Raw genomic sequence first — 70,693 nt, forward strand, 5'->3', positions numbered from 1 at the left:
TGGGTGATGGATGGACGGGTGGGTGGGTGGGTGGATGGATGGTTGGGTGGATGAATGAACGAGCCCCTTCCCCCGGCCCGCCCCCCGAAGCCCCCCGGATTGGCGGAGGCTCTGAGCGCTTGGCAGAGCCCGCCCCGCGCCCGGGCCCGGCAGCGCCAGGACCAGCCGGCTCTCCATCCCCTGCTGCGCCCCGCACCGCGCCCCGCATCCTCCGCCTCCGGGCGCCCCCTCCCCACACCCGCCGCTCCGGACCCGACCCCCCACCCCTTCCCAGCCCTTTCCACCCCTTCCCACCCCCTCCCACCCCCCCGGGCCGGAGAGGCCCCCCGACCCCGTCGCCAAGACGCCGCGCGCGGTGTTGCGCGTCAAGAATGGGGCGGCCAAGCTGGGCAAGCATCCCCCCGCGCCCCCGACCGCCACCCCCGCCGAGGGTCCCCCCGGGGGGCTCTTCATGGAGAGATCCCAGAGCCGGCTCAGCCTCTCCGCCTCCTTCGAGGCCCTCGCCATCTATTTCCCCTGCATGAACTCCTTCGACGAGGAGGATGCCGGTGAGTCGGGGTCTCCCCCCCATCCCCCTCACCGGGTGGGGGGCCCTAGGGACCCCCCCCCCCAATCCCCTCCACCGGCGGCACCGGGGAGGGGAGCCGTAGGGTCTGGGGAGCGTCCGGGGGGGGGGGGAGGGTCGAGAGAAGGGGGAGGGATGGAGAGGAGACAGAGCCGGAGAGGCGTGGGAAAACTGCCTGGTTATTATTAGGAGGGTTATGAATCGCATAACAGATGCCAGCATCATCATCATCGTTATTATTTACTGAGCGCCTACGGGGTGCAGAACGCTGCACTGAGCGCTTGGGAGAGGACGCGTGGACGTCAGAACGCATCCCCTGTCCGCAGCGGGCTCAAGGGCTAGTGGGATGAAGTGGGAAGGGGCGGGCTGGACCAGAGGGAGGATGAAGGATGGAGGTAGGAAGATGGGGAGGGGTGTGGTCGGCCTAAATGGGGGGGGGGGTGACGAACCCCCTCTTTCCCCCCAGGTGACCCCAGAGGGGTCCCGACCGGGAAGGGGGGACGGGAGGGTCGACCCTAAACCCCCAGTCACCCCCCCTTAGGCTGGAGGGGGAGACAGGGCCTGGAGCCGGTCCCCTGTTTCCCCACTGCTCTTGCAGATTTCTCAGGCTCATGACCGACGGTGACATTTGATTAACTAAAGGCAGGGGATGGGGGGAGCCCTAGATAAGACATATTTGAGGGAAGAGAGGGGCCACTCCTTTGCAACGATTCTGGGGAAAAAAATTCACAGCCAAGAGGGAGAGGATGGAGGGCGAAGAATCGCCGTCTTGGGCCGGAGAAGAGAGGCCTGGGTTGGGAGTGAATTAAATCGGTGGGATTTTTTTTTTGTGTGTGTGTGTGTGTGTGTGTGTGTGTCAGGGTGGTATTCGTGCAGTTCTTACTATGTGCCAGGCGTTGAGGTTGATCCAAGATGGCAAGGCACCTCTCCTACAAGGGGCTCATAGTCTAAGTAGGAGAGAGAAGAGGTACCCCGCCCTTCAGGCTCCTACAATTTTGTGGGGGGAGACGCAGTCAAAATAATTCTAGATAGGCAAAGCACAGGGTCTAAGGCTTTGAACATGAGGTGTGTGTGTGTGTGTGTGTGTGTGTGTTTTGGGGGGCGGGTATCAAATTGCTAAAGGGGTACGGATCTAAATGCTTAAACTGATGCAAAATTGTGTGTCACACTCAGGTAAAGACAGAGGAGGCAGAAGGGTTTTGCTCTTCCCCCCCTCCCCTCCCCACAGCACTTATGTATATATATGTCCATATCTGTAATTCTATTTATTTATATTGATGCCTGTTTACTTGTTTTGATGTCTGCCTCCCCCCCCCCCAATAATAGTAATAATAATAATGTTGGTATTTGTTAAGCGCTTACTCTGTGTCAAGCACTGTTCTAAGCGCTGGGGTAGATACAAGGTAATCAGGTTGTCCCACGTAGGGCTCACAGTCTTCATCCCCATTTTCCAGATGAGGTAACGGAGGCACAGAGAAGTGAAGTGACTTGCCCAAGGTCACACAGCAGACAAGTGGCGGATCCGGGATTAAAACCCATGACCTCTAACACCCAAGTCTGTGCTCTTTCCATTAAGCCATGCTGCTTCTCTCTCTAGACTGCGAGCCCGTTGTGGGCAGGGGTTCTCTCTCTTTATTGCTGTATTATACTTTCCAAGAGCTTAGTACAGTGCTCTGCACACGGTAAGCGCTCAATAAATACAATTGAATTGAATGAATGAATGAAAGGGTTTGGGAACTGCTAGGACCAGGAGCTGGAGGGGGAAGAGAATCACCTCATTTGGAGAAGTGACGTGGCTTAGGGGAAGGAGTACAGACTTGGGAGTCAGAAGACTTGAGTTCTAATCCCGGATCTGCCACTTACTTGTCTGCTGTGTGACCTTGGGCAAGCCACTTAACTTCTCTGTGCCTCAGTTCCCTCATCTGTAAAATGAGGATTAAGATGGTGAGCCCCATATGGTACAACCTGATTACCCTGTCTCTACCCCATCCCTTAGAACAGTGCTTGGCACATAGTAAGCACTTAACAAATACCATCATTATTATTATTATTATTGTAGGGAAAAGGGTGAGGCCAGAAGACCTACTAGCTCTTTCCATTTCACTTGGGGTAGTGCAGGGAGAAGGGAGAAAGGCAAATCTGCTGTGAAATAGGCTTTTGAAAACCTGTCCACCTGCTCAGTTGGGACTATAAAGTTGTATGGCGATGTCTGTCGGAGGGTTGGGGTCAAAGGGGGGGATAAAATGGGGGTCGGGTGACAGACGCCCCCTTTCTCGGGAGGAGGGGACAAGAGAGTAGCCCAGTGTTAGGGCCCAATCCGGGTTTTTTTGACGCCCGAGGGTGCCGTCCCTTTAGTTGGTCAGCAGCGGCTCCAAGTAGCTGGAAACATGGATTTTGTCCCCAACTGGGGGAGATAGAAGGGAGAGCAGAGAGCCTCGTAATCCACTTCCAGACCTGAGAGAGGGAAATGGGGAGGGGGCTATTTCTTTTCCTTCCCAAATAGTAACTCTACCACTAAACTCCTCTGGGGGAGTGAATCTCCAGTGATGTCAAGTTCACCGATGGCCAAAATTGACCGCTGGGGAGGATGACCCCTCCATGGGCGAGCAGGAAGCTGGAGAGGGTGCCCTGCTCATTCTTCAACCTCCCAAACCAGCAGTGGGGGGAAACTAGGGACCAGAAGAGGACGAGGACTCATTTGTGACCTTGGGCAAGTCACTTGTCTCTGTTAACTGGCAAGTTTCTGTGCCTCGGTTATCTCAACTGTAAAATGGGGATAAAGACTGTGAGCCCCACATGGGACAGGGACTGTGTCCAACCCGACTTGCTCATAACCACCCCAGCACTTAGTATAGAGCCTGGCACATAGCAAGCGCTTAACAAACACCATAATAATAATTATTATTATCATGGACGCCATACGGGTAGAGAGGGACGGAGAAGGAAAGAGTCGGGGGAAGGGCTTCATCATCACCTCCCCGGGAGAGCATGTTACCCACCTACAGCTTCCTGTCCCGAGGCAGCAGGGAATGAGGGGAATCGGTTAAATTGTCCAAGCCCCGTGAGTAAAAACGTCGCCATCGCCCATAGGCCTGAACCAGAGCCAGTCTTAGGCTATTGATGGACCCACCACTTGCCCGTCTGAAAAAGGCCCACCTGAAAAGGGGTCCGCCTAGAAGGGGGTCCACGGTCCAGAGAGCTTCGTGGGGTGAAACTCGGGGGGACCCAAAAGGGTGCGTAGTTGGCAGGTGATGTCGGGGTGATGGCGGGTCGTGTGGGGTTTAGAGGAGGGAGAGGAATGCGAAGTGGTTGCCTAGTGAATATCGGAAGTAGCGGGACGCCTTCATTTGATGCTTTCTACTGTCTAATTTATTTTCAAGCGTGTTGGACTGAATAAAAAATCCGAATCGAACTGTACTGGATTCGATCTAAAACAGCTCTCCCTTTCCTGGGTTCACTTTTCTTAAAAATAAAATACCGCTGACGGGAGGGAGAGATTTTTTAAAATTGCAAGCTGCAGAGTGCGTTCATAAATGGCTCGGCTTCTCCTCTTCCCTTTCCTTAACATCATTTCATTTTAAATGAGTTCACCTAGAAGAGTCTGTTCCTGACCATGTTTCCGGTTATGAGCGCCTCCTTCCCTGCCCTATTATCGCCACTTCTGAGTCATGTCGAATGAATCTTTCCATAAAATGGATCAGACCAGAAGCTGCTTTGACAGTGAAAGTCCTATCATTCCATCACACTTGCATTTGCAATATACTGATGATGAATGTGGCTTCTCCATTTGTCTCTCTCTGCTTCTCTTTTTCTCTTTCCCCCATTTCTCTCTTTCTCTCTTTCTTTTCTTCTCTCTCTCTCTCGTTTTTTCGCTCCCTCTCCCTGATTGTATGTGACATTTCCAGAAGCAATTACTCTTAATTGGACCAAATCTCTTATTTGGCAGTGCTCTGCTCACAGTAAGCGCTCAATAAATATGACTGAATGAATGAGAGCTCACTTGTTATGGGGTCACACTCGCAAACACTAAGGAATAAAGCAGAAGAAACCAGCAAACCATCTCTATTTTCCTCACTTGAACCTCTGATCATTCTCAGAGGCTACCATCCTAGTTCTCTGGCTTCTGATCTCTGTGCAAGTCTACACCCTGAATTCTTTTTGCTCCTGACCCATTAGTAGGTTTAAGTACTGTGAGAAGCAGCATGGCTTAATGTTTAGAGCGCAGGCCTGGAAATCAGAAGGACCTGGGTTCTAATCCTGACTTCGCCACTTATCTGCTGTGTGACCTTGGGCAAGGCACTTCACTTCTCTGCACCTAAGTTACTTCATCTGTAAAATGGGAATTAAGACTTTGAACCCATGTGGAACATGGACTGTATCCAACCTGATAAACTTGTATCAACCCCGGCGTTTAGTACTGGGCCTGGCACATTGTAAGTGCTTAACAGATGCCCTTAAAAAAAAAAAGATGGTGTCCCCTGGGCTTAGTTTACTTCCCCCAATCAGATCTCCTGCCCCCATAATAAGATCTCTGTGAAACTGTGAGTCAAACACGGTTCTAAACGCTAAGGTAGGCAGATATTAATTAGATCAGACACAGTCCCTGTTCCAAATGGGCTTCAAAGTCTAAGTAGGAGGAAGAATAGGTATTTAATCCCTAAATTATATTTGAGGAAACTGAGGCGCAGAGCAGTAATCTGCCCAAGGTCACACAGCAAGCAATTGGCAGAGCTGTGATTAGAACCCGGGTCCCCAGCCCTGTGCTCTTTCCACTAGGCCACGTTACTTCCCCAGTTGAAAAGCAAGCCAGTGTACCATCCGTCCTGGGAAGCAGTGGGATGAGAGACACGGAGAGATATCTTGGATATGATATCAGAGTAGGGGACAGATCTCAGGGCCATGAGAAGGAGCATGGCCTAGTGGATAGAACTTGAGTCTGCAAGTCAGAAGGACCTAGGTTCTAATACTGACTCTGCCACTTATCTGCTGTGTGACCTTGTGCAAGTAACTCAACTTTTCTGTGCCTCAGTTACCTCGTCTGTAAAATGAGGATTAAGTCTGTGACCCTTATGTGGGACAGGGACTGTATCCAACCTGATTAGCTTCTATCTCCCCCAGCGCTTAGTACAGTGCTTGGCACATAGAAAGCGCTTAAAAAAAAGCATTAAAAAATTGCCTCCATCCCACTCTAGTTTCTCCAGAGATCTGATTCTGTCTCGCTCCCTGGGCTGGACTGCCAAACCTCTGCTCTGTCTGTTGAACTTCTGGAGGGAACTGGCTCATTCCTGTCCTCCCTTTCCACCCTTTTTTGGCCTCCAGATTCAAAAGGGGGTGTGGGGGGGAGCACTCCCTAAACTGGGACCCCCTAAACTGCTTCCAGGAGCGGGGAAGACCGAGGCCTGCTCCTTTCTCCCAGAGCTGGATGCTGCCCTGGGAACTTGGGCCGCGGCTCAATCAGGGACCCCCCCCAACTCTGGAATTGGGGGCGGGAGCCAGAGCTCCAGGATAGGAGTTGGAGAGCAGGCTGGCGGAGACTGAGGCCGTGCGGGGTAGCAGCCGTCCCCCAGGGCCTCAGATGCGGGAGTCGGTCCCGTGAGAGAGGCGCCAGGATGCTCGACTCGGAGAGGGAAGAGGTTTCCATGGCAACAGCCAGGCCGTCTTGGTCCTTCTCTTGGCCAGGGCGGACTCCCTCCTCTCCGCTCCAAGGCATGGATGGGAGGGGCTCTCTCTCGGGAGCGGTTCCCTTGAGGGGCTCTCGGTTTCTTCCTTTTGGGGGGGACCCCCTATCCATCCGCACCTGTGACTGAAGGAATCGGGCCGTGGGAGCGGAGGGGAGGATCAAGGATGGAGAAACCTGCAGGACAAAGACAGAAGGGCTGGAAGAAAGAACGGGCTTTGTTTGGAGAGAGGAGACCCCCGGACAGATTACTGCCCCTAATTCCCCCATCTCCATTTTTTCCCCATCTGATGCCAGGGAAGCGTGGACAGTTGGGATCTGGAATAGGAATAGATGATTTGGGATTCTCTCCCCCTCCTCGCAGAGGCTCTTTCTCGCCATTTTTCTCCTCCGGTTTGGGGCCGAGTTTCCTTCCCCGGAACAAGTGTTTGCTTTTTGTCCTTGACGAGTGAACTGGAATTTTCCTGCAACAGCCGCCAGGCTGGACCCCCTGCCCGTGACATAACGAATAATTAATAATGATGGTATTTGTGAAGTGCTTACTAGGTGCCAAGCACTGTACTAAGCGCTGGGGGCGGATGCAAGGATGCCCCTTTTCCCCAAGAGACTGGAAGGTGGGGAGGGGGCTCTGCCACCTGTAGGCTGGCTGGGGGTGTCTTGTTTCCCTCAGCCTTCAGGTCCTCACGGACTTTCCCTGGGCCCGTTTGTTTCTTCAGAAGCAACATGGACTAGTTGATAGAGCCCGGGCCTGGGAACCAGAAGACGTAGGTTTTAACGTCAGCTCCACCACTTGTCTGCTGTGTGACCTTAGGCAAGTCATTTCACTTCTCTGGGCCTCAGTTCCCTCATCTGTAAAATGGGGATTAAGACTGTGAGCCCCACGTGGGACAACCTGATTACCTTGTATCTACCCCAGTGCTAAGAACAGTGCTTGGCACATGGTAAGTGCTTAAAACATACTATAATTATTGTTATTATTTCTTTCCAGGCCCCTGTGCTCTCCAGAGAGCCTCCAAGCTCTGAAGCTAGACAGAGCTGATCCAGCAGCATGGTGCAGTGGGATAGAGCATAGGCCTAGGAGTCAGAAAGTCATGGGTTCTAATTCCAGCTCTGCCACTTGTCTGGTGTGGGGCCTTGGGCAAGCCAGTTGACTTCTCTGGGCCTCAGTTCCCTCATCTGTAAAATGGGGATTAAGACTGTGAGACCCATGTGGGGCAACCTGATTACCTTGTATCTACCCCAGTGCTAAGAAGAGTGCTTGGCACATGGTAAGTGCTTAAAACACACTATGATTATTATTATTAATATTTCTTTCCAGGCCCCTGCACTCTCCGGAGAGCCTCCAAGCTCTGAAGCTAGACAGAGCTGATCCAGCAGCATGGCGCAGTGGGATAGAGCATAGGCCTAGGAGTCAGAAAGTCATGGGTTCTAATTCCAGCTCTGCCACTTGTCTGGTGTACGGCTTTGGGCAAGTCAGTTCATTTCTCTGGGCCTCAGTTACCTCATCTGTAAAATGGGGATGAAGACCATGAGCCCCAGGTGGGACAGGGACTGTGTGCAACCCAATTTGCTTCTATCCACCTCAGCTCTTAGTACAGTGCCTGGCACATAGTAAGCGCTTAACAAATAACACATTTCTTCTTCTTATTATTAAGAATAATAACCTTCCCGTTAGTTCAGAGGAAACCCCACCGTTCCACTTGGTCTCTGCACAGAGTAAGTGCTCAATAAATACTATCGATGGACTGATTGGTTTCATTTGATGAATTCAGATGGGTTTCCAAGCCCCATGTGGTTGCCTGGCTCCATCTAGAGAAAGCCAGGCTTTTGCCTGAATCAATCACTTAATCAATCAATTGTATTTATTAATGATAGTCTCCCACTCTAGATTGTGAGCTCCTTGTGGGCAAGGAATGTGTCTACCAACTCTATGGTATTGCCCTCTCCCAAGCACTTAATACAGTGCTCTGCACACTGTAAGTGCTCAATAAATACGATTGAATGAATGAAGGAAGCACTCAATAAATACCACTGATTGATTGAGCACTTACTGTGTGCAAAGTATGTGGAAGAGTAAAAGTACAAGTAAAATTGAGAAGCAGCATGAACCAGTGGGTGGAGCTTGGGCCTGGGAGTCAGAGAACTTGGGTTCTAATCCCGGCTCTGCCACCTGCCTGTGGTGTGACCTTGGGCGAGTCAACTTCTTTGTGCCTCAGTTATCTCGTCTGTAAAATGGGGATGAGGTAACGGTTATCTCTCCCTTTCAGACTGTGAACCTCATGCGGGACAGGGACCCTGTTTGATTTGCTTTACCTCAGTACTTAGTACAGTGCTTTGCGCATGGTGAGCACGTAAACACCACAGCTATTATCAAGCAGTAGTATTTATTGAGCACGTACATGGGGCGGAGAACTGAACTAAGGTCTTGGGCAAGTACAGTGCAATAGTGCAGGTTGACACAATCCCTCCCCACATGGAACTTAAAGGGGGAGTTAGATAATAATAGAAATTAGAATTGAGGGTGGATGCAATTATCCTGGTAGACTTGAAAGGCCCAGCCAATTAATGGTATTTATTGAGCGCCTTGGGTACAGAGTACTGTACTCAGCTCTTGGGAGATTACCACAGAATTGGTAGACTGTAAACCTCTGGACTGTAAGATCCTTGTGGGTAGCTTAATACAGTGCGCTGCACACAGTAAGCGCTCAATAAATCGGATTGTTTGACATGATCCCTGCCCCCAAGTAGCTTATTGTCCAGTGACTTGTAAGTTTGGCTGCCCTGACTAGTCCATAAACTTCTCCTTGGCCACTGTAGGGTCATTTCTACTTCCCCTCCTCTCTTCCCACCCACTCCCTTTGTGCAAGGTCTCTGCCCCCCTTCTCCCTCCTACCATTCCTCTCCAAACGTCTTGAGTGAGTTTGTCTACCGCCTTCACTTCCTCTCCTCCAATTCTCTCCTCGATCCCCTCCAATCTGACTCCACCCCATTCTCGCCACAAATACAGCCCTCTCTAAGGTCACCGATGGCCTTCTTCTTGCCAAACTTAATGGCCTCTACTCCAACCTAATCCTCCTGAACTTCTCCTCTGCTTTTGATACCGTGTACCACCCTCTTCTTCTGGAAACACGATCTCACCTTTTTGCTTCACTGACACTATCTCCTCCTGATTCTCCTCCTCTCTCTCTGCCCGCGTCTTCTCAGTTTTTTCGCAGGCTCCTCGTCTCTTACTCTCTAAGCAGATGATTCTTAAATCCACCTCTCCAGTTCTGACCGCTCTCCTTCTTTGTAGTCTTGCATTTTTTAAAAATGGCATTAAAGGCTTACTATGTGTCAAGCACTGTTCTGAGTGCTGGGGTAGATGCAAGTTAATCAGGTCAGATACAGTCCCTGTCTCACATGGGGCTCACAGTCTAAGTAGGAGGGGGAATAGGTATCGAACCCCCATTTTACACTGTGGAAACAGAGGCACAGAGAAATGAAGTGACTTGCCCTCGGTCCCCAGCAAGGAAGTGGTGGAGTCAGGATTAGAACCCAGCTCCTTTGGCTTCCACTAGGCCACAATACTTCCCTCAGAATGCCTACAGAATATCTCTACTTGGCAGTCCCACCGACACCTCAAATTTAATATATCCAAAACAAAGCTCCTCACCTTCCCATCCGAACCTCTCTCCCTGACAATCCTATCATAGTAGACAACACTACTATCCTGTCTGTCTCAAAACCCCATAAACTTGGCATTATCCTTAACCTATCACTCTTATTCAACCCACATATTCAATCTGTCACCAAATCCTGTTGCTCTACCTTTGCAAAGTCTTTAGCATCCCTTCCCTCTCCAGCCAAACTACTATCATGCTGATCCTAGCACTTATTCTATTTATAATAATAATCATTATTATGATATTTGTTAAGCACTTACTATGTGCCAAGCACTGTTCTAAGCGCTGGGGTAGATACAAGGTCATCAGGTTGTCCACCTTGACTACTGCATCAGCCTCCTCATTGACCGCCCCCCGCGACCTCCCGTCTCTCCCCTTTCCAGTCCATATTTCATTCTGCTGCCTGACTCATTTTTTTCTAAAAAAACACTCAATCCACGTTTCCCCACTCCTCAAAAAACTCCACTGGCTGCCTATCTACCTCCGCCTGGAACAGAAACTCTTTATCAACTGCTTTAAGGCACTCAATCACCTCTCCCCCCTCTACCTTATTTCCACCTTCTTACTTTGACCCCTTCTACCTTACTTACAGTCTTCTTTTACTAAAACCCAACCTGGTCACTCCACTCCTCTAATGCCGACCTTCTCTCTGTACTTCAATCTCACCCCCAAATCCTTGCCTACATCCTCCCTCTGATCTGGAATTCCCTCCCCTTTCATATCTGTCCTCCCCTTCAAGGCCCTCCTAAAATCCCATCTCCTCCAAGAAGCCTTCCCCGACGACAGCTCTCATTCCCCCGTCCACCCTCCCCTCTGGGTCATTCGTTCAATCGTATTTATTGAACACTTCCTGTGTGCAAAGCACAGTACCAAGTGCTTGGGAGAGTACTTTCCAAGCACTTAATATAGCGCTCTGCACGCAGTAAGTGCTCAATAAATGTGATTGAATGAATGAATGAGTACAACAGAACAATAAACAGATACATTCCCTGCCCACACCCACCTTACAGTCTAAAGGGGGAGACAGACCTTGAAATTCATAAATACAGTATTAATAAATACAGTACGGTTACGTACATAAGAGCTGTGGGGCTGGGAGGGGGAATGAATAAAGGGAGCAATCAGAGTGATGCAGAAGGGAGTGGGAGAAGAGGAAAGGTGGGTTTAATCAGGGAAGGCCTCTTGGAGGAGATGGGCCTTCAGTAAGGCTTTCAAGGAGGAGAGTAATTGTCTGTTGACTGTGCGTTCGGATCTGTACCCTTCATTCATTCGTTCAATCGTATTTACTGAGTGCTTACTGTGTGCAGAGCACTGTACTAAGCGCTTGGGAAGTACAGTTCAGCAACAGAGACAGTTCCTGCTCACAATAGGCTCACAGTCTAGAAGGCATAAAGACGGGCAAAAAATAACAGGCAGAGGAAGAGAGAAAAGCTAGACAGAGACAGAAACAGAGACAGACAGGGAGACAGAATAGGCGGAGGCATAAAAGGAGACGAGAGACAGAGATAGGCAGAGGGGGAGACAAGCTGATAATCATTGGTGTCTATTAAGTACTTACTGTGTGCAGAGCACTGTAAGCACTTCATATTTTCCCCACCCTCAGCCCCACAGTGTGTATGTTGGTATTCATCACTGATTTGAACGTCAGTCTCCCCCTCCAGACTGTCAGCTCTTCGTGGGCAGGGATCATGTCTAGCAACTCTGTTATACTCTACTTCTGTATACTTTGTGTATCGTACATGAGAAGCAGCGTGGCATAGTGGCTAGATCACGGGCCCGGCATTCAGAAGGTCATAGGTTCTAATCCCGGCTCCGCCACTTGTCTGCTGTGTGACCTTGGGCAAGTCACTTTGCTTCTCTGGGCCTCAGTTCCTTCATCTGGAAAATGGAGATTGAGACTGTGAGCCCCACATGGGACAGGGCCTGTGTCCAATTCGATTTGCTGGTGTCCACCCCAGCTCTTAGTACAGCGCCCGGCACATAGTAAGCGCTTAACAAATATCATCATTACCATTTCCCAAGCGCTCAGTACAGTGCTCTGCACACACTAAGCACTCAGTAACTGCCATCGACCCATTGATTGATGCATTCACCGTGCGCTGGACTGTGTTCGCCCTGTTCCACCTCCGTCCCCCGACTCTTCCTGGTGAGGAGGAGAGATGACCTCCTCTGCCCTCTTGGCTCCTCGCCCCCCGGCCTGTCGGGGCCCAGCCCCTCCTGCCTCTGCACCCGAATCTAGGCCAGTTCCGGATTATATTTAACGCTGTGCTATTTCGACTTGACAGGCAGCGAGCTCTCCCCCTCGCCCCCCTCAGCCAGCGGCACTGATTCACTCGGAAATTGACAGGGCTGATGTCAGCGCGTATTCTTAGCCCCGTAATTGTAACCGCATTTAGCAGCGCGCTTCATTAACAGCTTCGGAAACAGCGGAGGAGTCGTGTTCTAGAGGAGCTGCTGAGAAGGGGAGAGGAGGGTCGCACAACTTGCTCCTTTGGTTCCTTGTGGACCCAACTAACTCACGGTACCTCGATCTCATTGCTGACCTCTCGCCCAAGTCCTGCCTGTGGCCTGGATCGCTCTCCCTCTTCATAGAATAATCATAATTATGGTACGTGTTAAGTGCTTACTATGTGCCAAGCGCTATTCTAAGCGCTGGGGTAGATATGAGTTAATCAGGTTGGACCCAGTCCCTGGGGCGCACACTTTTAATCCCCATTTTTTGCAGATGAGGTAACCGAGGCACAGAGAAGCAAAGTGACTTGCCCAAGGTCACGCAGCAGACAAGTGGTGGAGCCGGGATTAGAACCCATGACCTTCTGACTCCCAGGCCCGTGCTCTATCCACTACACCATGGACAGACAATTACGCTTTCTCACTTCAAAGCCTTATTGAAGGTACATCTCCTCCAAGAGGCCTTCCCTGGCTTAAGACCTCCTTTCCTCTTCTCCCACCTGCCTCTGTGTCTCCCTGATTTACTTCCTTTATTCATCCCCCCCTCCAGCCCCTCAGCACTTATGTACATATCCGTAATTTATTTATTTAAATTCACGTCAATGAATCAATAATTTTTTGAGCCCTTACTGTATGCCCAGCACTAGACTAAGCACTCGGGAGAGGACGATATGACAGAGTTGGTAAAAACGTTCCCTACCCACTATGTCCTTGGTACATAGTAAATGCTTAACCAGTACCATTATTATTATTATAAGTTTTGTGGGGCTGAGGGTGAGGTAAATAAAAGATACAAATCCAAGTGCGAAGGTGATGCAGAAGGGAATGGGAATAGAGAAAATGAGGGCTTAGTCAGGGAAGGCCTCCTGGAGAAGATGTGATTTTAATAAGGCTTTCTAGATAGGGAGAGTGATGATCTCTTAGATATGAAGGGGGAGGGAGTTTCAGACCAGAGGCAGGATGTGGGTGAAGTAGAAGAGATGAGGGTACAGTGTGCGGGCTGGTTTGTAGTAGGAAATCATGGAAATCAGCCAGGTAAGATAGGAGGGGGCAAGGCTTTAAAGCCAACGGAGAGGAATTTCTGTTTCACGCGGGGGTGGATGGGCAACCACTGGAGGTCCTTGAGAAGTGGGGAAACGTGGACTGAACTTTTTTTAGAAAAATGATGCAGGCAGCAGAATGAAACGTTGCCTGGAGTGGGGAGAGACAGGAGGGGAAACTGGGAATATTTAGCTACAGGCAGATGCTGGTGTGATTTTTAGCTAAGTGTGATGGATTCTAATAGAGGTGACCTGGGGTAACTAGGATTGGGATGGGCAGAAGATGGCAGGATGAGTTTAGTGGAGTCTCTGTTGGGTCCAAGGTTTTGGGAACCCATCTTTGAGACTGATGTATGTTCACCCCACATGAACCCGTAAACACATTTCTCCCCCGCTCCCCTTTTTTAAACAGCATTTGTTAAGCGTCAGGCACTGTACTAAGTTCTGGGGTAGGTACAAGTTAATTAGGTTGGACACAGTCCATGTCCCACATGGAGCTCACAGTTTTAATCCCCATTTTCCAGATGAGGTCACTGAGGCCCAGAGTAGCAAAATGACTTGCCCAAGATCTCACAGAAGACAAATAGTGGAGCTAGGATTAGAACCCACATCCTCTAACTCCCAGGCCCGTGCTCTTTCCAAAAGGCCACGCGGCTCCTCTTAAAAAATGTTTGCTCGAAGGCCGAGTCACGGCTATTTTTAATGGTGTTTGTTTAGCGCTTACTATGTACCAGGCACTGTACTAAACTCTGGGATAGATACAAATTAATCAGGTTGGACACTATGCATGTCCCACATTGGGCTCACAGTCTTAATCCCCATTTTACAGATGAGATAACTGAGGCCCAGAGAAACAAAATGACCTGCCCAAGGTCACCCAGCAGATGCCCGGTGGAGCCGAGATCCGAACCCAGGTCCTCCTGGCTCCCAGGCCCGGGCTCTATCCACTAGGCCACGCTGCTTCTCAAGCCACCATTTAAAAGCACCCTGAAGGACTTAGGCAGTCTCCCTCCAGCTCCAGCCAGGGTGTGAAAAATGCAGTTAGGAAGGGGGCTACTAGGGCCAATCCTCAACTCCACCTCCTCAACAAGCTCGTCGCTGCTCTCACACCCCCGGCCCTGGATCCCGGCCACGGTCCGCTTCCTCCGCTCCCGGGCCCGTGCGGCTGGCTGATCGCGGCTGGCGGACATCCAGGCTACGAGTTCACTTCTGCCATTACAAATACACTCTTTCTTTCTAAAGCTCGGCTCTATTTTCTGCTCGACAGCTCTACTACTCCTCCCTCGTCGCCTCTCACACCCACAACTCCCATCAACTTTTCTGGAGAAGCAGCGTGGCCTAGTGGAAAGAGCCCTGGCCTGGGAGTCAGAGGACCCGGGTTCTACTTCTGGCCTCACCGCTTGTCTGCTATGTGACCTTGGGCAAGTCACTTCACTTCTCTGGGCCTCAGTTGCCTCATCTGTAAAATGGAGATTAAGACTGTGAGCCCCACGTGGGACTGTGTCCAACCTGATTAGTTTGTATCTACCCCAGTGCTTAATTTACTGCCGGCCACATAGTAAACACTGAACAAATATAATTTTTTTTTTAAAAAAAGAGGACCTGGGTGGTAATATAAAATCATCAGCCACCTCTAGCATTGATTTACTGATTTAAATTCATTCTCAGCACTTAAGATTTTTTCAAGTATTCATCTTGACCATTGTCTCTCTCCCTTATTAGAGTATTAGATCTTTATGGGCAAGCAAACAAGTCACTTCTCTATTTTTTGTTCTTCCCAGGGACTTAGTACAGTGCCATGTACTGAACGAATCGCCAACTGCTGGGGTAGCTACCAGTCAGTCAGTTACGATGATGATTCTGCGATCTTATATTTTAACTCATTGCTCAAGGGATATTATCTTGGACCCCAGCATGTAATGTAACATCTAGCAGGGCCCGGTCCAAGGCTAAACTGAAAGGGATCATGAATAAACTTGGTGCAGTTAGCTACCCTTAATTTTCTTCTCAGCTCTCGACACCCTTTCTTGTATATTCTCCCTGGGATTCGTTCCCTGCCAGGGCGAGAATTTAAATATGAGAAGCAGAAGGTTTTCTATCACAAGGAGGAGATCTTCACGGGCTATTTATACCTCAGCCAGTAACATCAGCATTAATTTGCAGTTGCCTCTCCCTCTCCAGCACATAACCCCACCTCCCCACTGGTGACCTTGATTAATCTCTGCATTTGGTTGAAGTGGGGTCGTTAGTTCCCTGAAGTGTTCTTGGGTTCCTTTTGGCAGACAAGTTCCTTTTTTCCCCTCAGCACTAAATGGGGATGTAGGGTCCTCGGATGCCATTTTGCGAGCAGTTAAACAATCAATGGTATTTATTGAACAATTACAGTGTGCAGAGCACTGTACTAAGCACTTGGGAGAGTACAGTCAAGTTGGTAGGCAATGATCCCTGCCTTTAGGGAGTTTGCAACCTAGCAGATATAGTTTTTTTTTTTAAATGGCATTTGTTGAGCACTTACTATGTGCCAAGCACATCTATAATCTATAATCTATATTTTAACGTCTGTCTCCCACTGTAGATTGTAAGCTCCTTGTAGGCAGGTACCGTCTTCCAACTCTGTTGTACTTTCCCAAGCATTTAGTTCAGCGTTCTGCACACAGTAAGCACTCAAATATCGTTGATTGATTGACTGGGGCATGACGCCTGCTCTTGAGGTGGCTGGGAAATCCTTTGTGCATCTCACAAAAAGTAATATTAACTATGCTATTTGTTAATAATTGTAGTAGTTGTTAAGCACTTACTGTCTACCAAGCACTGTACTAAACCCTGGGGTAGATATAAGACAATCAGGACCCACACGGGGCTCACAGTTTAAGGAGGAGGAAGCACAGCTTTTGAATTCCCATTTTGAAGATGAGGGAACTGAGTCACAGAGAAGTGAAGTGACTTCCCCCAAATCATAGAGCAGATAAGTGGCAGAACCAAGATTAGAATCCAAGTCCTCTGGCTCCCGGGCCCATGCTCTTTCCACTAAGCCATGCTGCTTCCCTTATTTATTGCCAACCACTGAATTAAGTGCTGGGATAAATACAGGAGAATCAGGTCTGATGGAGTCCCTGTCCCACATGGGGCTCACAGTCTAAGGGGGAAAACAGAAAATGCAAAGGTGGCGGGGGAGTGGCTGGCGAGCATATGAGCTGACAAGGTTGTGCTAAGGTCCAAGATGAGAGAGATGCCACCTTTAAAGGGGTTCAGCGGAACTTTATCGCCTGAACTCGTTCTGCAGGAGGGGATGGAAGAGCAGGTGAGCCCCTGCTTAGGAAGCTCTCCCCCCACGTTCAGCTGTTCCCGTGCACTGTGGGAGTCTGCATACAGTTGACAGAGGGTCAAGGCCCTCCTCCGTTCTGTGGGTTCATCTCTGCTCTGACTTCAGTGGGCTCCTGGTCCGGACCCCACCCCTTCTCCGCCTCAGTTTTTTCCTCTCCATATAGGGAGGAATATAAAGCAGCACAGCTTCTCTTCTAGACTGTAAACCTGTTGTAGGCAGGGAATATGTCTGTTTTTCTGTTGTTCTTTCCCAATAAGTACGACTGACTGACTGATAAGAGCACAGGCTTGGGAGTCAGAAGGACCTGGATTAGTACACTGACTGACTGACTGGTAAGAGCACAGGCTTGGGAGTCAGAAGGACCTGGATTCGAATCCCTCCTCCTCCACTTGTCTGCTGGGTGACCTTGGGCAAGTGACTTCACTTCTCAGGCCTCAGTTACCTCATCTGTAAAATGAGGATTAAGACCATGAACCCCATGTGGGCCACGGACTTTGTCCGGTCTGGTTAGCTTGTTTTTACTCCAGGGCTTAGTGGCTCGGGCCTGCTACATTAAATATTTAACAAATGCCACTAAAAAAAGATAGAGTGGGCCAGACATTTTGTAGAATGGACAGAGAAAGGAGCCATCTGGCTCCCTTGTCAGCAAGGCAGTGTCTGTTTATTAACAGATTATTATTATAATGTCTGTTTATTGTTATATTCTTCCAAGCACTTAGTGCAGCGCTTTGCACATAGTAAGCACTTAATAAATTCGATTGAATGAAAAGGGGAGATGGGGCTGATGGGGAAAAAGGGCTGGTTTCAATTGGCTCTCTGGTCTGCTCTGGGGCTGAGGCAGGGCTGGGTCAGTTGACAGAGTCCCTTATTGGTTTGTGCCTCAATGATCTTAGTGGCTGTGGAGCTACCCCTTCTAGGACCCTGGCTAGGACTTATTCCTGCTTCTTCTCCATCCACATTTCTCCCCTCACCCTCTCCCTCAGCCCTCCCCACTCAGCAGGAGCTCCGGATCCTGCCCAACTCTCTCCTCTGCCAAAAAACAGGTCATCCCGTCATCCTGGGATGAGTCGGAGCCTGGTCTGATCCACCACTGGTCTGACTGGAGGGTCCCTGAGGGTCTGCAGGCCCTGGTTCACCATGTTCTTGCCTTCCAACTCCATCAGCTTGGGGGTCCTAGCTCGGAGGGACCCTGGATTAGCCATCTGCATTGATGTGTATGGTACATTAAGCTCTCGTCACAAATAGGTTCTGTGTTACCCAGCAGCCTAGATAATCGATACTAAGCTGCACTCAGACCCCATTTCAATCTTTCATTCAATACTAATTCATTCCCGAGGAACTGGTTGCCTCATCTACAGACCCCGATTAGATTCTTGTTGAGGCTGAGCCAGATAGTAATAAGTGTGGCATTCGTTAAGCGCTTACTAAATGCCAGGTACCGTTCTAAGTGCTGGGGTAAATACAAATTAATTGGGTTGGACCCAGAGTGGAATGGAGGTGAGAAATGGCGTGACACAGAAATGGAAGGGAAGAGAGAGAGAGAAAGACAAAGGAGAAAGAACAATGTGGTCGAGTGAAAATAGCATGGACCTGGGAGTCAAAGGACCTGGGCTCTAATTAATTCATTCAGTCCTATTTATTAAGTGTTTACTACGTACAGAGCACTGTACTAATCACTTGGGAAAGTACAATACAACAATAAACAGTGACATTCTCTGACCACAACGAGTTCACAGTCTAGAGGTGGGAAAACAGACATCAATACAAATAAATAAAATTACAGATAAATACATAAGTGCTTTATCTTATGTAAAGATAAGATAAGATAAGGGCTGGGATGAGGGGGGAAGAGCAAAGGGAGCAAGTCGGGGTGACACAGAAGGGAATGGGAGATGCCTCTTAGTCTTGCCTCTGTCATTTGCCTGCTGTGTGACCTTGAGCGAGTCTCTCAACTTCTCTTTGATTCAGGTTCCTCATCTGTAAAATGAGATTCAAAACCTGTTCTTCCTCCTACATAGAATGTGGGACAGAGTCTGTGTCCCATCTGCACATACCATATTTATCCCAGTGCTTAGGACATTGCTTGGCACAGAGTAAGCACTTAAATGATTATTATGGCATTTAAGTATTTACTATGTGTCAAGCACTGTTCTAAATGCCGAGATAAATACAAGATAATAACCAGCCTGGTCACAGTCCCTTCCCACATGAGGCTTACGGTCTAAGAAGAAGGATGGGTATTTAATCCTCATTTTATGGCTGAAGAAACTGAGGCACGGAGAAGTTAAGTACTTTATTTAAGGTCACACAGCAGGCAAGTGGTGGAGCAAGCGTTAGAACCCAGGTCCTCTGCCTTCCAACTTTACTTTCCACTAGGGCACACAGCTCTTCGTGCTCTTCAATATCACAATTGTTTGGAGGAAGGGGAAGTCTATTGTTGTGGGGAGGAGCAAGATAGCCATGAGGAAAAGAGAAGGATAGGGTGGGACCCATCCATTAATGAAAGCCTAGCTCCTTCACTCTGTCATTGAGGAAAAATTGGGCTCAGATGCAAGATCTGGCCTTGGGAGGAGGAGAAAGAAGGAATGGCTGATGTTCCCATGTGTTGCTGCAAAATCTAGCTCCACAATTGGTTTGGGGGGGGGGGGGGGGCGGGCTTTACGTGCCCAAGGCAAAGCTAGCCCTGGCTGGCTTTCAGGGGGAGGTAGATGAGGGTGGGTGGGAGGGTGGGAGGTCTGGGATGCTTCCCAACAAGAAGAGAGGCAGCATGCAAGGTTGGTCTCACCATGGCCAAGTTAGGCAGGGATTATGGACAATTGAGCACAGTGGCAGGTTACCCCCTACACCCCCAACCTACTACCAGGAGAGGCGATGGATCAGTGGTCAACCCAATAATAATAATTACTGAGGTATTTGTTAAGCACTTACTGTGTGCCAGGCAGTGAACTAAGCACTGGGGTGGATACAATCAAAATGGGTTGGACATAGACCCTGTCCAATGTGGGGCTCACAGTTTCAATCTCCATTTTACAGATGAGGGAATTGAGGCTCAGAGAAGTGAAATGACCTGCCCAAGGTCACACAGCAGACAAGTGGTGAAGCCGGAATTAAAACCTATGACCTTCTGACCCCCAGGCCCATGCTATCTCCACTACGCCGTGCTGCTTCTCTACGGGGCTGGGGCAGAGGGGACAAGAAATGGGATTTCACACTTTCCCTGTGGTCCTGCCTCTGTCCAGGCATGGGGAGGAAGGTCACAGAAGGAGTCAGTCATTTTACCCCCTCCAACTTCATCTTGCTACTCTCCTATTACAGGCCAGCCCACATAGCCCTCATACTTGACTCCTCTAATGCCCACCCTCTCACTGGACCTCCATCTCTTCTATCTCACCACTGACCTCTCACCCAAGTCCTGCCTCTGGCCTGGAATGCCCCCCCTTCTCAGATCTGATAGACAATTATTCTCCCCTCCTTCAAAGCCTTATTGAAGGCACATCTCCTCCAAGAGGCTTTCCCTAAACCCTCTTTTCCCTTTCTCCAACTCCCTTCTGCCTTGCCCTGACTTGCTCCCTTTATTCGTTCGCCTCCCGCCCCCCCCCCCCCCCCCCCGGCTCCCAGCCCCATGACACTTATGTACTTATCTGTAATCTATTTATTTACATTACGGTCTGTCTCTCCCTCTAGACTGTAAGCTCGTGTGGACAAGAAATGTGTCTGTTGTTATATCGTACTTGTTCAAGTGCTTCGTACAGTGCTCTGCACCCAGTGAGTGCTTGATAAATACAATTGACCGACTGAGTCCATAGCTGGCTGGGAAAAGAGAATCCTTGCCCTTTTTTCCTGTCCTTCTCTTCTCCATCCTTCTCTCCTTGACCCCTTTCCACGGTACCCTGCCATTTTCTCCCATAAGCAGGCTAAGAGAAGCAGAGAAAGCTCCAGTGGGTGGCGGAAGGTTCCTGGCTTGGGCCTTTTCCATGCCTCATTATGACACTGGTGAAAACCATCTCTGGAATCAATATATCTTGTCCCCGGTCAGGGCAGGCACGCGGCCTCCGATTGGTCTTTGAGGATCCAGAGGTAGACGAGTTTCCTCTTGAGGCCTCTGCCAGCCGAGTGGAGTTCTACCTCAGCTTCTGCCATTCCTCACGCCGGCCTCCTCTGCCCTCCAGGGGCTCCTCTCACTGACTAGCCCTGCCAATTTTATTGCCTAATTAGACAGCGCTCGGAAAATACAATCACTCTTCCTCCGATGCAGCAAACAAAGCAGTAATAAGCGAAAACTTCCAGCCTTCCTGGGGTGAGAGAGGCATTCAGGTCAGGACGTCAATAAATATCACTGCTACTGCTATGTGGACTCCCCGGGGATCATGCTGCAAAACAGACCTCACTGGGGGTTTTTCTTAGCTCCCTTCTCCAGACACTGATCCCCTTCTTTTTTTCACCCCTGCCTTTCCTTTCTTGCCACTGAATCTATCCTTCACATGCCGGGTGTCATATGAAGACCCGGGGTCCAGCCTAGTGAATTCCCATCCCTCCCAAGCCTGCTTCTCTGCCCACAATAATCCCCCCAATCTGTAAGTCTTCCTCACCCTCCCCGTTCCACATGCTTTCTATCTCAGCGCAGTGCTCTGTTCACCATAGGTGCTTGATAAATGCAATTGATTGATCGATTGATTGGAAAAGAGGGTTCTGCGGCAGCTTGGAGTGGTGTGAGGCTCTCCCCTCACAGGAAGCAGTGTGGCCTAGTGGGAAGAGCACTGATCTGGGAGTCAGAGGACCAGGGTTCTAATCCCAGCTCTCCCATTTGCCTGCTTTGTAACCCTGAGTAAGTCTTCTTTGTGCCTCAGTTTCCTCATCTGTAAAATGGGGATTCGATGGTTGTTCTCCCCGTTATTTAGATTGTGAGCCCTTGTGGGACAGGGATAGTGTTTGACCTTATTATCTCCTATCTATCCCTGCTCTTAGAACAATACTTGGCATATAGTAAGTTCTTAATAAATGCCATAATTATTAGTAATTATTAGCTGGCCCCCTGCTTTGTAACCCTGGGCAAGTCTCTTAACTTCTCGGTGCCTCAGTTTCCTCAGCTGTATAATGGAGATTCAGTGGTTGTTTTCTTCGCCTATTTAAACCGTGAGCCCCATATGGGGACAGGAACTGTGTTCAACCTTATTATCTTGTACCTACCCCGTGCTTAGTACAGTATTTAGCATATAGTAAGCACTTAATGAATGCCATAATTATTATTAATTATTAGCCGGCCCCAATCTCACATCTTTGAGATCCTGGAGCAGGCATCGCTCCCCTCCCTTCCTAAGTCTAGAGGGGGAGACAGACATTATTATAAATAAATAAATTACAGATTCGTACATAAGGGGTCCGGGACTGAGGGCGGGGTGAATAAAGGGCGCTCATCCAAGCCTAAGGGCGACGCAGAAGGGAGTGGGAGTAGAGGAAATGAGGGCTTAGGCAGGGAAGGTCACTTAGAGGAGATGTGCTTTTAATTAATGAGAGTTTGAAGGTGGGGAGAGAGTGATCATATGTCGGATTTGAAGAGAGAGGGTATTTCAGGCCAGAGGCAGGACATGGGCAAGAGGTCGATGATGAGAGATAGGTACAGGGAGTAGGTTGGCATTGGAGAAGTGATGTGCAGGCCGGGTTGTAGCAGGAAAGAAGTGAGGTAAGGTAGGAAGGGGCAAGGTGACTGAGCGCTTTAAAGCGATGGTAAGGAGTTTCTGTCTGATGCGCTCTCTTGACACAAATTTATGCCTTCAGATCTGCCCGCTCTACCGATCTCAACTGCCTCGCTTCTCTGTCCTCCTGTCAGTCTCATACCATCAACTTGCAACCCTGGATTACTTTCCCAGTTCATTTCCTCCACTCTTATGCACGAGCTGCAGAGTACTGCTGGAAAAAATCTGGACATCAGCTCGATCTCAGCCTCATCCTCACATGCTCTAACTCTGCTCTTTTAAACTCTGCCCAGCAACAGTACTTCTCCATCTTTATTGACTCTCATGCCCATTGCCTATGCCAGATGATTCAGATGTTTAACTCCCTCTGCCTCCTCATCTCTCCCATTCCTTCCCCCTAATGACCTTGCCACGTATTTCATAAAAAAAATTGAAGTTGTCAGGTGTAATATCCCTAAAATCTCTCCTGCATTTCTCCAGTTGCACAAATTTCTGCTCCCTCTGCAGCTCTCTCATCCTTCTCAGCAGTTTTGCCAGAGAAAATCTCCCATCTTCTCTTAAAATCTACCCTTGAACCTGGAATCTCCAACCCCAACCCTTCGTGGCTTATTAAAACACTTCCCGCTCCCTTCTTCTTCCCTGACTGCCATCTTCAACTGCTCACTTTGCAGAGGCTCCTTTCCCACTGCTTTCAAACATGCCCACGATTCAGGTATCCTAAAACACCTCTCCCTAGACTGCACAGCTCTGTTGTTTATGGCTCCATCTTTCTCCCACTTTTCTCTCCTAACTCCTTGTGTGGGTTGTCTACACCCTCAGCCTCCACTTCCTCTCTTCCAATTCCCTCCTCGATCCCCTCTGTTCCCTTCGCGTCACCAGAACTGCCCTCTCAAAGGTCACCAGTGATCTCCTTCTTGCTAAATCCAACAGCCTTAATCCATTCTGTTCCTCCTCGACCTCTCTGCTGCTTCAACACTGTGGACCATCCCCTTTTCCTGGAAACATTATGCAACCTTGGCTTCACTGACATCGTCCTCCCAGTTCTCCTCCCATCTCTGACTGCTCCTTCTCAGTCCCTTTTGTGGGCTCCTCTTCTACCTCCCACCCGCTAACTCTGGGGTCCCTCAAGGCTCAGTTCTGGATCCCCTTCAATTCCCCATCTATGCCCACTCCTGCTGAGAACTCATTCGCTTCCATGGCTTCAACTCCCTTCTCTATGCAGATCATTCCTTAATCCACCTCTCCAGCCTTGACATTTCTTCTTCTCTCCATGCTTACATTTCCTCCTACCTAGTGGTCATCTCTACTTGGCTAGCCTGCCGACACCTCAACATTTCCAAAACAGAACTCCTCATCTTTCTGCTCAAGTCCCGTCCTCCCCTAGACATTCTTGTAACTAGAGACAACACCACTCTCCTCTCTGTCTTACAAATCCATGAACTGGGCATTATCCTCCACTCATCCTCCTCCTCATCAATGGAATTTGAGCGCTTACTATGTGCAGAGCACTGTACTAAACACTTGGTACAATACAACAGAGTTGGGGGACACAGTCCCTACTCATAATAAGTTTACACTCTAGAGGGAAATCTAGAACAGTCATTCAAGTCACATATTCAGTCTGTCACCACATCCTGTCGGTTCTATGTTCACAACATCTCTAGAATCCACTCCTCCCTCTCCATCCAAACTGCTACTGTGCTGATCCAAACAACTTATCCTTTCCTGCCTTGACTTCTGGATTGGCCTCCTCGCTGACTTTCCTGTGTCCTGGCTCTCCCCATTCCAGTCCATATTTCACTCTGCTGCCTGGATCACTTTTCTGAAAAACTGTTTCGTTCATAACTTCCCACTCCTCTAGAACCTCCAGTAGTTGCCCCTCCATCTCCGCATCAAACAGAAATTTCTTACCATCGGATTTAACACGCTCCATCAGCTCTCCCCCGCCACCTTACCTAGCTGACTTCCTACTATCACCCAACCGGCATATTTGGTTCCACTGACAACCTACTCACTCTACTTTGATCTCATCTTTCTCACCGCCCACCCCTTGCCCATGTCCTCCCTCTGAATTTAATATCTTACAGCCCACTACTCTCCTGATCTTCAGAGCCTTCCTAAAATCACACCTCCTCCAAGAGGACTTCTCTGGCTAAGTCCTCACTTTTCCATATTCACCCTCCCTACTCTACCACCAATGTACATGGGTCCGTCCCCTTTAAACCCTTGGATATTCACCCCAGTCCCTCAGCACTTATGTACATATCCATCTGTAATTTATTTTCACCTTTGTCTCCTCCTCTAGTCTGTAATTTCCTCGGGGGCAGGGATCGTGTCTACCATCTCCACTGTATTGTCCTCTCCCAAGCACTTAGTACAGTGCTCTGCACACATTAAGCACTTAATCGATGCCACTGATGGTTGATTGATATTGGGGGTGGATGTTATCCTAGGGCAGTCAACATGTGGAAAGACCCCACAGCTGGGACCTAGGTTCTAGTCTTGCCCACATCACTTGCCTGCTGTGTGATCTTGGGCAAGTCACTTAACTTCTCTGTGCCTCAGTTTCCTCATCTGTAAAATGAGGATTCATTATCAGTTCTCCCTCCTACTTAGACCGTGAACCCCGTGTGGGACAGGGACTGTCCAATCTGCTTATATTATCCAATCTCAGTGCTTAGTTCAGTGGTTGACATAGAATAAGAACTCAACAAATACCACAGTTATTATTGTGAGTTTGTTATTTCCTCTCCTCCTAAAACAGTCTCGGGGATTGGTCTGATTTGGAGACGGCATGGGAGGGTAGGCTGAGTGGGAACACTGGTAAAGTTTGTTTACCAAAGCATTATTTCCTTTATTGGCAAGAAGATACTGTGGGTAGTGCCATAATGCCCCTTGCCCCACAGCCCCTCTGTCATTTTCTATAAATGTATTGATGTCCGTCTTCCCACTCTAGACTGTGAGCTCGTTGCGGGCAGGGCCCTGGCTTCCTGGATTTGTTATGTTCCGAGAGCCTCGGAAGTGGTAGTGTGATGGTGATAATAATAATAATGCTGGCATTTGTTAAGCGCTTACTGTGTGCAGAGCACTGTTCTAAGCGCTGGGGGAGATACAGGGTAATCAGGTTGTCCCACGTGAGGCTCACAGTTAATCCCCATTTTACAGATGAGGTAACTGAGGCACAGAGAAGTTAAATGACTTGCCCACAGCCACACAGCTGACAAGTGTCAGAGCGGAACTCGAACCCATGACCTCCGACTCCAAAGTCTGGGCTCTTTCCACTGAGCCAAGCTGTTTCTCTAATAATAGTAATAGTTGTTGTAAAGCTGCTTACTGAGCACCCCCTGAGTGTGATGCACTGTACTAAGCACTTGGAAGCGTATAGCAAAAACAAAAGACCCATTCCCTGCCCAACTGTAGAGTGTACAATCTAGTGGGAGACCGAGACTTGCGGAATATTTACAAATAATCGGAGCGGGAGGCAGACAAAGCGTCTGATGGGGAATGGAATGAATACACCAGGATAACGGACTGAATAAAGCAGAGTAAATAATGGAACGATGATTGAATATACATAGATTCATAAGAGCCGAAGACGGTATAAATACACGGGTGCCAAGGGTGGTGGTCACGCTGATACGACCCGAGATGCTGGGAATTAATTGGGCAAGGCTTGCTGGAAGAGGTGGGATGACTTCGAAGATGGGGAGATCTAGACCCAATCACCTTGCCCCCTCCTACCTTACCTCACTGCTCTCCCACTACAACCAGCTGGCACGCTTCGCTCCTTAGATGCCAACCTACTCACTGTACCTTGATCTCATCTATCTCGACACCAACCTCTCACCCACGTCCTGTCTCTGGCTTGGAACACCCTCCCTCTTCCTATCTGACAGACGATCACTCTCCCCATCTTCAAAGCCTTAGGGAAGGCCCATCTCTTCCATGAGGCCTTCCCTGACTAAGCCCTCCTTTCCTCTTCTCCCTCTCCCGTCTGCGCCGCCCTGACCCGCTCCCTTCATTCACCACCCCCCTCCCAGTCCCACAACACTTATGACCATATCTGTAATTTACTTATTTATATGAATGCCTGGCTCCCCCACTAGCCTGTAAGATCATTGCGGGCAGGGAATGAACATTAACACATTAATAAGCACTCGACACAGGGAGCATTTAATAAGTACGATTAAATGAATGTGTCTATTGCGCTCTCCCAAATGCTTAACACAGTGCTCTTCACCCAATAAGTGCTCAATAGCAATAATTAATTAATATAAGCTCACTGTGGGCAGAGAATATATTTGCCAACTCTGTTGTACTGCATGTACTCTCCCAAGAGCTTAGTACAGTGCTCTGCCCGTAATAAGTTTGCCTATCAACCTTCGCACGAAACAAAAAGTCCTCACTCTTGGCTTCAAAGTTGTCCATCACCTTGCCCCCTCCTACCTCACCTCCCTTCTCTCTTTCTACTGCCCACCCCCTACGCTCCTCTGCCGCTCACCTCCTCACGGTCTCCCGTTCACGCCTGTCCCGCCTTCGACCCCTGGCCCACGTCCTACCTCTGGCCTGGAATGCCCTTCTTCCTCACGTCCGCCAAACTAACTCTCTTCCTCCCTTCAAAGCCCTACTGAGAGCTCACCTCCTCCAGGAGGCCTTCCCAGACTGAGCCCCCCTTTCCTTCTGCTCCTCCTCCCCTCCCCTCACATTCTCTGCTCTTCCCCCTTCCCCTCCCTTCAGCACTGTGCTCATTTGCATATATTATTTATTTCTCTATTTATTTTGTTAATGAGGTGTATATCTCCTTGATTCTATTTATCTTGATGATGTTGGTTTGTTCTGTTTTGCTTTGCTGTCTGTCTCCCCTGTTTAGACTGTGAGCCCGTTATTGGGCAGGGATTGTCTCTATCTGTTGCCAAATTGCATATTCCAAGCGCTTAGTACAGTGCTCTGCACATAGTAAGCGCTCAATAAATACTAATGAATGAATGAATGAGTTGTACATTCCGAACGCTTAGTACAGTGTCCTGCAGAGAGTAAACACTCAATAAATACTATTGAATGAATGAATAAGTACTCAGTATATCCCACTGATCGATTCCTCTCTCTGCCCACTCTCTTCCCAGAAGGGGACGGCCGGAGGCTGAAGGGTGCCATCCAACGGAGCACGGAAACGGGTCTCGCCGTGGAGATGCCCAGCCGGACACTGCGTCAGGCCAGCCACGAGTCCATCGAGGACAGTATGAACAGCTATGGCTCAGAGGGCAAGTGAGTGAGAGGTGGCAAGAGCCCTCCTCTGGACCGTGAGCTCATCTTGAGCAGAGAATGTGTCTATTTATTGTTCTCCTGTCCTCTCCCAAGCGCCTAGTACAGCGCTCTGCACGCAATAAGCGCTCAATAAATACAATTGAACAAATTGAATGAGTGAAGGCTTCGCCCTGCCTAGAGGCAGCCAGGAGCTTTTCCTGGAGGAAAGGAAGAAGGGCAAACAGAAGGGATGGGATGCAATGTATTAGCCGTGAGGAAACCTGGAACTGTGTCCTCCGTTGGGTCTCAGCCAACTGAGGCTTAGTGAGGCTTCCTGGAGGGTCCTTATGGACAGATAGGGGAAACTGGGGTCTAGAGAGGATGGGTGGTTTGTCTAGACTTACAATAAATCAGAGGGAAAATGACCCAGCCTTCAGCTTCCTGGTTTGTCAGGCTAGTGATCTTCCCCTAATTGTGCCATTCTCCCTTTGCTCTCTATCTCTCTCCTCTGTATTTTTCTGTTTCTTTTCCTTTCTCTCTGTACCTTTAATTTTCTTTGTTTTTTCTCTCTGTTTTTCTCTTTGTTTCTCTGGTTTTTCTGTTTCTTTGTTATCTTTCTCTTTGTTTCTCTCTTTCTCTGTTGTTCTTTCTCAGGTTTTTCTCTCTCTGTTTCTCCATCTGTTTATTTCTCCGTTTCTCTGTTTTTTCTCTCTCTGTTTCTTTGTTCTCTCCATTTCTCTGTTCTTTCTGTGTAGTAATAATAGTATCTATTAAACGCTTTCTGTGAGCAGAGCACTATTTCACTGTCTCCTTGTCTACTGCCTCTCTCTGTTCTGCCTATCTTTCCGTTTTTTCCTTCTCACCCTCCCTCCCAGGAGGGGCTGCGTGACTCTGGTCCTCCGACCCTCAGCAGGTTATTGGCATGTATTGCCGTTGCCCAAACCACTCTCTGTCAACGTCTTAGTGAAGCTTCGTGGCGAAGATGAGCGAGAGGGAGGGAAGGAGAGAGGCCTTCTGCAACCTAGAAAAGCTGGCAGAGAAGCAGCATGATGTAGGGAATAGAACACGGGCCTGGGAGTCAGAAGGTCATGGGTTCTAATCCCAGTTCCTCCACTTGTCTGCTGTGTGACTTTGAGCAGGTCACTTCACTTTCTCTGTGCTTCAGGTACCTCATCTGTAAAACGGGGATTGAGATTGTGAGCCCCACGTGGGACAGAGACCGTGTTCAACCCGATTTGCTTGTAATAATAATGTTGGTATTTGTTAAGCGCTTACTATGTGCAGAGCACTGTTCTAAGCGCTGGGGGAGATACAGGGTAATCAAGTTGTCCCACGTGAGGCTCACAGTTAATCCCCATTTTACAGATGAGGGAACTGAGGCCCAGAGAAGTGAAGTGACTTGCCCACAGTCACACAGCTAAGTGGCAGAACCAGGATTCAAACCCATGACCTCTGGCTCCCAAGCCCGGGCTCTTTCCACTGAGCCTCGCTGCTTCTCTATCCACCCTAGTGCTTAGTACAGTGCCTGGCACATAGTAAGTGCTTAACAAACACCACAATAATAATAATTATCAATACCATACCAATAATATGAATATTATCAATATTATATCAATAGCTATTATTATTACTATTATTATGACCCCGTAAAGGAGATATTCTAGGCTCTGAGGTCCCTAGTCCCTGGTCAGCTGGTCTCTGCTGAGAGGGTCACGTCCTCTGCCCAACCGAATCCCCGCCTGGCCCAGCTCAGCTACCTGTCATAGGATGCCAAGCTTTTGGGGGACCACAGGTGTCTTTGGGTTGGGGAAGAGATGCGCCCTGTGCCCCTTCCTGGTCCTTTAACAGCTAACAGATACTGAGGGTGTTGGCACTGAACACCAAGCCTGGAGTCCCTGCCCCCCCAGAGTTTGCAATCTACCAGAGAGACAAGGAGGCAGAAGCTGAAACCATACCAGGCTGGCAAACAGCAGAGCAGGGGCTGGGGATGGTGAAAGAGAGGACAGGCCCGTTTGGCGCCGGTAATAGGTTTTGAAGGCCGCAGCGGGGAGCCAGAAGAAGATGCTCAATGTTAGAGTTAGTGTGGGCATCCTGGGTCTGTTCCTGTGCAGATGTGGCTCCAGGGTTGGAAACAACGTGGCCTATTGGATAGAGCCCGGGCCTGGGCGTCAGAAGGTCATGAGTTCTAATTCCAGCTCTGCCATTTGTCCGCTGAGTGACGTGGGGCAAGTCACTTCACTTCTCTGGGCCTCAGTTCACTCATCTGTTAAGTAGGGATTAAGACTGTGAGCCCCATGTGGGACTGGAACTGTATCCAACCTGATTTGCTTGTATCCTCCCCAGCGCTTAGTACAGTGCCCGGCACCTAGTAAGTGCTTAACATACACCACAGTTATTATTATTATTGTTTTGGGAATCTGGAGCAATTGATCAGCCAGTGTGGGGAGAGCAGTTACTGGGAGCAGAAGGACGTTACCAAGAGAAAGAGAGAGGAGGTATGACCATCTAGCCAGGAGGAAATGGGGGGAATTTATCCTAAAGTTTTGGTAACCAGCCTTAATATGGAAGCTTAAAACCTGGGGGTATGAATCCCAGCAATTTCCATGATGATGATGATAGTATTTGTTAAGCGCGTACTATGTGCCAAGCATTGTTCTAAGCGCTGCTTTACTGGGTGACCTCAAGCAGGCCAAAGAACCTCTCTAAGCCTATTTCCACATTTGTAAATTCATTCATTCAATAGTATTTATTGAGCGCTTACTATGTGCAGAGCACTGTACTAAGCGCTTGGAATGTACAAATCGGTAACAGAGAGAGACAGTCCCTGCCCTCTGACGGTCTTACGGTCTAATCGGGGGAGACAGACGGACAAGAACAATGGCAATAATTAGAATCAAGGGGAAGAGCATCTCATTAAAGCAATAGCAAATAAATAGAATCAGGGTGATGTACATCTCATTAACAAAATAAATAGGCTAATGAAGATATATACTTCCTGTTATAGGCTTGTTCTTCCTCCAGCTCATACTGATTGTCCCTAGATATGGAGTTACTTGAGGGGAGAGGAGTGTGTGTTTTGTTTGTTTTTAATAGTTTTATGGCATTTGTTATTGCTTACTTTGTGCCAGGGAGTGTACTAAGTGCTGGGGTAGACATGAGCTAATCAGTTTGGATACAGTCCATGTCCCACCTGGGGCTAACAGGCTCAATCCCTGTTTTACAGATGAGATAACTGAGGCACAGAAAAGTTGAGTGACTTGTCCAAGGTCACACAGCAGGCAAGTGGCAGAACCGAGACTAGAACCCAGGTCCTTCTGACTCCTAGGCCTGTGCTCTATCCACGAGATCCCACAGCTTCTGTCTTGCTTCTCTTGTGCTTTGCTATGTGCTTCTCACTTAGTAGACACTCCATAAGTACCTGGTGATTGACTGAGTAACAGTCTGCTGGGTTGCAAGCAGAAGCAGCATCGCCTAATGGATAGAGCAAAGGCCTGGGAGTCAGAAGGACCTGGGTTTTAGTCTTGGCTCTGCCACTTGCCTGTTGAATGGCTTTGGGCAAGTCACTTCTCTCTGCCTCAGTTACCTCACCTTTAAAATGGACATTCAGTGTCCGTTGTCCCTTCGACAGACGGTGAGTCTTAGAGTGTGTGAGTCAGGGACTGTGTCTGACATGATTATCTTGTATCTACTCCATTGCTTAGTGTGGTGCTTGGCATGTAGTGGTTGCCAAGCATATAGTAAGCACTAATTATTATTATTATTATTAATAGAGAAGCAGCAAGGCCTAGTGGCAAGACCATGGGCTTGGAAGTCAGAGATTGAGGGTTCTAATCCCGGCTCTGCCACTTGTCTGCTGTGTGAGCTTGGGGAAGTCACTTCACTTCTCTGGGCCTCCGTTACCTCATCTGTAAAATGGGGATTGAGATGGTGAGCCCCACGTGGGACATGGACTGTGTCCAACCTAATTACCTTGTATCTACCCCAATGCTCAGAATAATAATAATAATAACAATTTTGGCATTTGTTAAGCGCTTACTATGTGCCAGGCACTGTACTAAGTGCTGGGGTGGATACAAGCATGTGCTTAACAAATACCATAATAGTAATAACAGTTCTTATTACATTATTTTTGAGAGGGAGTCATAGAGGAAGTACTATTTGCCGCTCCTTCCTTAGCCCCTTCTTGTAGAGGTGGGATCTCTTGTTCTGAGCGCAGACTCTTTTCTACCTTGTTCTTTTGTCTTCCAGCCTCAACTATGGGGGAGTGTGCCTGGCATCAGACGCCCAGTTCAGTGACTTCCTGGGTAGCATGGGACCAGCTCAGTTTGTGGGCCGTCAGACCTTGGCCACTACATCGATGGGTGAGTGTTATGGAAGCCCTGGATGGGGACTCAAGACCCCTCAGCTAGCGTGACCTAGAGCCCAGGCCCAGGAGTCAGAAGGACCTGGGTTTTGATCCTGGCTCCGCCGCTTGCCTGCTATGAGACCTCGGGCAAGTCACTCCTCTTCTCTGTGCCTCAGTTCCCTCGTCTGTAAAATGGGGATTAGGATTATGAGGCTATGTGGGACAGGGACTGTGTCCAACCCCATTACCTTGTATCTCCCCCCACGCTTAGAACGGTGTCTGGCCCATAGTAAGCACTTAACAACCTGATTACCTTGTATCTACCCCAGCATTTAGTACAGTGCCTGGTGCATAGTAAGAGTTTCCGCAATTAATTGGGAATCCCTGACTAACCTTCTGAGTGGGCAACTATTTGGCATCGCCTCCCTTCCCCCTCATCGACTCTCTATCTAACAGGAAACGCGGGACCACTGAATATTGTTGCCAATAACGGGGAGTCTTCAGCTGTGACTCGGGGCTCGGGGAGACAGCTGTATTCTGTAGCAGAGCTCTTGGAAGGGCTTGGGAATGCTGCCGCAAAGCTTTTGGGATGGGAATGCAGCCGCAAAGCTTTTGGGAAGCGGCGGGCAACTGGACTTGTTTCTGTTGGCCTTCTCTAGAAATGAGGCATGCCCTGAGAGGCCCATCCTAAGCTAGGAATCGTTCTGCCTGTCCCTGAGTCCATCCTAGTGGAAAGAGCACAGACCCCAGGTCCTCCACTTGTCTGCTGCGTGACCACGGACAATCAGTCGATCGATCAGTGGTATTTATTAGGTGCTTACTATGTGCAGAGGACTGTACTAAGCGCTTAGGAGAGTTCTGCCACTTATCTGCTGTGTGACCTGGGGCAAATCACTTAACTTCTCAGTGCCTTAGTTACCTCATCTATAAAATGGAGATTAAGACTATGAGCCCCACGAGGAACAGGGACTGTGACCGACCTGAATTGCTTGTATTCACCCCTGCACTTAGTACACTTCCTGTACATAGTAAGTTCTTAATAAATACCATTATTATTACTACAATAGAACAGAATTAGCAGACATAGTCCCTGCCCATAATGAGCTTAGAGTCTAGAGGGGGAAGCCCATTAATATGAATAAATAATTGATAATATATAATTTAAAGATAAGTACATAAGTGCCGTGGGGTTGGGGATGGGGCGAATATCAAATGTCCGAAGGTCACGGATCCAAGTGCAAAGATGAGGCAGAAGGGAGAGGGAGACGGGGGAGAAAAGGGCTTTATCGGGGAAGGCCTCTTGGAGGAGATGGGACCTGAATAATGCTTTGAAGGTGGAGAGAGTGGTTGCCTGATTTCTTTGTGCCTCTTTACCTCATTTGTAAAATGGGTATTCAATACCTGTTCTCCCTCCTACTTAGACTGTGAACCCTGTGTGGGACAGGAACCGAGTCCGACATGGTTATCTTGTACCTACCATAGTGCTTAGTACAGTTTGCGGCGCACAGTAAGCACTTAATAAATACGTAATTACCAGTCATTATTAATGATTACCTTCCGATCTGTTCTCTCCCCTTCTTCATGCTCCATAGGTGATGTGGAGATCGGGCTGCAGGAGCGGAACGGGCAGCTGGAAGTGGACATCATACAGGCCCGCGGGCTGACTGCCAAGCCTGGCTCCAAGACCCTTCCAGGTAACGGGATGACCTGCTCTCCCCGAGTTCTTTCCTAGCAGAGGCACCTGCTCTGGGACTTCAATCAAGCAATTGTAGTCATCGAGCACTTACTATGTGCAGAGCACTAGTGCTCTGCACACAGTGAGTGCTCAGTAAAACGATTTAATGAATGAACGAATGCTTAAGTGTTTGGCAGAGTACAATATAAAAGAGTTAATAGACACATTCCCTGGCCACACGAGTTTACAGTCTGGAGGGGGAGAGAGATGTTAATATAAATAAATGACGGATATGGGCATAAGTGCTGTGGAGCGGAGGGGTGAATAAAGGGTGCAAATTCAAGTGCAAGGGTGACGCAGAGGCCGGTGGGAGAAGAGGAAATGACTTTACAGTAGGGCCTGAATTGAAGACCTTTGGTCTCCATCTTTGAGTGAACAAGATCTCTCCTTCGGTCTCCCTGCCTCCCTTTCTACTTTCAATCAGAGTGAGAGAGAGACCAGGCCTCTTGGTTTATTGTTGATTTCATGCCAGGTAGAGAAACTGAGACGCTCCACGGGCGGTGGGATTAACAATTTCTCAGGGCCTCTTCATGGTGAGGAGAGCAGTTTCCAAGACACCAAAGCCCCAGGTCCTAGTTCAGGCTCATCCCACCCAGCATCCAACAAGTCTATAACAAATTCAGCCCTCCATCTCCCATCCCCTGCTCCCCATCCCGTCCACATCTTGCAAGTGGTCACACTGACCGCTGACCCGAGAACAGTGACAACCTAGGCCAAGGTTGAGTTTCCTTTTCCTCCTTTCATTCATTCAGTAGTATTTATTGAGCACTTACTATGTGCAGAGCACTGTACTAAGCGCTTGGAATGGGCAATTCGGCATCAGACAGAGACAATCCCTGCCCAATAATGGGCTCACGGTCTGAATGATAATGATGGCATTTGTTAAGCGCTTACTATGTGCAAAGCACTGTTCTAAGCACTGGGGAGGATAAAAGGTGATCAGGTTTTCCCACGTGGGGCTCATAGTCTTAATCCCCATTTTACAGATGAGGCAACTGAGGAACAGAGAAGTTAAGCGACTCGCCCAAAGTCACACAGCTGACAAGCGGCGGAGCTGGGATTTGAACCCATGACTTCTGTCTCCCCAGCCCGTGCTCTTTCCACTGAGCCACACTGCTTCTCCTCCTGGAGAGGAGAGCGGGCTAGTGAAAAGCGAGGACGGGCTAGAAAATGATGATGATGATAGTGGTATTTGTTAAGCACTTACTATATGCCAGGCACTGTACTAGGCACTGGGATGGATACAAAGCAAATCAGGTTGGACACAGTCCCGGTCTTCCGTGGGGCTCACAGTCTCAATCCCCATTTTGCAGATGAGGTAACTGAGGTCCAGAAAAGTGAAGTGACTTGCCCAAAGTAACATAGCAGACAAGTGGAGGGGCAGGGATTAGACCCATGACCTTCTGACTCCCAGGCCCGTCCTCTATCCCCTGTGCCATGCTGCTTCTACTGAGAAAAGCAGGGCTCCTTCCCAGCAAAACCGGTAGCTTGGGTCGGAAGCCGTCCGCTCTGAGGGACGGATCCCGTCCGCTTCGCCAGTGAGGAGCCAAGGAAGGAGGGGGCTGCGCAAGCTGGGTCACTCTGATTCTCCTGCCCTTCCTTTCCAGCCGCGTACATCAAGGCGTACCTGCTGGAGAACGGGGTGTGCATTGCTAAGAAGAAGACAAAAGTGGCTCGTAAGTCCTTGGACCCCCTGTACAACCAGGTCTTGCTGTTTGCAGAGAGTCCTCAGGGCAAGGTGCTGCAGGTGAGGATGATTTCAGCAAAGTCTGGGTGCATGGGGATTACGCTGGGATTTAGCCCTGGTGAAATCGATCCACCAATCAGTGATATTTATTGAGCACTTGTTAGTCCTATTATTAGTAATAATAATACTAATTATGGTATTTGTTAAGCACTTACAATGTGCCAGGCACTGTTCTAAGCGCTGGGGTGGATACAAGATAATTGGGTTGGATACAGTCCCTGTCCCATGTGGGGCTCACAGTCTCGCTCCCCATTTTGCAGACGAGGTAACTGAGACCCAGAGAAGCGAAGTGAGTTGCCCAAGGTCACGCAGCAGATGAGTGGCGGAGCAGGAATTAGAACCCATGATCTTCTGACACCCAGGCCATGCTCTATCCACTACGCCATGCTGCTTTTCTTACTGTGTGCCGAGCACTGATTAAGTACTTCTGAAGCAGTGTGGTTAGTAGAAGGAGCCCGGGCCTGGGAGTTAAGATAACCTTGGTTCTAATCCCGGCTCCGCCACTTCCCTGCTGTGTGACCTCGGGCAAGTCATTTCACTTCTCTGGGCCTCAGTTCCCTCATCTGCCAAAGGGGGACTCAATTCCCGTTCTCCCTCCTACTTACACTGCAAGCCCCATGTATCTACTCCACCACTTTGTAGAGTGGCTTGGCACCTAATAAGCGCCTAGCAAATGCCACAGTTATTGTTAATCCCAGTTCTGCCAGCAACTGGCCCTGGCCCCTGGGCCCTGACTGCCTGCAAGCCTGCTTTAGGATATCTAACCCAGTCAGCTCAGAAGGGAGGAAAGAGGAGAACAGCCAGTTCTCATCTAAATGAGAACGTAAGTCCAAAGGGAGGTTTTACTCAGGAACGGTCTGGTTTTCTCCAGTCTGGCACAAAGCCCTCAAGGTAATGACGTGTGTGCCACTTTGCAGGCCGCTTGGGTTGCCTCTTCTTTTGTCAGCGTTAAAACCAATCACCAGGATCTGGTTCTGGCTTCGTGACTGGAGCCCACATTTTCTCCTTTGCCCTCCATTTCCCCGGCTCTCACTCCACCTGCATCTGGACTTCGCCACATGCTGGAATTCGAAGACGAAGGAGGGAGGAGTCTTCCAGCTACAATGATTTCTCTACCTCGTTCAAGGCTCGCTAGGAAAGCAAGCCGCTTAATTCGGAGAGCGTACCGTGCCCAGACCTTTCATTTGAAAGGGGGTCATTTCATCTCTTTTCTTTTTTAATGGGTTAAGAGCTTACTCTGTGCTAGGCACTGTACTAAGCGTTGGGGTAGATCCAAGCAAATCAGGTTGGACATAATCTCTGTCCCACATGGGGCTCCCAGTCTTAATCCCCATTTTACAGATGAGGTAACTGAGGCACAGAGAAGTGAAGTGACTTGCCAAAATCATATAGCCTTCAGAGCTGGTATTAGAACCCATGACTCTCTGACTCCCAGGCCTGTGCTCTATCCACTACGCCATGCTGCTTCTCATCTGAAATGCAAGCAGTTGTCGGGGCCCACCACAGTTACGGGGCCCGGCTTTAAATTCTGGTTCTGACTTGGCGGAGACTTACCGTGAGCACCGAAATCCCTTAGCCTTCCTGCTTCCGGCCCTGCGTCCCAGCCTGCTTCCTCTAAATACCTCTGGTTCTCCTGCAAAAATCACCAGAAGCAGTGGTTTGGACGGTATAACCCCTTTCTTACTGATAATGATAATAACGATAGTGATGTTTGGGAAGCTCTTACTATTTAGCCAAACACTGGGACAGATAGAAGATAATCAGACCCCACACAGTGTCTGGCCCACGTAGGGCTCAGAGTCTAAGGGAAAAGAGAGAACATATTATTCCCATTTTACAGGTGAGGAAACGGGGGTCCAGAGAATTAATTATGGTATTTAAGTGTTTACTATGTGCCAGGCTTGAGTGGGCACAAGCAAGTGACCGAGAAGTTAAGTGACTGTCCCAAAGTCATACGCAGGCAAGCGGTAGAGAAGCAGTGGAAAGAGAACAGACCTGGGAATCCGAAAGACCTAGATTCTAATCCCCTCTCCCGCACGAGTCTGCTCTGTGACCCTGGGCAAGTCGCTTCATTTCTCTAGGCCTCAGTTACCTCATCTATAAAATGGGGATTGAGACTGTGATCCTCATGTGGTACAGGGGCTGCGTCCAGCCTGATTAGCTTGTACCTGCCGCAGCATTTAGAACGGTGCCTGGCACGTAGTAAGAGCTTAACAAATGAGCCGGGATAGAAGCCGTATCTCCTGATTTGTATCCCAGGCTCTTTCTACTCGGCCAGGTTACATCCGGTGTGCCTTAGAGGGTGGGGTCAGGGGAGGCTAGGGGAGACAGAGAAGATGTGTGGGAGGAGGAGGCTTGCCCCATCCCCAACACAGCCATTGAGAAAGCCGGGAGGAGAGAAGTAGCGTGGCCTAGTGGGTAGAGCACGGGCTTGGGAGTCAGAAGCATCTGGGTCATAATCCCGGCTCCCGCATTTGTCTGGTAGGTGATCCTAGCCAAGTCAGTTTCCTTCTCTGGGCTTCAGTTCCCTCATCTGTAAAATGGGGATGAAGACTGTGAGCCCTTTGTGGAACAGGAACTGTGTCCAACCTGATTACCTTATATCTCTCCCTGCACTTAGAACGGTGCCTTGCACACAGTAAGTGCTTAACAAAAGCCATGGTTATTATTATGACAACTAGGGGGTGGGGAGAGAGACCCCCTGGAGGGATGGGGCAACAATAATAATAATAATGATGATGATGATGATGGTATTTGTTAAGCACTTACTATGTGCCAGGCACTGTTCTAAACACTGGGATAGATACAAGGTAATCAGGTTGTCCCACGTGGGGCTCACCCTCTTAATCCCCATTTTATAGCTGAGGTAACTGAGGCCCAGAGAAGTGAAGTGACTTTCCCAAAGTCATACAGCTGACAAGCGGCAGAGCCGGGATTAGAACTCACGACCTCTGACTCCCGGCCATGCTCTTTCCACCAACCCAGGCTGCTTCTCGCCCCGGCCCTTCTGAATGCTGCCTTCTCTCCCTCCACAGGTGATCGTGTGGGGCAACTACGGGCGGATGGAGCGTAAGCACTTCATGGGGGTCGCCCGGGTGCTGCTGGAGGAGCTGGACTTGTCGAGCCTGGCGGTGGGCTGGTACAAGCTCTTCCCCACCTCGTCCATGGTGGACCCGGCCACGGGCCCTCTGCTGCGTCAGTCCTCCCAGCTGTCCCTGGAGAGCACCACGGGCCCCTGCGGAGACCGCTCCTAGGGCCCGGCCCGGCCCCTCGCTCGACTCGGCCAGACCCCGGACCCTGGCACCCGGCCGGCACGGAGCCTCGCAGTTCACCCTGCCCTCGGGCCGCCCCTGGGGACGCCACCCCGGGAGGCCGGGGCCCATCTGGGCTCGGAGTTCCGGCCGGTGGGGCCTGGCAACCGGTCAACCCTCCCACCCCCCAGACACGACTCCCCGGGGCCTGACCTCCCCCCCACGTCGGGCCTAGCCCGAGAAGTTGCCGCCCCTCTCTTCCGGAATGGACTCTGTGCCCTTTGTACTCGCCACTCTCTGAGGCCTGTTGTAGGTGGGCATCTCGGGCGGGCGGCCTTGGGATCGGACCTTCTAAGGAGGGAGGGCAAAGGGGTCGCCAGCTCTTCTAAGACTTTGCACTTGTCGCCAAGATAACACAGCCCATCCAGCCTGCAGATTTTTCCCTTTGGGGTCCTGGGGTTGGTGCAGAGGCTGGTCCAGGGGCTCCTGGGGGCCACAAGCTACCCATCAGGGCCAAACCACCAGCAAGTGTCTTTCCCAGGGGGCTGGGCAGGGGACCGGGGTTGCCTCCGGGACTCGGTCACCAGTAAGTTGTACCTGAGGACCCCCGCCCAAAGAGGTGGTGGAGCCAGGGGGGATCTGAATGAAGTCTGGGAGTTTTCGGAAAAGTCCCGAGAAGAGACCCGGGTCTTCCAGCTTGCAGGCGGAGGGCATATCCCAGTTGGTCAGTCTGCCCATCTCTTGGTTGGTGGTGGTACCCTTTCTCCCCCTGGAACCTTGGGACCCTAAGCTGGCGAGGGGAGGGGCGGACTCTGAGGTTGCTCAAGGCTCCGGTCAGGTGGACCGAGCCCTCCGACCCTGAGACGGAGGCAAGGCGATGGAGAGGAGCCTTAAGGTTCTTGCTCTGGGCGGTTGGGTTGGGGCATGAGCGTAGTGAAAGCTACTTCCTCCCCAGCCCCCCCCCCGGGGTGAGTACACTGGCTGACCAGTAGCCCCAGCTGTTCAGAAGCTGGAAAGGCCCTCTCCTTCCCTTCGCCCAACTTGCCGCCACCCAAGTTCTCTGCCACTTTGCACCTTCTGTGACTTTTCGAGGACCCCTCCCCCTGGAAGGAGACGGAGGTGACGGTCCTGGGGTCGGACAGGGGTGGGAAGAGGTAGGGTGGGTAGCGGCAGGCTGTGTTTTGGCTTGGGCTGGCAAGTTCTAATGGAGGAGAACTCCCCCCGGGCCCCCGACCCCTCCCTCATTGCCGGGAATCATAGAGATAGGAGTTGGAGTTATATTGGGGGACTCAAGGGGGGTTGTGGTCTCATTAGGCTTCAGACACCCACTCCAGAGCAAGGGGTGCCTGCCCTGTTCTGGGGGGTATTTAGGGATAGAGCTCCTTGGGGACCCTTTTTTTTTTTAAAAAAAAAAAAGTCTTTAAACCAGTTCAGAAGTTGCTGCCAATACATCAGCAATATCTGCTCTGAAAATATTGCTGGAGGGGGAGAGGGGGACTCCAACCCCCACCGGAGAGCCATTAAGGCCTTCTCTCCCAGGGCCCACCCCATCCTCTGGGCTACAGGAAGCCAGTTGCCTGCTGCCCTGGGGGCAATGTGGCCCTTTTTAACAAAGCACACTCTCCGCCACTCCTCAAGCTCCCCGTCCTGTACTCGGGATGTAGCCAAATCCCTCACCCCCTCACCCCCAAGTCCCTGCTCTGGAGGCACTAGGTAAGAGTAGGGAGGTAGATTGGATCGCACTGGTGAGGGGTGAATGAAGGACAGACACAAATACATTCCACAGGTGGGGAACTGAGCAGCCGGAGAAGGGAATGTCAGACTCCGGGCACGCTATCACCCTTGGGTCTGACTCCAAAGATCCTGGCGAGAGGAGGGGCGGGAACAGGTCTTTCCTTCCCAACTTCACCCTGGGGTGGGCAGAGAAGCCCGGCAGCTTCCGCCCTCCTTCAAAGCCTCCTTCAAAGAAAGGATCGGCTGTTTTTGCCCCCCAACTCCAGACCATTACAAGAGATTGCTCTGATTTATTACTGTTGTTACTGTTCTTAGGAAAAGGTATTTATTAAGCATCCGGGGCTCTGGGTCAAGGCTCAAAAAAAAAAAGAGGCAGGACATCTCCCTCAGGGGGCTGCTTGGCTGGGCCAGGGCAGACGAGCAGGAAGATGAGCACGCTCTTGGGAGAAGGGTTTTAGAAAAACTCTCTCACCACTGCTCCGGGGGGTGATAGGGAGTCAGGGTCTGGTCTTCTGTTGAATTTATGGGACTTCTGAGTCTGGATTGGAAAAGAGTCAAGTCTCCCACTCCCAGAGACTTTGAGTGTTAGGCCAGAGGCTCCAATCAATCACTGGTATTTATTGAGCACCCAGGGTGGGCCAAACACTGTATTAAGCGCTCGGGCTCCCTTGACGACGGGCTGGCAGAAGGTGGAAATCCCAGGAAACAGGAAGCCGGCTCTCGTCCCCATTTCACAAGGACGGTGGGCGGGGGGTGGGGCTGAGCCAGCACCCGTGTTCCCAAGAGGCTTCTGGGGATTTAGCCTTCGCCGGGGCTTCCTTTTGGACTCGTGGCCCGTGGCTGAGCCGGGCCGAGGCCAAGAGGGAGCGGACTGGGAGCGGGACCCGCCGGAGCCCCTCTCCAGGGCTTGTCGTGGAAGGTCATCCATTATTCCATGTCCCCAAAAGCAGCAACTGGAGGCCAGAGGTCACGCCTCTGGGGACCCCTGGAGGAAGAAGGGGCCCCGATCAGCAGGAACCCATGGCCCAGATTCCCTTTGATAGCTAAATGTCCTTTTCTGTCCATCTCTCGCCGTCCGCAGTCCTTGGAAGTGGAAGGAATCTTTCTCTTGAAAAGAAATTTATAAAGCGGGGAGGTGAGGAGAGATATCTCTGGCTCCGGACACCGGGGGTCCTGGAGGTGACTGTCCTCCCCTTCCCCGGGTTATTGTGCCCCTTCCATAGGTCCTAGGGAAGATGTGCCCGGGGCCTGGGCGCAGAGAGACCCAACACAAGGGCTTTTTGCCAGACCCACTCAGATAGTGGGATGGAGACTGCTTGGTGGGAAAAGGAAGGGTGTGGGAGAGTTCTTCTCCCTTCTACTTTCTGAACAAACCCTTTCCTCAAGGGAGACCGGACCAGGTACGAAGCAATAATCCAGCTGGCGGTGGGAGAGGCTGCAGCGGACTCTGGGAGCCCAGACTGTTTTCTCGGTCGGCCTTGTGTAGCCTCGTGGGACACGGGTGGAGTCAGGACCCGAGCCGCCCCCCGATTTCCCGCGGCCTCTACCGCTTTCTCCTCCCCTCTCCCACCTGAGTCCGGCCCACCCACCGACTGTGGTGGGTGCGTGCGTGTGCGTATGTGTGCGTGCAGGTGTGAGTGCTGACCCGTGGGCTCGCTCTGCATATTGTTGATCGTGTTTCGCCCCCTAAGAGGGGAAAAGTAGCTGCTTTCATCCTGCAACTGTAGTTTTGTCAAAGACTCTGTAATCGCTCTGCTGTCAACGTGCCCCACCCGCTCCCCTTTGCTGTGGAAACAGAAGCCCCTTCACGGTCCCCTCCACAACAGGCCGGGGCCTCCGCCGGCTGGGTGGGCCGCGGCCTCTGGGATGGGCCCAGTGGGACCAAGTAGCAGTGCTGTTTCTCCGGCCAAGAGAAAGAAATCGAGGGCTCCGAGCTGGAGGCTGAGGGGAGGCTGCTTGGGCTTCTGGTCTCTGGGCCACGTCTTTTCCTCCCCTGAGGGCCCTGCTCTGGGGAGCAGCCCGAACCCGCTCTGGAGTCTGGCTCCGCCGCCTTAGCGCGGACCCCACAGAGAGGGCGTGTTGGCGTGGGCAAGAGCCGGGGGCTAGTCCTGTTCCACTTCTGGCCGCCATCTTCCATTTCTCTCAACGTGGTCTGGCCCAGCCTTCTGGAAGCCCTATCCCCCCACCTCCTTCTCCTTTCATCTTCCCATCTGGAGGCAGCTCACACTGACAGTCCGGGACCTGCCCCTCTGGGCCTTTCTTTGTGGCACTGAGTTAAACCGCTCCAAAGGGATCGGGAGAAGCCGGCTCGCCCCGGCGAACTTGGGAACGCTGCTGCCTTGGGCCAGACCAACTCACCTGGTTCCGAGGGCAGGGAGAAAATCGAGTTTCAGAGGGGCCTGGGCTCCCCAAAAGGGCCGCGGCCATCCACAGGTGGGACCCGCTTCCTCCCTCCCTACTCCTTTTGGGATGAGATTCCTCTCTGGTCTTACTTTCCCCCCCTACTCGGGAGAGGTGGTGCAGGAAGGGTGGAATGTCAGAGTGAGGTCCCAGGTGAGCGGCTTTGACCCCTGGGGAGAAGCAGATTCTCATGAAGCCTCCTTTTATTTATTAAATGCCAATCGTCCACCAATCCCAGAAAGTGGGGTGCCAACCAATATTCTCCCTCGTCTGGAGCGGAGAATCCCCTGCTGGTGCCCGGCCTTTATTTCCGACCTTCCAACCCCACTTCGGGTGGGTGGCAGGGTCACCCCAGACTCTACAGAGCCGGCGGAGCAACCGGCCACATTTTTCGGGGAGGAGATGGGGGGCCGGAGAGGGCTGGCTCCGACCAAGGTGGCTGTTCGGGTCAGTGCGGCTGGTGGGATTGGCACGTCCTGTCTCGAGCTCACACTGTTGTGGATGATGTTGAAAATTAAACTCTTCTTTTCTACCCCGGCCTGGAGCGCTTTCCCGCCTTTGGACAGATTCTCTTCCCCGTGGGGTCCAGGAAGATGTCCGCCGCTCCCCGAAGGTTCCTCTGGTCGAGCTTCTGTCAGGGGCTCCCTCCGAGCGGGGTTCAGGAGGGCAGGGGCTGCTTGGAGGAGAAGCCTGGGGGTCCTGGCTGGGGTCCCTAGAAGCCCCAGCAGCAGCTCCAGGGAGTGGGGTGCGATTTAAGTAGCAGCGTGGCCTAGTGGAAAGAGCGTGGGCCTGGGAGTCAGAGGACCCGGGTTCTGATCCCGGTTCCACCTTGCTCTTTCTAGTTGGCCCTGCTGCCTCTGCACCATTGCTCCCCCAAACCTTCAAGGGACTGCTTCTGGTGGTTCGTGCAGGGGGCTGGCCCTCCTGGGTTTAATGTGGGGGGGGGGAAAATCACCAGTTGCCATGGCAATGACTCTGATGCTACCGATGTGGCAGAGTGACTTCACCGCTGGATCAAAGAGGGAGTCGGAGAGATGGATTGGCGGCGATGGATCACGGGAGAGGGAGAGAAGGAGCCCTCTCGCTTGGGGGTTTGTGGATGCAGTGTCCGAGGAAAGCACACACATGCACACAAACGTGTACACATACACACACACACACACTCTCCATAATAATAATTGTGGCATTTGTAAAGTGCTTACTCTATGCCAAGCACCGTGGGCAAAGCGGGCCGGCTGTCCGCCCTCTCCGGCTGCTGCCTGCAACACGGGGAGAGGGATTGCTGAACCCTCAGCCCTGGTGGACTCTCCCCCCGCCCCCCGAACTCCCCACTTCCCCTCCCTGCTTTCTTCTCCTTCCCCTCCCCCATCTGCTTCTTCTTCCTGGACCCGGGAGCCTCCAGGCTAACGTGTCAGAGAAGCAACATGGCTTAGTGAGAAGCAGCTTGGCTTACAGGGCAGAGCAGGGGCCTGGCAGTCAGAAGGACCTGGGTTCTACTCCCGGCTCTGCCTCGTGTCTGTTGTGTGACCCCGGGCAAATCACTTCACTTCTCTGGGCCTCAGTTACCTCATCTGAAAAATGGGGATTAAGAGTGTGAGCCCTATGTGGGACAGGGACTGTGTCCAACCTGATTAACTTGTATCTACCTCAGCGCTTAAAACAGTGCTTGGCACATAGTAAATGCTTAACAAGTACCAAAACAATAATAATAATAGGATGGATGAACGAACACGGGCTTGGGAACCAGAGGACGTGGGTTCTAATCCCGACTCCGCCACTCGTTTGCTGTGTGATCTTAGGCAAGTCACTTCACTTCTTTGGGCCTCAGTTCCCTCATCTATAAAATGGGGAGTAAGACCGTGAGCCCCACGTGATTACCTTGTACCTACCCCAGTGCTTAGAACAGTGCTTGGCACATAGTAAGCGCTTAACAAATACCATCATTATTATTATTACAGTCAACTCTTAACAAATAGCCCGGGCTCTTTGCACTAGGCCACAGCCTGTATATCAGATGACAGACGACAGCATTCTGAGCACCTGAGAATTCATACAAATGCAGTGGAGAAGAGTTGTGTAGATGCCAAGTTGGCATACCAAGAATGCTGCCTGCAGAAATCGTTTTCCTTCACTAGATCACCTATTTTGAAAACCCCACGATGTACTGATCCTATGAAAACTCTTTGGAAGGCTTGATTTCTGTGAGCCCATCATTGGGCAGGGATTGTCTCTATCTGTTGATGAATTGTACATTCCAAGCGCTGAGTACAGTGCTCTGCACATAGTAAGAGCTCAATAAATACTATTGAATGAATGGATGAATGAATACCATAAAAAAGGAAAAAAAAAGGCATTTAATGTCTGTTCTCCCTCTTACTCGGAGTCCCGCTTGGGACAGGTTAACTGTATCTTTTATCCCAGCGTTTAGAACAGTAACTGACACATAGTAAAGGTTTAAGAAATAATCATAATTAAAGGGAGATTTAGGCAGTTGCCCGAAAGCTTCTCAGACTTTCCTCCTGCAGAGGGCACTCGGCGCCTCACTGACGCAGCCATTCGTCTAAGTTTTATTTCCAAACTTTTCTTTTTAATGGTACTTATTAAATTCTTACTATGCCCCAAGCACTGTCCTAACTGCTGGGGAGATCCAAGCGAATGGGGTTGGACACAGTCCATGTCCCACATGGGCCTCACAATCTCAATTCCCATTTTACAGATGAGGAAAGTGAAGCACGAAGAAGTTAAGAGACTGGCCTAAGGTCACCCAGCAGACAGGTGGAAGAAGCGGAATTAAAAGCCCAGGTCCTTTTGACTTCCAGGCCTTTTGACTCTATCCACTAGGCTATGTTGCTTCTCACTAGGCCAACCTGCTTTTCAGGGTTAACCTGAAGCTAGGCAATTATTTTGACGCCCCTGCAAAATTCAGTTAGGTTTGAACAGCTGATGAGCCATCGCCTGACTCCTACAAAAACATCTTTCCTTCTTAGCACCTGGTTTGCTCTTTCTCACCACCAGATCTCCAATTTTGCATGCGTAGCTAATTGTTCTACTTACCAGTTAGCTAAGGACTGGGGTATGCCCACACCCTGGCCACACCGTTTGCTTCATTTTTATCAATCAATCAATGGTATTTATTGAACATTTACTATGTGCAGAGCACTGTATTAAGCGCTTGGGAGGGCACAGTGCAACAGAATTAGCTGATGCTTCTCCTGCACACAATGAGTTTACAGTCTAGAGGAGGAAGGAAAGTGGTTGGATGAAGTGACTTCAAACACCTTTCAGGCCTCCAGTGAAGCTCTGTCAGCCCTAGATAAAATCCTCGTGCCTTGTCGTGTGTGTAACAGCCTCATTTTTAAAAAAAAAGATATTTTTAAGCACTTACTCTGTGCCAGGCATTGTACTAAGCACTAGAGTAGATTCATTCATTTGTTCAAACCTATTTATTGAGCGCTTACTGTGTGCAGAGCACTATACTAAACGGTTGGGAAGTACAATTCAGCAACAGAGACAATCCCTGCCCACAACGGGCTCACAGTCTATGGAAACAGCACAGGCCTGGGAATCAGAGGACCTGGATTCCAATCCCGGCTCTGCCGCTTGTCTGTTGTGTGACCTTGGGCAAGTCACTTCAATTCTCTGGGCCTCAGTTTCCTCATCTGTGAAATGAAAATTAAATACCCGATCTCCCTCCCACTTAGGCTGTGAGTCCCAGGGATTCACAGGGACTGTGTCTGACCTGAATGTCTTGAATCCACCCAGCACTTACTATAGCGCTTGGCGCTTAGTAAGTGCTTAACAAATCCCGTGATCATTATGATTGTTATTATTATGCTTATCATTATAAATTATTATTAACATAAGATAGGGAGTCCTTGTCCCACATCGGAATCACAGTCCATTTTGGGAATGAGGGAACTGAGGCACAGAAAAATTGAGCAACTTGACCAAGGTTACAGAGCAGACAAATGGTAGATCCAGGATTAGAACCTTCTGACTTCCAGGTCCTTACTTTCTCTACGAGGCCACACTACTTCTCCATTATTTATTAGACTCCCTCACTCAGGCAGCACTTAATAGATGCTATTACTGCTGAAAACAATAATAATAACTGTGGTATTTGCTAAGTGTTTACTATGTGCCAAGAATTGTGTTAAGGGGGAGATACAAGACCATCAGATGGGATGTAGTCCCTGCCCGTCCCGAGGCAGCTGGTCTAAACATCGAAGCGAGCCTCCCCTCCCGCCAAACCTCAGGCCCACATCCCCCTTCCCGCCCAAAAAGGGTGTAGGATTTTCCAGAGGGCATGGGGCTGGAGCCCTGGCAATTGTGCTAACCTCAATTCCGGCTTCGGACTCCACAGGCTTTCTGAGGCCGGGCGCTTCCAGATTGCAAAGCCACCGGCATCCCAGAAAGGAATGTTCACTGCTCACAGAGGACTTTCCCTCGTGGAGACCGGGGAGAGGTCAAAGGCGTACACTTCTGAGAGGGCAGACAACGGCCCAACTACTCCCTTCCAGAATTCCTGCCCTCCCGCTGGAGCCAGCTGAAAGAAGTCTTCGCTTGCTTTCCCTGGGAGCTGCCGGCCCCCCCTCAGACGAGGATACGCTGCAGATGTCCAACTGGATGTGGGAGAGGCAAAGAGCAGCAGGAAGGGTTGGTGAAAAAGATGGAATTCCTTTAAGCTGATGCATCATGGTCTCATGGAAAAAGTATGGGTGAGGAAGTCAGGAGACATAACATTCTGTCTTATTTTTTATGGTACTTATTAAGCGCTTACTTTGTGTCTTAAGCGCTGGGGTAGATATAAGTTAATCAGTTTGGACACAGTCCCTGTCCCACATGGGGCTCACGGTCTTAATCCCCATGTTACAGATGAGGGAACTGAGGGAAGTGAAGTGATCTGTGCAAAATTACCCAGAAAAAACGTGGTGCAACTGGGATTAAAACCTAGATCCTTTGACTTCCAGGTCTTCCCCGGGGCTCTTTCCACTAGGGCTTGGTACTTGTTAAGCACTTACTGTGTGTCAAGCACTGTTCTAAGCCTTGGGGTAGATACAAGTTTATCAGGTTGGACAGAGTCCCTCTTCCACCTAGGGCTCACACTCTTATCCCCATTTTACAGATGAGATAACAGAGGCACAGAGACCTTAGACTTGTCTAAGGTCACGCAAGAGACACGTGGCGGAGCCGGGATTAGAACCCAGGCCCGTGGTCTACCCACTAAACCATGCCGCTTCTACCCTTTCGGGAATGCAGTGAGGGTAAAATGAATTAAATGTGGGGACAGGACATTGGAAAAATAAGTTCTGTATACATTTAGAGTCCTTGGAATTCTGAGTTCTGATGAGAAACACGATGTTTCTAAATTTACACACTGTTTCAGCTTTACAACACATTAGTTTTAACTTTACAACAGTAACTTCCTTTATGGCACTAGCCCCGGTCACGTGGGCAGTAATGCAGGGGTCATGGGAGCCACGGAGAAAGGCTTTAGAAGTTCACCTTTGGACATAAAAAAGGGCAAAAATGAGAAAACAAGGGGTGGAGCAGAGTGGGAATAGCCAAGGACTAGGGAGGAAGGGAAGAGTCACCTGATAGGGTGGCCAGAGTCACCGGGGAGGGACGACACATTCATTCTACTTCCGTGAAATGAAAGTTGGCTACCTTATCTCTCTGTCTCCACCTAAGTGCATACTCAACCTGAGCACTGTACTAAGTGCTGGCCTAATAATAATAATAATTATAATTCTGGTATTTGTTAAGCGTTTACTTTATGTCAAGCAACGTTCTAATCACTGGAGATACAAGATAATCAGATCCTTTATGTGGTTTAAAGTCTAAGAGGGAGCACAGATTTCGAATCCCCATTTTGCAGATGAGGGAACTGGGTCACAAAGAAGTGAAGTGATTTGCCTAAAGTCACACAACCGACAAGTGACACACGCGGGATTAGAACCCAGATTCTCTGACTCCCAGGCCCGTACTCATTCCACTAGACCGCGCCGCTTCTCTTGAGGACTGGGATTGTGTCTATGTACCCTACTCATTCATTCAATGGTATTTATTGAGTGCTTACGGCGTGCAAATCACTGTACCATATGCTTATCTACTCTTCCAAATGCTTAGAACAGTGCTCTGCACACAGAAGGAGTTCAATAAAACCCTTGATTTCGGGTTAAGTCTTGTTCAGCTCCCTCCCTACCCACCCCCGCTCCACTTTTTGATTTCTATTTCTTCATCCAGTAGCATGTGATGAAAAAGGACCCGGCGTCGTTGGCTCTTTGCAGGGGCCTCGGGGTTCTGTTTGTGTGTCCCAGGACCCACAGCCAGGACGACGGCCGGCTGTGGAATTTCCTGGGTTTGGGAACTGCCCTGGCCGAGGGAGGTGTGTGTGGGTGGGTGTGTATATGAGTGTGTGTGTGTGCGTGCACGCGGGGGGAGAGCGGTTCCACTGGCCCACTCTAACACATGCAGGTCTTCCCAAAGTGGGACGGGCCCTGGCATGAAGCCCCCAAGGGTGGTCTGGACCGGTCAAGTAGAAGAAACAGACCGGCCACGGAACACCCCTTCGGCCCTTCCGCTTCCGGCCCAGACGGCGAGACTGTCTCTCATCCCGGGCGGGCAGAGGGCCGTGGCCGCTGCCCCACACGACGGGCTCCCCGAGTTCCAACCGGGTTCCCGGGCAGCGGCCTGAGGAGCCCATCGCTTCGCTGGTCTGGCTCCCATGGCCCCGTCGGGCCTGGAGCGCTGAGGCGTTGGCTTGTCCGCTCTTCCAAAACTCGGCCCGGTCCAGTCCGGCCCACGCGCCGCTGAGCCAGAGGACGGCCAACGGGTGGGCCGTGATGACTCGCCGGGTCTGTGGTTAGCCCAGCTGGCTGTCCTTTTTGGAACTGGGCTTCTTTCTGGTGCGATGACCCCGGGGTTGGGACCGTTTCTATTCGAGATCACGGGAAACCCATCTGCAGGGGTCTCCGTGGACGGCAGAGCAAAACCTCATCATCGCCGGTGGTCACCGCAGCAGGGACCACCCCCGGGGGGTGCCTTAGGTTCGGGGCCCAGTGCCAGTCGCATGACCTAGTGGACAGAGCCCAGGGCCTGTGAGTCAGAGATCATGAGTGCTAATCCCGGCTCTGCCACTTGTCTGCTGCGTGAGCTTGGGCAAATCACTTCACTTCTCTGGGCTTCACTTACCTCAGCTAGAAAAAGGGGATTGAAACTGTGAACCCCACGTGGGACAGGGACTGTGTCCAACCTAAATTTGCTTGTATCCACCCCAGTGCTTAATACAGTGCCTGGCACACAGAAAGCACTTTACAAATGCCATCATTATTATTATGATTAATAACACCCACCCTTTACACTCCTGTTATTTCTCCTAGTCTTTGCCTATTTTGTGCATCTGTACACTTTCATTAGTGTGGCCTAGTGGAAAGAGCATGGGCTTGAGAGTCAAGGACTTAGATTCTAAACCTTGGCTCTGTCACTTGCCTGCTCTGTGACCTTGGGTAAGTGGCTTAATGTCTCTGTGCCTCATTTTCATTATTTGTAAAATAGGGATTAACACCTGCTCTCCCACCTATTTAGACTTTGAGCCCCATGTGGGTCGGGGACTGTGTTTGACTTGATTGTCTTGTGTCTAGCCCAGTGCTTAGTATAGTATATAATACATAGTAAGCATTTAACAAATAACACAATTATCATTATTATTATTTTTCAGCAAATTCAACCTTGGTCAATGCCCTCTCCCACTTCCTCCCTCTCCCTAATACAATCTCACAAGAACGAGAGGCAGACTTTTGTATTTGTTCTAGATCTGCTACCTAATTTCATTTAGTTTCAACCTTATTTCTGTTTGGTGTCTGACACATGTTAACTTGTTTATCTGCCTTAGATTCTTGGATGTTGAAGGCATGGGATGGATGAGTTCGAATCCCAGCTCTGCCACTTGTCAGCTGTGTGACTGTGGGCAAGTCACTTAACTTCTCTGTGCCTCAGTGACCTCATCTGTAAAATGGGGATTAACTGTGAGCCTCATGTGAGACAACCTGATGACCCTGTATCTACCCCAGGGCTTAAAACAGTGCTCGGCACATAGTAAGCGCTTAACAAATACCAACATTATTATTATTATTATGAGTAGAGTGGAGAACAGAGAGAGAGAAAGATAAGGGGATCACGTGGAGGGGGGCAAAGAGAGACAGAGAAAGGTAGAGAGGCAGACGAGGAGAAGATCTAGGGAGGAGGTGTACTTTAATAGAAATGAACCCTATCCACAAGGAGCTTTTGAGATCTTTGTGGGCAGGGAATTTGTCTATTTATTGTTCATTCATTCATTCATTCATTTGTATTTAATGAGCACTTACTGTGTGCAGAGGACTGTACTAAGCACTTGAGGGAGTACAAGACAACAATAAACAGTGACAGTCCCTGCCCACAATGAGCTTGCAGTCTAGAGTGGGAGAGATAGATATCAATACAAATAAATAAAACTACGGATATGAACATCAGTGTTATGTTCTCTCCCAAGAGCTTAATATAGTGCTTTGCACACAGTAAGTGCTCAATAAATATGATTGAATGAATGAATGAACCAATATGGCCCAGAGCTGGCCCTTCTGGACTGTTTCTGGGAACTAGTAGTCATATCGGCAACTCCCAGGGTGTGTCGGGGAGGCGTCTCAAAAGATTGGGGAATGGGCAGAGTGGTTATTGGATAGACCTTCTATTTCTGGAAGTCAGAAGGTCATGGATTCTAATCCTGGCTCGGCCACTTCTCTACTGTGTGGGCTTGGGCAAGCTGCTACACTTCTCTCTGCCTCAGTTGCCTCATCTGGAAAATGGGGACGAAGACTGCAAGTCCTGTGTCCAACTCGAATGGCTTATATCCACCTCAGTGTTTAGTACAGGGCCTGGCATGTAGTAAGCGCTTAACAAATACCATTATTAATATTATTATATTGTTCTATTGAACCATCCCGCGCACTTAGTACAGTGCTCTGCACTCAGTAAGCGCTCAATAAATACCATTGACTGACTGCCTGGCTGACAGATTGAATCATGGTGGCCAAGACAGAGGCAGCGGTGGTTGCTGCCATCGAAGAGGCGGAGGCGGCCTGGTGGTCTTCTCCGATCTACCCCCTCACTGCTGACAGGGTTGTGGGGGTTCCATCCTGCCACTTGAGCAGGAAGTCGCATCCTTCCGGGTGGCGGGGCTAAAGGCAAGAGAAGCAGCATGGCCTAGTGGTTAGAGCACGGACCTGGAAGTCAGAAGGACCTGAGCCCTAATCCTGGCTCCTCCACTTATCTGCTGGGTGACCGCGGGCCAGCCACTTCACTAAACTGTGCCTCAGTTACCTCATCTGTAAAATGGAGATTAAGACTGTGAGCCCCCTGTGGGACAGGGACTGTCTAACCAGATTAGCTTGTGTCTACCCCAGTTCTTAGTACAGCGCCAGGCACATAGTAAGCGCTTAAAAAAATGCCATAAAAAGAAGACCATCCTGTCTCTTATGGGACACCTAGTCACCTTCCTAATAAACTCTCATTCTCCCAACAGCGGTCTCAGACCACCAAGGGACAATTTCATGAACCACTCTCCGCAGCAGTGTGGGCTTTGGGAGCTTAAAGGGAGTTGATTTTTATTCCAAATGAGCCTTACTATCCAGGAGACGTTCGCAGTCCGGGAGACCCTGGCTCACAGCCGATTTATTCCGATTCAGCTTCATATTGATAGGTGGTGAAGCAATTTAGGTTCTTAGTAGGACGCCACTTGATTCTTTAATGTACTGTCCATCCAAGAAGCGGCGTGGCCTAGAAGAAAATGCATGGGCCTGGGAGTCAGGAGACCTGGGTTCTAATCCCAGCTCCACCACTAGCCTGCTATGTGAGCTTGGGGAAGTCACTTCACTACTCTGTGTCTTAGTTTCCTCATGTGTTCAATGGGGATTTCATAGGTGTTCTACCTCTTCTTTAGACTGCCAGTCTCATGTGGGTCGGGGATTGTGTCCAACCTGATTACCTCGTACCTACCGCAGTGCTTAGTACGTAGCAAGCGCTTGACAAAGACCACAATTGCGATGATGATGTTGATTATAATACTGTAAAATACACACGAGTCAGGGCTACAGAAGCAAGAAGCCCAGTGTTCCTAATGCCCCATGTTAAATAGGAACAGAACACCAGGGTGGTCAGGGCGAGAGGGACAAGCCGGACACCGGAGAAGGCGCCCACTTCACCACATCCAGTGCGAGGCTCCATCACGTCCTGGACTCCACCGGAGCCTCCGGGTACCACCGTCATCTCGCAGGCTGGTAGGAAGGTGACCCCAGCCCCCAGCGGGGAGATACCTGGTCCTTCGCGATGCTCTCTTCATCCTCTCAGTAGCCCGGGCACCTGTGATTCTCTGGTCTGGAGACTTTCAGAAGCCAGCTCAACCTCCAGACTCAGCCCCCTCTGCCCGGTGCCCTATCCGGGATTGGGCGGTGGCTTAGTTGGACCAGTTGTGTAGCTGGTGGCCACCGTGGCGGGGGGATCCGGGGTGCTGGATCGTTCTAGGTCTGGTCCCGGTCTTGTCCCTGGAGGTCGCCGGGTGGCGGTCCAGCCGCGGTTCCCTCCGGCTGCTGAGGATGGCATTCTGCTGCCCAGAGTGGTGGGAGAGGGGAGCGTGGGCTGGGCGAGTGCTGCAGCGGCGGGTGGTGTGGGGAGGATCAGCGACCCTGGTGGCGGGTCCCCCGGGTGACCAGGCGGGCCTTGGGGGCAGGGCGTTGGCTGGGGTCTCCTCACCAGGAAGGCGGAAGGCGCAGAGCTGGCTTGGCTTGGCCTCTGCCCCGGGGGGGGTCTAGAACGGGTCCCCCCGGGGGCTGGCGGCCGGCAGCAGTGACGACGGGCAGGGGCGCAGTAGGCACAGGCGGTGCTGGGGCTCCAGGCGGCAGTCGCGGTTCTGGTTGGTCAGGCGGGTGGCCACGCCGAGCCCACAGCTCGCTGAGCAAGGACCCCAGGCCGTGCCCCACTCCTTACAGTGCGGGCCGGGAAGCTGCGGGAGGGCCGGGCCCCGGGGAGGCCAGCCTCCTGGGAGAGAAGGAAGCAGGAGGGGGGCATCTCTGGGTCAAACAGAAACTCCTCACCATCCTCACCAATCAGCTCTCCCCCTCTTTCTTGACCTTACTGATCTCTTACTACAACCCGGCTCGCACACTCCGCTCCTCTCATTCATTCACTCAATTGTATTTATTGAGCACTTACTGTGAGCAAAGCACTGTACGAAGCACTTGGGAGAGTACAAAATAACAATAAACTGACACCTTCGCCCCCCTCGGTGAACTTACAGTTTACGGGTAGCTTACAACCGGCTCACCGTACCGCAATCTCGTCTCTCTCACCCCTGAGCCCTTACCCAAGTTCTCCCTCTGGCCTAGAACTCACTATTCCTTCACATATGATAGATTCCCCCGCTTTCCCCGCCAACAAAACCCTCCCAAGAAATCACATCTCCTTCAGGAAGCCTTCCCTGATTTGCCTGTCGTCTCCCCACCCTGTCTTCTCTCCCTTCTGGGTCAACCATGCTCTCGAGGCCTGAACCCCCGAGCTCTTAGGTATTCAGCTCACCCCCCGTAGCACTTTGGTACCTCAATTTATACTCTGCTGCCTCTCCTATGGGCTATTTATTTTAGTGCTTGTCTTCCCCCAGTAGACTGAAATCTCCTTGAGGACAGAGATTATGCCTGCCAACTCCATTTTATTACGCTTCCCTATGCGTTTTAGCACCGTGCTCGGCATACAGTAAGCGCTTAATAAATACCATTGATCGATCGGTGGTCTGAAGGGGAAGGAAGTTCAGTTTCGAGCAGATTGCAGTGGGTCGGGCACATCCAAAGCAAGCCAGTTTCCTAATCTTTCTTTTCCTCACTTGCCCAGACCTCTCTGCCTTCCCTGATGGGGCTCAGTGTAGAAGCAGCCTGGCTTAAGTGGACAGAGCCCAGGCTTGGAAATCAGAAGGACCTGGGTTCTAATCCTAACTCCATCACGTGTCTGGTTTGTGACTCGGGGTAAGTCACTTTTCTCTGGGCCTCAGTGACCTCATCTGTAAAATGGGGATTAAGACTGTGAGCCCCATATGGGACAGAGACAGTGTCCAACCCCATTAACTTGTATCTAATAATAATAATTACGGTATCTGTTAAGCATTTACTATGTGTCAGGCACTGTTCTAAGCGCTGGTGTAGATACGAGATAATCGGGTTGGACACAGTCCCTGTCCCACATAGGGCTCACAGTCTTAATCCTCATTTTACAGATGAGGGAACTGAGGCACAGAGAAGTCAAGTGATTTGCCCAGGGTCACACTGCAGGCAAGGGACAGAGCCGGGAATAGAACCCATGACCTTCTGACCCCCAGGCCCCAGCTCTATCCACTTGTCCATGCTGCCCCAGCGCTTAGAACAGTGCCTGGCACATAGTAAGCGCTTAGCAAATACCATAATTACTCTTATTATGTGGGAGGGTCAAGCCTCCCCTCACCGCCCCCACCCCCGTTGGGTTTGTGGCAACTCGGAGAGGGGCGGGGGATGGACATTACCTGTCCCGGCGGCGGCCGGGGGGACCATCTCTCCCCCCGTCTGGTCGCATACCCACTCCTGGCAGCACTTCCCGGGCACGGCCACCCGTCGGGGGTGAGGGCAGTCCCAGCTGGGCAGCCGGACGTCCTCGCTGCAGAGGGGCACGCAGGTGAAGCCCCCTTCGGAGCAGCGGCACTGCAGCTTGCAGCTAGGCTGGAACACCTCCCCGGCCCGGTAGATTCTCCCGTTCATCTCGCAGCCGCCGTCCGCATCCTCCGCCTCGTCACCGTCAACTGGAGCGTCCGGGGTGGGATGGGGAGGCGAGGCACAGGCACGTTACCCTGCCTGCCCCGGGGGCCCAGGGGTCTCCCTCCTCTTCCCCTGGACTGGCTACCCCATCTGCTGCCCTTCTCTAATAATACTAATAATTGTGATATTTGTTAAGCACTTACTACGTGCCAGGCACTATACTAAGCGGTGGGGTGGATAGAAGCAAATCGGGTTGGACACTGTCCCTGTCCCACGTGGGGCTCCCAGTCTCGATCCCCATTTTTACCGATGAGGTCAACGAGGCACAGAGAAGTGAAGTGACTTGCCCCAAATCAGGCAGCGGACAAGTGGCCGAGCTGGGATTAGAACCCACGACCTTCTGACTCCCAGGTCCGGGCTCTATCCACTACGCCGTGCTGCTTCTCTGCTTTCCTTCTCTGTTTCCCTCTGTCTCGGACTCGCCTCTGCTGCTCCTCTTGGTCACTGGGAGGGTGGTGGGGAGAACCAGGGGGAGCGGGAGAAGGATGAAGCCGTTCAGTCCACGTCTCCCTCCTCATGGACCTCCAAAGGCTGCCCACCCACCGCCGCATCCAATAGAAGCAGCACGGAGGAGCAGCAGGGCCGAGTGGCTAGACCCCGGGCCTGGGAGTCAGAAGGACTTGGGTTCTAATCGCAGCTCCCCCAGTGGTCTGCTGTGTGACCTTGGGCAAGTCACTTCACTTCTCTGTGCCTCAATCACCTTAGCCAATGGGGATTGAGATTGGGAGCCCAGTGTGGGACATAAATTGGGTCCAGCCTGAGTAACTTGTATCTACTCTAGTGCTTAGAACGGTGCCTGGTACATGGCATTTAACAAACACCATTTAAAAAACAAAAAACTCCCAGAAACTCCATAGCCTCGGCTTTAAAGCACTCCATTTGCTTGCCTCCTCCTACCTCACGGATAGGCGCCTACCTCCTACCTCCTACCTTCTTACCTCACAGATCTCCTTGATTCTATTAATCTTGATGATTTTGTCTTCTTTTGTTCTGTTCTGCTTTGCTGTCTGTCTCCCCCGTTTAGACTGTGAGGCCGTCATTGGGCAGGGATTGTCTCTATCTGTTGTCGAATTGTCCATTCCAAGCGCTTAGTACAGTGCTCTGCACATAGTAAGTGCTCAATAAATACTATTGAATGAATGAATGAAATGAATGAATCTCCCAGCCCCCACTCTTCGCTCCTCGAGCGCTAGTTTACTGACTGTGCCCCATCTCGCCTACCTCACCGCTGACACCTTTCCCACATCCTCCCTCTGGCCTGAAACTCCCTCCCTCTCTAGACCCCCACTCTTCCCAACTTCAAAGGCTTATTAGCGCTTAACAAATACCACAGTTATTATTATTAATAAGGTCTTATCTCCTCCAAGAGGCCTGCCTTGCTTAGGCCTTCTTTTCTCTGGCTCCCTCTCCCTTCTGCGTCACCTATGCGCTTGGACCTTTGAGCATTTGATATTTGCCCCACCCTCGGTCCCGAAACACTTACGTAGGTATCTGTAAATAGTATACTATAAACCGTTTATTTATATTAATGTCTGCCTCCCCCTCTAGACTGTAAGCTTATTTTTTACGGTATTTGTTAGGGGCTTCCTGGTGTCAAGCACCGTTCTAAGCGCTGGGGTAGATAGGAGATGATCAGGCCAGATACAGTTCCTGTCCCGCATGGGGCTCTTAGGAGGAGGAGGGAGAACAACAACTGTGCAGATGTGGGAACTGAGGCATAGAGAAGTTAAGTGACTTGCCTAAATTCACACAGCAGACAAGTGGCGGAGCTGGGATTAGAACCCAGATCCTCTGGCCCTCAAGCCCCGGCTTCATCGACGGGGCCACACTGCTTCTCACGCTGTTTCCCATATTTATTGTAGACAGGAACTCTGTCTATCACATCTGTTGTATTCTCTAAAGCACTTAGAACAGTAAGCGTGCAAGAAATACCATCCCTTGCTTGATCGACAAGGAGGGTAAGACTGCAAAGGGCGATGCACTGCAAACACCACAAGCCTGCAGAAGGGTGCCAGTGCCTGGAGCCAGCGTCTGAAGGCTGAAAGTCTGAGCTAGCTACCCACCTAACAGGTAGCTCAAGGCTCGAGGTTGGCCTAGAATAATAATAATAATAATGTTGGTATTGGTTAAGCACTTACTATGTGCAGAGCACCGTTCTAAGCGCCGGGGTAGATATAGGGTAAGCAGGTTGTCCCACGTGAGGCTCACAGTTAATCCCCGTTTTACAGATGAGGTAACTGAGGCACAGAGAAGTGAAGTGATTTGCCCACAGTCACACAGCTGACAAGTGGCAGAGCCGGGATTCGAACCCATGACCTCTGACTCCCAAGCCCAGGCTCTTTCCACTGAGCCACGCTGCTTCTCTGAGCACCAAGGTGCTCAACTCCAGCCTCAGGGTTGGGGGAGGAGAGGAGGTCAATAACGGAATCACGGTGGAGAGGCAAAATCAATCAATCAGAGAGTGTGCAGAGCGCTGTACTAAGCGCTTGGGACAATACAACAGAGTTGTTCGACACATTCCCTGCCCATAGTAATAACTCTTCGGCTGACAGCTCCATCTTGCCCGGAGGTCCAACAATCTACAAGGGGGACCGATGGGAAATCTGGAAACGGCAAGCCTTGTTGGAGAAGGCGTCGCTCTTTCGCCTTTTGCCAAAAGAACGACAGCAGGGGAGAGGCCAGATCAGGAATCAACCAATCTAATATTCAGTGGTATTTATTGAGTTCTTACTACGTGCCGAGCATTTTAGGAAGCGCTTGGGAGAGGACCTCAGAATGAGCAGACAAATTCCCTGTTCAAAACTAGCTTAGGGTCTAGAGGAATCCAGAGAAATATTTGGAATGAAGATTCTTGAGAGGATATTAATAATAACAGTAATAATTATTATTGTGGTACTTAAGTGCTTACTATGTGGCGAGCACTTTTCTAAGAGCTGAGGTAGATGCAAGGTAATGAGGTTGTCCCACGTGGGGCTCACAATCTTAATCCCTGTTTTAATAATAATTATGTTGGTATTTGTTAAGTGTTTACTATGTGCAGAGCACTGCTCTAAGCGCTGGGGTAGATACAGCCCCGTGGGGCTCACAGTTAATCCCCATTTTACAGATGAGGTAACTGAGGCACAGAGCAATTGAATGATTTGCCCAAGGTCACACGGCAGACAAGTGGAGGAGGTGGGATTAGAACCCACGTCCTCTGACTCCCAAGCCCGGGCTCTTGCCACTGAGTCACACTGAGGATCTCATTCACTGAAGAAACCCCTGCATTGACTGTGGCATAGTAAGCGCTTAACAAGCACCACAATTACATAATAACAAATAATCATAATTGTGGTATTTGTTATGGGCTCACTAGGTGCCAAGCACTGTACTAAGCGCTGGGTCCGATACAGTATAGATCCCACATGGGGCTGGCAGTCTAAATAGGAGAGAGAACAAGTACTGAATCGCCATTTTGCAGATGAGGGAACTGAGAAGCAGAGTGGCTTAGTGGAAAGAGCCCAGGTTTGGGAGCCAGAGGACGTGAGTTCTAATCCCACATTCTCCACTTGTCTGCTGTGTGATCTTGGGCAGGTCACTCAACTGCTCTGTGCCTCAGTTACCTCATCTGTACTAGGGGGATTAAGATTGTGAGCCCCACGGGGGACAACCTTGCATCTACCCCAGCTCTTAGAACAGTGCTTGGCACATAGTAAGCGCTTAACAAGTACCATTAAAAACCCCCCAAAAACTGAGGCACAGAGTTGTTAAGTGACTTGCCCAAGGTCTACGTGGCTGTGGATGTGACTGTCTTTGGCAGGGCGGGTTCAGATCCCTCTCTCTCACCCCTCTCCCTCTGGGCCAGGGATGTTTCCTCTCCCAGGCCGGGGTTTTCTGTCAGCGGGCTTACAGTTGCAGGTGGCTCCTCCGCCCGCGAGAGCGGCACTGTGGTCACAGACGAGCCCCTGGCTCTGGTCGCAGACATTGACCGGGTCACAGGGCTCCCCCAGCCTCCGCGCACACACTCTGCAGCACTGGCAGCCGTCCAGGACCAGGGGGGCTCCGGGCGGGCAGCGAGGGGGCCTCCAGGGGCAGTGGCATGGTCTCCGGCAGAACTGGGCACAAGCCTGCAAAGACACAGACCCCCCTCCCTTAGCACCGTGTCTTGTCTTATGCCGTCGAGTCGTCTCCGACCCATGGCGACGCCATGGACGCATCTCTCCCGGAACGCCCCCACCTCCATCCGCAATCATTCCGGTCGTGGATCCATAAGGTCCATAAGATCCATTAGGAGAAGCAGCGTGGCTCAGTGGAAATAGCCCGGGCCTGGGAGTCAGAGGTCATGGGTTCGAATCCCGGATCTGCCACCTGTCAGCTGGGTGACTGTGGGCAAGTCACTTCACTTCTCTGTGCCTCCCTTCATCTGTAAAATGGGGATGAAGACTGTGAGCCTCACATGGGACAACCTGATTGCCCTGTATCTACCCCAGCGCTTAGAACAGTGCTCTGCACATAGTAAGCGCTTACCAAATACCAACATTATTATTATTATTATTATAAGGTTTTCTTGGTAAAAATCTGGAAGGGATTGACCATTCCTTCCTTCCGTGCAGTGAACCTGAGTCTTTCTCACGCCGCTGCTGCCCAGCACAGGGGTGAATTTTGACTAATAGCAGTTGCTTTCACTTGCTAGCCACTGCCCAAGCTAAAAATGGAATGGACAGGCCTCTGCTTGACTCCCCCTCCCGTAGTCGAGACTGATAGAGTACTGGAAACTCTCCAGGTGCGACCCTGAGAGGGACCCTTAGCACCTAGGATAATAATATTAATTATGGAAGCACTTACTATGTGCCAAGCATTATTCTAAGCGCTTCGGTAGATAGGAGTTAATCAGGTTGGATACACTCCCTGTCCCACGTGGGGCTCACATTTTTAACTCCCATTTTACAGAGGAGGGAACTGAGACCCAAAGAAGTGAAGTGACATGCTCAAGTTCACACACAGCAGACAGGCGGTGGAGCCAGCATTAGAACCCAGGTCCTTCTGACTCCCAGGCCCAGGCTCTTTCCACTAGGCTAAGCTGCTTTTCTAGGAGAGCAGGAGAGCAGGTGGTCTGGTCTTCTCAGGAAGGAGATTCATTAATAATCCCTCTTCTCCCACCCGACTAGGCTGGGAGGCCCAAGCTGCAGGCCTCGAGCTTGCGGGTAGAGTTTCAAAGAAGCATAAAATTGCAATGATATCATGGCTTGTGGTGTGCCCAGTTCTGGAGACTCCGGGAATGAGGAGGCAAGAAATTCCAGAGAGGAAGTCTGGAGGCATGGGAGCGGCTGGGATGCCCGATCTGGAGGGGCAGGAAGAGGAGAGCAGCGCTCAGAAGAAGTGCCGGCTCATCTCTCCCAGCCAGTCTCGTGTCCATTGCATCCGGTCTGCCCTATCAGATGCAGACATACTCAATAAATACGATTGATTGATTTCTCGCGGACCTTGCGGAAAGTCGAATCGATTGGAGCATCTTTATTCATTCAGTCAGTCAGAGAAGCAGCGTGGCTCAGTGGAAAGAGCATGGGCTTTGGAGTCAGAGTTCATGAGTTCGAATCCCAGCTCTACCACTTGTCGGCTGTGTGACTGTGAGCAAGTCACTTAACTTCTCTGTGCCTCAGTTCCCTCATCTGTAAAATGGGGATTAAGACTGTGAGCCCCATGTGGGACAACCTGATTCCCCTATGTCTACCCCAGCGCTTAGAACAGTGCTCGGCACATAGTAAGCGCTTAACAAATACCAACATTATTATTATTATTATTATATTTATTGAACACTTACTGTGTGCAGAGCACTGTACTAGGTGCTTGGGAGAGTACGATACAACAGTAAACACATTCCCTGCCCACAACGAGCTTACGGTCTGAAGCCGGGGGAGACAGACGTCACTACAAATAAATGCTGAGGCTCCCGGGATTTCCTTTTTTTGTGTTATTTGTTAAGCTCTTACTATGTTCCAAGCACTGTTCGAAGCGCTGGGGCAGATACAAGGTGATCAGATTGGACACAGTCCATGTCCCCTTGATTCTATTTATTGCCACTGTTCTTGTCTGTCCGTCTCCCCCGATGAGACTGTAAGCCCGTCAAAGGGGAGGGGCTGTCTCTATCTGTTGCCGATTTGTACATTCTAAGCGCTTAGTACAGTGCTCTGCACATAGTAAGCGCTCAATAAATACTATTGAATGAATGAATGAATGAATGTCCCATATGGGGCTCACAGTCATCCCCATATTACAGATGAGGTCACTGAGGCACAGAAAAGTTAAGTGACCGGCTCAAGGTCACAGAGCAGGCATGTGGCAGAGTTGGGATTAGAACCCAGGACCTACTGACTCTCAGGCCTGTGCTCTAATCATTAGGCCACGCCGCAGGGCCCGCAGGAGCAGCCAGAGACGCAGCAGCAGCAGCAGCAGCTTCAGTTCAGTTCCCTGGATCGGAGCATGGCGAGCCAGGCTGGTTCTGCCGGCCAAAGAGCACCAGATACAGGGTTTGCAGTTGCTGCCATTCGATTATGCCCTGGTGAGATGCTACAGGTGGGTTTATCCTCCACAGGGAAGGCATATATTAAATGCAACTACGTGCCAAGCACCGGGGTGGATCCAAGAGAGTCCCATCAGACCAAGTCCCCATCTCCAGCGGGGTTAACAAATGAGGAGGGAGGAAAGGCAAGTAACTCCCATTTCACAGAGGAGGAAATGAGGGCCAGACGGGTAAGGGGACTTCACCGAGGTCGCCCTGCAGGTCGGGGGCCAAGTGGGGACGAGAACCCAGGGGTCCTGACTCCCAGTCCCATGCCCTTCCCACAAGGGCATCCTGACTTCTTCGACTTTGAAACTGCAAAAACACCGTAACAGAGTTGGAGGCAGGGCTAGATCGCTCCTTACCTTTGAGAGAATGCACAGGACCGGGAAGGTGAGGAGTTGAATTCTCATCCTTTCCTCTGATCTCCGGCTCTACCATATCACACTCCTGGCAGCCGGGAGTCCACCATGGGTTTGCAGTTCTTAAAGTCTCTGAATAAAGTCCTGCTGGTGTTTATATTCTCACTGCTGTGATGTCACTCACAGCCAGCAACACAAACACGAGGAGGTTTGGACAAGCCTCAAGATTCTTTCCAACCTCACATTCCAAGCTGACATTTCCATTCACCTCAAGGTGAGAACATAGAACCCAGTGAGGATACACACCGAAGGGAAGAAGACCCAGTCTTCCAGCCCATCGAAGGAGGGACGGGGGCCGAGTTGGGAGCAGAAGAGCAACATGGGACTTGAGGCACTGGCTTCCCGGCTCCTGTTTGGGATGTTTTTGTTCGTTGCTGGTCCTTTTGCTGTCTCACTCTCTTTCTCTCACTCTCTCTATACTTCTGTCTCTTTCTCTCTCTCTCTCACACTCTCTATCCATCTCTCTCTATCCTTCTCTCTCTCTCTATCCCTGTCTCTTTCTCATTCTCTCTAACCCTCTGTCTCTTTCTCTCTCACTCTCTATCCCTCTTTCTGTCATTCTCTATCCCTCTCTCTCTCACTCTCTTTATCCCTGTCTCTTTCTCATTCTCTCTATCCCTCTCTTTCTCTCTCACTCTCTATCCCTCTCTTTCTCTCTCACTCTATCCCTCTGTCTCTTTCTCCCTCATTCTCTCTCTTTCTCTGTCCCTCTCTCTCCCTCTAGTCCTCTCTTTCTCTCACTCTTTCCCTGCCTCTTTCTCTCTCACTCTCTATCCCTCTCTTCCTCTCTATTCTTCTCTCTTTCTCTCTCACTCTATCCCTCTGTCTCTTACTCTATTCCCCTTCTCTCTATTCCCCTCTTTATCTCTCTCTCTTTCTATCCCTCTTTCTCTCTATTCCTCTCTCTCTATCCACCCCCCATCCCTCTCCCTTTCTCTCTCACTCTCTATCCCTCTCTTCCTCTCTATTCTTCTTTCTCTCTCACTCTATCCCTCTGTCTCTTACTCTATCCTCCTTCTCTTTATTCCTCTCTTTATCTCTCTCTCTTTCTATCCTTCTTTCTCTCTATTCCTCTCTCTCTCTATCCACTCCCTCTCTCTATCCCTCACCCTTTCTCTCTCACTCTATTCTCCTTTCTCTCTATCCTCCTTTACCTCACTTTCTCTCTTTCTCTCTCACTTCTTATCCCTTTCTTTTTCCCCTTGCTCTCTATTCCTCTTTATCCCACTGTCTCGCTCTCTACCTTTCTCACTCTCCATCACTTTCTCTTTCTCTCTCATTCTTTATCCCTTTCTTTTCTCCTTACTCTCTAGTCTCTTTCTCTAGCCCACTCTTTTCTCACTCTCCATCCCTTTCTCTTTCTCTCTCACTCTTTATCCCTCTCTCTCATCCTCACTTTCTCTCAAATACACTCTCTTTTTCATTCTCCACCTTCTCTCTCACTCTCTTTCTCTCACACTATCTTTCTATTCCTCTCTCTTCTTCTCTCTGTTGGACTGCATCAGGTCAGAGTCAACATGAGTGGGATTCTCTGGTCCAATCAACTGCATGGTCGGAGCAGACACAATAGCTCGGTTGGTAAATTAGGGGAAGCTTTCCCCCGCCCCTCAGCCCCTTCATTCGTAACCTCTTGATCTCGGCACTTACCCCGGTTTCCTGGCAGCGATTTGGGAAGGCTGCATCCCCGGGGGCGCAGAAACCAGGACAAAACATCCCTCGTTGCTACTAGCAACCAACACACTGAAGGTCACTCTCTCCTGGTTTCCACCGGTCCCAGAGGCTTCTGGGAACCAGGCTAAAGTCTGGGTTTGGGGTCTGGCTTCTCCTCCTCTTTCTTCCTGTCCACCACCCAGCTGTTGACCTCCCTGTCAGACGCACCCCGCTGGGAATAATAATCATAATAATTAATAATAATAATAATGTTGGTATTTGTTAAGCGCTTACTATGTGCAGAGCACTGTTCTAAGCGCTGGGGTAAACACAGGGGAATCAGGTTGTCCCACGTGGGGCTCACAGTCTTCATCCCCATTTTACAGATGAGGGAACTGAGGCACAGAGAAGTGAAGTGACTTGCCCACAGTCACACAGCTGACAATTATGGTCTTTGTAAAGCGCTTATTATGTGCCGAGCACTGTTCTAAGCGCTGGGGTAGACACAGGATAGATAGTCCCACGTGGGGCTCACATTTCTTAATCCCCATTTTTACAGATGAGGTAATTGCGGCACAGAGAAGTGAAGTGACTTGCCCAAGGTCAGACAGCAGACAAGTGGCGGAGCTGGGATTAGAACCCACCACCTCTGACTCCCAAGCCCGGGCTCTTTCCACTAAGCCACGCTGCTTCTCTAAGACAGTGGAGAGGAAAGGAAGACAAAGATAATTGAATTTGTCTTCATATTTGACAGACAAAGACTCTCCCCCACTTCAAAGCCTAAATAGAGGCCCATCTCTTCCAAGAGGTCTTCCCTGACGAGGCCCTCATTTTCTCTTCTCCCACTCCCTTCTGCATCTTCCTTGTACTTAGATTTGCACCCTTTATTCTCATCTTCCTCATTCATTCATTCAATAGTATTTATTGAGCGCTTACTATGTGCAGAGCACTGTACTAAGCGCTTGGAATGGACAAATCGGTAACAGATAGAGACGGTCCCCGCCCTTTGACCGGCTTACAGTCTAATCGGGGGAGACGGACAGACGAGAACAATGGCAATAAATAGAATCAAGGGGATGAACATCTCGTTAAAACAATAGCAAATAAATAGAATTAAGGCGATGTACATTTCATTAACAAAATAAATACGAAAAAAGCCCGGGCTTGGGAGTCAGAGGTCGTGGTTCTAATCCCGCCTCTGCCACTTGTCAGCTGTGTGACTTTGGGCAAGTCACTTAACTTCTCTGGGCCTCAGTGACCTCATCTGTAAAATGGGGATTAAGACCGTGAGCCCCACGTGGGACAGCCTGATTAGCTTGTATCTATCCCAGCACTTAGAACAGTGCTTGGCACATAGTAAGCGCTTAACAAATACTATTATTATTATTATATTTGCAATTTATTTATTTATTTATATTACTAACTGTCTCCCCCACTAGACTGTAAATTCATTGTGGACGGGGAGCGTGCTTACCATTCTCTTACACTGTACTCTCTCAAGTGCTCGATACAGTTCTCTGCACACAGTAAGTACTCAGTGAATAAGATTGATTGATTATTTGTCAAACGCATACTCGGGGCCAGACACTGCGCTAAGTGCTGAGGCAGATACAACAGTCAGATGGAGAGCCGACCCTGGCCCATACGGGGCTCACAGTCTAAGGGAGAAGAGAATGTTGGGACTTGAAAATAACATTTTGGGGCTTATCTGGGAATTTGATTTAACCAGACATGGAGCCCAGGCTGTAATTAGCAGGCATAATAGCTCTGTGCGGAACAGACCAGCCCTCCATAGATAACATAGTGAAGCAGCTTGGCCTAGTGGATAGAGCACAGGCCTGGGAGTCAGAAGGACCTGGGTTCTATTCCTGGCTCCAACATGTCTGCTGTGAGGCCCTGGGCTAGTCACTTCACTTCTCGGGACTCAGTGACCTCATCCATATTGTAATTTTTCCCGGGATTGAGTCACATCTTGGGGTAGCCCGTGGCCTACCTGAAAGAGCTCGGGCCTGGGAGTAAGAGGACCTGAGTTCTAATTCCGCCTCTGCCACATGTTTGCCGTGTGATCTTGGTCACGTCACTTGACTGCTCTGTGCCTCAGTTTCTTCCTCTGTAAAATGGGGATTAAGACTGTGAGCCCCATGTGGGACAGGGACCGAGTCCAACCTGATTATCTTGTATATATTCCGATTTGCTTGTATCCACCCCAGCGCTTAGTGCAGTGCCTGGCACAGAGTAAGCACTTAACAAATGCCATCATTATTATTATTGTTATTGGGGTTGGGGCCAGCACCGAGGGGCCACCTCTCTCAACATCTGGGATACCGTTTGCCGAGCATCATTACATAGCCAACATCCTGGGGCTTCCAGGGCAACGTTGCTGCCAGGAATGGGTGACCTGGGGGCTGCGGGGCCAGAGCTTCCAAGCCGACCTCCTGGGAGAGCTGGGGGGGGGGTCCCCGGACTCCCCACTAAGACTGGAAGAATGGAGTTCGAGCTGCGACCGTCTCTGCCCTAGGATCCGCGTCCTTTGGTCATTTGATACTCACCCCAACCCCACAGTACTTAATAATAATCATAATAATAATAATAATAATGATGGTATTTGTTAAATGTGCCAGTCACTGAACTAAGCGCTGGGGTGGAAACAAGAAAATCAGGTTGGACACTGTCCCTGTCCCATATGGGGCTCACAGTCTTCATCCCCACTTTACAGATGAGGTAACTGAGGCACAGAGAAGTTAAGTGATCTGCCCAAGGCCTCACAGCATACACGGGGTGGAACCGGAATTAGAACCCATGACCTTCTGACTGCAAGACCTGTGCTCTATCCACTAAACCATGCTGCACTTGTGTACATATCTTTAAATTCTTTATTATAAATTACTTACTGCAGTCATTCAGTCATATTTATTGAGCACTTACTGTGTGCAGAGCACTGTACTGAACGCTTGGGAGAGGACAATACAGCGATATAACAGACACATTTTCTGCTCACAACGAGGTAGACATTATTCATATTAATGTCTGTCTCCCCCTCTAGACTGGAAGCTCATCATGGATAGGGAACGTGTCTGCTAATTTGTATCTTACTCTGCCAAGCGCTTAGGCCAGTGCTCTGCACATAGTAAGTGCTCAATAAATGGCACTGATTGATTGACTGATTGATTGATTGACTGATTGATTCCCCCCCGGAGAGGCTCCGGGTGGGCTGTCCCATCCCGCCTCTCTGAGAGGGAGGCCTGTGAGCCCCAATCCGCCGGCCAAGTGGCTCGCGAGTGCCCAGGGCCAGGGAGGAGGAGAGGCAAGAGGCTTCCTGTCAATCAGTCATTCAGTCATATTTATTGAGCACTTACTAATAATGTTGGCATTTGTTAAGCGCTTACTATGTGCAGAGCACTGTTCTAAGCACTGGGGTAGATACAGGGTCATCAGGTCGTCCCACATGAGGCTCACACTCAATCACCATGTTACAGATGAGGGAACTGAGGCACCGAGAAGTGAAGTGACTCGCCCACAGTCACACAGCTGACAAGTGGCAGAGCGGGGATTTGAGCCCATGACTTCTGACTCCCAAGCCCTTGCTCTTTCCACTGAGCCACGCTACTTACTGTGTGCAGAGCACTGTATTAAGCGTTTGGGAAAGTACAATAGTACACCGGGCCCTGGGGGTGTCGGGGAGAGCTGGGGCTTGGAGGCAGTGTGAATAATAATAATAATAATAACAATGGTAGTATAGTTAAGGTCTTACTATGTGCCAGGCACTGGGGTGGATGCAAGCAAATCGGGGTAGATACAAGATAAATACAAGATAATCAGGCTGGACACGGTCCCTGTCCCACATGGGGCTCACAGTCTTAATCCCCATTTTATAGATGAGGTAACTGAGACCCAGAGAAGTGAAGTGACTTGCCCATAGTCACCAGCAGATAAGTGGAGGAGCCAATTTTAGAACCTAGGTCCTTCTGACTCCCAGGCCCGGGCTCTAACCAGTAGGCCACGCTGCTTCCCCTGTGGCCCAGTGTGGCCAGCGGGTGGGTTGCAGTTGGGGCACAAGGGTCTCCCCGCGGCTCGGCCTTCGCCAAAACCTGGGCTGAGCAAGGGGTTGAGCAAAGAGGGCCCGGTTGGGCCCTGGACAAGCAAGGAAACTGGTGGTGATTGTCCCGGTCACTGAGGCAGCAGAGACCTCCCATGGGTTCTAATTCCGACTCCACCTCTTGTCTGCTGTGTGACCTTAGGCGAGCCACTTAACTTCTCTGTGCCTCAGTTACCTCATCTATAAAATGGGGATTAAGACTGTGAGTCCCACGTGGGACAACCTGATTACCTTGTATCTACCCTGGTGCTCAGAACAGTGTTTGGCACATAATAAGCGCTTAACAAATACGATTATTATTATAAAATTAATTCATTCAATCACATTTATTGAGCGCTTACTATGTGCAAAGCACTGTACTGAATGTTTGAGAGAGTACAATACAACAACAAACAGACACAGTGAGCTCACAGTCTAGAGGGGGGGATGAACATTAGTGAGAAGCAGCAGAGAGCCTGGGCCTGCGAGTCAGAAGGTCATGGGTTCAAATCCCATGTAAAATGGGGATTAACTGTGAGCCTCACGGGGGACAACCTGATTACCCTGTATCTCCCCCAGCGCTTAGAACAGTGCTCGGCACCTAGTAAGCGCTTAACAAATACCAACATTATTATTAAATCCCGGCTCTGCCACTTGTCTGCTCTGTGGATTTAGGCAAGTCACTTCACTTCTCTGTGCCTCAGCTACCTCATCTGTAAAATGGAGATTTAGACTGAGAGTCGGGGGACAGGTACTTTGTCCAACCCGAATTACTGGTAACCACCCCTGCGCTCAGTACAGTGCCTGGCACATAGTACGCGCTTAGCAAATACCACATTATTATAATACATAAATAAATAAATTACAGATGTAAATGTATGTGCTGTAGGGCTGGGAGGATGAAAGAGGGGAGCAAGTCAGGGTGACGCAGAAAGGAGTGGGAGAAGAGGAGACGAGGGCTTGGTTGGGGAAGGCTTCTTGGAAGAGATGGGCCTTTAATCGGGGTTTTGAAGTGGGGGAGAGCTATTTTCTGTCTGATATGAGGAGGGAGGGCGTTCCAGGCCAGCGACAGGATGTGGGCGAGAGGTCGGTGGTGAGATAGACGAGATGGAGGTACAGTGAGAAGGTGAGCATTAGAGGAACAAAGTGTGCGGGCTGGGTTGTAGTAGGAGAGTAACGAGGTGAGATAGAAAGGGGGGTAAGGTGATGAAATGGGGATAACTGGGGATAAAATACCAGGTCTCCCCCCCTTTAGGTTGTGAGCCCTGTGAGACGGGGATTGCGTCTGCCCTGATGTTCCTGTATCTTCTCCACTGCTCAGTATAACACTGGCCACATATTAAGCTCTTAACAGGTGCCACAATGATTACTGGTAACTACTACTATGCTTAGATTCCTTTCCAGGACCCTGGTGTTTGGGGAGGGACTCTGAGGCTCAATTCCCAGGAATGTGGAGAGGAATCTCCCAACGCCCCAGGGCCCGGGCCTCGGGCCCAGCCAGCGCTGGCCCATCCAGCAGGGTGAGTTCATGCAGAAAGCCCAGCTGCTTTCCCTAAGGCCCTTCCTTCTGGGAAGGGAATTTTACTTGGTGCTTCCCAGGGGAAACGGCTCCAGCCTGTCCCAGAGGTGCCCGCCATGTTGATGGTAAATAATAAAAATAACTATGGTATTTGTTAAGTTCTTACTATGTACCAATCACTGTTCTAAGCGCTGGGGTAGATATAAGTTAATCAGGTTGGACACAGTCCCTGTCCCACATGGGGCTCACACTCTTCTCCCCATTTTACAGATGAGGTCACTGAGGCACAGAGAAGTTAAGCCTAAGGTCACACAGCAGACACGTGGGGAAGCCAGGATTAGAAACCAGCTCCTTCTGAGTCCCAAGGCTGGGCTCTGGCCACTGAGTCACGCTGCTTCTCATATGGGCCGCACCCGGACTCGCTCCGAAGCCCCCTCCTTTCTGATCTCCCATCCTCCTGTCTCTCCCTGCTTCAGTCTATATTTCACTCTGCTGCCTGGATTATCTTTCTTCCCGAAACGCTCTGGGCCTGTCACTCCCTTCCTCAAAAATTTCCAGTGATTGCCCATCAACTTTTGTATCAAGCAAAAACTCCTCACTCTTGGCTTCAAATCTGTCCATCCCCTGGCCCCCTCCTAACTCACCTCCCTTCTCTCCTTCTCCAGCCTAACCCGCACACTCCGCTTCTCTGCCACCGCTCACCTCCACACTGGGCCTCGTTCTGTCCTGTTCGGCCGTCAACCCCTGGCCCACG

The 70,693-nt window shown here is 50.4% G+C and overlaps 2 protein-coding genes across 3 annotated transcripts; one reads left to right on the forward strand and one right to left on the reverse strand.

Annotated features, from left to right (window-relative positions):
* Nucleotides 1–348: 348 nt before the first annotated feature.
* RIMS4 (regulating synaptic membrane exocytosis 4) lies at nt 349–43,407 on the forward strand. 2 transcript variants are annotated; one of them, XM_029071164.2, is made up of 6 exons: nt 349–548; nt 27,540–27,678; nt 31,906–32,018; nt 33,595–33,696; nt 35,345–35,484; nt 38,520–43,407. In XM_029071164.2, the coding sequence occupies exons 1-6, from the start codon at nt 452–454 to the stop codon at nt 38,736–38,738; spliced, it is 810 nt and encodes a 269-aa protein (XP_028926997.1). In that variant the 5' UTR covers nt 349–451; the 3' UTR covers nt 38,739–43,407. The 2 variants fall into 2 exon arrangements, with proteins under 2 accessions (XP_028926997.1, XP_028926996.1); XM_029071163.2 differs by having other exon boundaries at nt 350–548; nt 27,537–27,678.
* Nucleotides 43,408–52,947: 9,540 nt separating this feature from the next.
* CCN5 (cellular communication network factor 5) lies at nt 52,948–62,776 on the reverse strand. Its single transcript, XM_039912879.1, has 4 exons — nt 62,639–62,776; nt 59,625–59,841; nt 55,447–55,719; nt 52,948–53,933 (listed from the first exon to the last, which is right to left on the reverse strand). The coding sequence occupies exons 1-4, from the start codon at nt 62,684–62,686 to the stop codon at nt 53,710–53,712; spliced, it is 762 nt and encodes a 253-aa protein (XP_039768813.1). The 5' UTR covers nt 62,687–62,776; the 3' UTR covers nt 52,948–53,709.
* Between the last annotated feature and the right edge of the window lie 7,917 nt (nt 62,777–70,693).

This window comes from Ornithorhynchus anatinus, chromosome 8 (genome assembly GCF_004115215.2).
Source record: "Ornithorhynchus anatinus isolate Pmale09 chromosome 8, mOrnAna1.pri.v4, whole genome shotgun sequence".
In the NCBI taxonomy this organism is placed as follows: domain Eukaryota; kingdom Metazoa; phylum Chordata; class Mammalia; order Monotremata; family Ornithorhynchidae; genus Ornithorhynchus; species Ornithorhynchus anatinus.

Bases quoted from the DNA above. Each gene is read 5' to 3' on its own strand.
- RIMS4 (XM_029071163.2), top strand. From the start codon at position 452: ATGGAGAGATCCCAGAGCCGGCTCAGCCTCTCCGCCTCCTTCGAGGCC. The intron at 27,679-31,905 runs GTGAGTGAGAGG...TTTGTCTTCCAG, and splicing joins AGCTATGGCTCAGAGGGCAA to CCTCAACTATGGGGGAGTGT. The intron at 32,019-33,594 runs GTGAGTGTTATG...CATGCTCCATAG, and splicing joins CTTGGCCACTACATCGATGG to GTGATGTGGAGATCGGGCTG.
- CCN5 (XM_039912879.1), bottom strand. From the start codon at position 62,686: ATGAGAATTCAACTCCTCACCTTCCCGGTCCTGTGCATTCTCTCAAAG. The intron at 59,842-62,638 runs GTAAGGAGCGAT...GTGTCTTTGCAG, and splicing joins TCCTGTGCATTCTCTCAAAG to GCTTGTGCCCAGTTCTGCCG. The intron at 55,720-59,624 runs GTAAGCCCGCTG...CGGACGCTCCAG, and splicing joins CGGAGGAGCCACCTGCAACT to TTGACGGTGACGAGGCGGAG.